This window comes from Salvelinus namaycush, chromosome 23, assembly GCF_016432855.1.
Source record: "Salvelinus namaycush isolate Seneca chromosome 23, SaNama_1.0, whole genome shotgun sequence".
Taxonomy (NCBI): Eukaryota; Metazoa; Chordata; class Actinopteri; order Salmoniformes; family Salmonidae; genus Salvelinus; species Salvelinus namaycush.
Genome location: NC_052329.1, coordinates 18323780 through 18395868, shown reverse-complemented (window position 1 = coordinate 18395868; position 72089 = coordinate 18323780). Strand labels below are relative to the sequence as shown.

Sequence of the window (72089 nt, the reverse complement as noted above, 5' to 3'; positions counted from 1 at the left end):
GCCATTAGATTAATTGTCCAGCAGTCTTATGGCTTGAGGGTAAAGCTGTTTAGGAGCCTTTTGGTCCTTGACTTCGCGCTCCGGTACCATTTGCCAGGCAGCAGCAGAGAGAACAGTCTATGTTAGGGTGACTGGAGTCTATGACTTGGGTGACTGGAGTCTTTGACCATTTTTGGGGCCTTCCTCTGACACCGCCTAGTATATAGGTCCTGGATGTCAGGAAGCGTGGCACCAGTGATGTACTGGGCCATACGCACTACCCTCTGTAGCGCCTTACGGTCAGATGCCGAGCAGTTACCATACCAGGTCATGATGCAACTGTAGAACATTTTGCATCTGTAGAAATACATCTGAAACAGACAGCTGCACCTCCAAACACACTGGCTACTGCTATCTTCCCATCTACCATCTCTCTCATGGCTGTAAACATGAAATAACCAGTCAGGAGAGAAGGCTCTTTGTTGTGGTTAGATATATTTTCCAATCAAATCATACACAAATGGAGGGAGGTAGCCTCTTCAACCAGACAGCAGCATACTGATGCAAGGAAAGGAGTTTCCTCCCTCAGAAAGTAAAGGGTACATAATTTACCACACTACAACTCAGCAAAATAAAATACTAATGTGTCTTCTGTTTATTGAAAGGCTGGGTCTTATTATTCTGCAACAAATAAGAGAGACAAAAGTGGCGAGAGTGTGTAAGTGGTGCTTTTAAACAAATTTTCATTCGTTGTCTCTTGTCAGTCAAAGGGAGTTTTTAAAACTCAAGGCTTTCAGGTAATTCCCCTGTTCCAAGCAAGCGACTATTCATTGATAATATGATCAGCCCTCACACTTTACTGTTTACTCTGGGCTGAGAGAAAGCACATAAGCATGGATTTGAATGTGGGTTTTTTGAATTAATATTTAACTAGGACAAATTGAGCATCCATTCATATCTGGACATAAGAGACAGTGTCTATATTATCCCCATATTCTCAATGTACTGTTTTCACTAGGTCAGCAGCAAAGTGTGGGAGAGGTGTGTGTAAGTGGGGAGGTGGTAGATTCAACCCCTCATGCTGAGGATTGTCACTTCAATTTAAGGTTTGTGAGTGTCCATGTGCGATAGCTGTGTAGGTGGTGGTTGCGTAAATGTCAAAGCCAAATGTGTATATATGTGTTTAAATGAGTGAATGGGTGTATTTCCGACATGTGCGGTCTAGTCTAGCTACCACGAGGCCTCAGAATGACAGTGAGGCGCTGAGCTGAGCCTGGCTGTGCTGCCACAGAGCCGCGGCAGGGCTAATCTCTTTGTGAAAATGCTGATATGCCTTGAGACTCCACATTAGGAGGCCATCCTTCCCTGTCATCAGGGCTTTAATTGCCACGGCCAGGTGCAAACAGCATGTAATCGTGTTTGTCAGCCCTGGCATTTTATTTATAATTTGGTCTTTTTGACAAGCAATTTGGGAATAGAGATGGATTTGAAAGAGCTGGCTGGCGTGCGCTGGAGGGGTGGAGTCGGATTTAAGGGAACAGAGAAAAGGAGAAACAGAGGGAGAGAGAGAGAGAGAGAGAGATAGATAGATAGAGAGAGAGACAGAGAGAGAGAGACACAGACAGAGTGTGTGTATGTGTGTGTGTGTGTGTGTATGTGTGTGTGTGTGTGTGTGTGTGTGTGTGTGTGTGTGTGTGTGTGTGTGTGTGTGTGTGTGTGTGTGTGCGCATATGTGTGTGTACGTGTCCCTTCATCACTCCTGCTCTGCCTTGTGATCTATGTATATGCCCGGCCCCAGCCTTGTCCTGAGGAATCCCTGGCTCATTGAGTGCAGAAAATGACCCTCCTGTTCCTAGGCCTCATGAATAGAAAGACCTTGCTTCGGCCCATCTGGCTATAACACTATAGGATGTGAAATTGGATCATTCATTCGCCTGCTTTTTGTGGATGGCCCCTCCAGGCTTTGTTTAAAGCCCACACAGATAAAAACAACATCACAACAGCCAGCCAATAATAATACACAATACATATTCAGCGACAACATTGCATTGACGGTGGATTTACAGACAGTGGTGTCACATTTCCAGCATTGAGACGTGAAGCAATTGACCATAGCTGAGGGTTTTGAATGAGGTCCCAGGTGGGAGAAGAATACCTCTGCTCCCACAATGCAGCAGAGATGGTGGCCCAGGGAGTCATGGGAGCTTAATCCTGGTCGGCTAAGACCTGCCCTCAATCCCCCTCCTATTGTCCCATTGTTGTGGCTGATAGAGTGTGTTTGGATACTCAGGTGCGCCTCCTCTTGTGGCTCACCACCCTCCTATGCCCTTTGAGTGCCTCTGACTCCCCTTCTCCATTTTTGTCATTGTCATATTGTTTAGCATAGGGAAGAGGTCCTTTGTGCAGAGGACCAGGAGGTATCTTCTGCTGTGCCTGTAGAGAATGATGAGGGTGCTTTAGTAGCTGGAGTGCTTCCTCTGCCTTAGTATTCAAATGGAGGACACAGCCTTGGAGAGAGCAGCCTCAGAGATAGAGGGCAAGTTTAATAAATGGCTCTTTCAGAGGAAACCTGAGTTGATTTAGTTTTCTCCATATGAGATGAGGAACATGTCTATGGAAACGCGAGTGAGAGCTTGTGACAAAAGGAAGAAGAAAAGAACAGCAATTTTCCTGCCATCGTGGCACTCTTCTCCTGCATGTCTTATGACAACCGCACAGCTTTCTGCATACAACCACTGACCTCACTGGAGGAGAAAGGAAATTATTTTCTCAAGACTGAGAAATACATAACGTCCCATACAGAACATTAGGTGTGTGTGTGTGTGTGTGTGTGTGTGTGTGTGTGTGTGTGTGTGTGTGTGTGTGTGTGTGTGTGTGTGTGTGTGTGTGTGTGTGTGTGTGTGTGTGTGTGTGTGTGTGTGTGTGTGTGTGTGTGTGTGTGTGTGTGTGCGTGCTCTCTCAGGGAGAAGGCAGAGTGCTTCATTTCATTTGAAAATATACTCCTCCATCATACATCCATGAAAACTGTGGAGTATAATGACATGTTGTATTAAGTCCCCTGCTTTATCATGTTTTCCAATGGAGACTTGGGGAGCCACCATGAATGCCCCACATTCATGAATTGTTTAGGAAACTTTTCAGTGCGTTTGGTGATAAAGTTTTAATCTGTAATATGGGAAGTAATATGGTCTTTTAAATTCAATTGAGTTTTTCATTGGCTCACATCCATCACATCCCAGACCATACCCACAATTCCTCAATTATTGATGTTGTGGTATTGGTTCATGTTGGTTGTAGCCTTGTAGCTTTTTTCTCTGGGTGAGCAGAGTAGCAGTCTGCTTCCCTATGTGTAGTGATGCAGGCAGCACAGCTCCTGATGGAGCAGAAGCAGCATAGAGCAGAGTACTGTTTCTCCTCAGACTAGGTAGAGCTTATCACACGGCTGACTGGAGGAGGATGAGGAGGAGGAGGAGAGAAGGTGAAACCGGCTGAGAAGGAAGACACACCTCCCATGAGACTGACTGGTTTGGCTTGCCTGGACTACTGGGAACACGATGACTACTGCGGGCATGATGCTGTGACACAGCTAAGGAGAACTTCTACTTGTTGGCTCTGTTACCCAGAGAGGTGATGCAAGCAATGCCATCTTCTATTCAAGATATTGATTGTCATCTGAAAGCGTCAATCAGGTCATGCCTGAGGTTATTTTCTTGAAGACGATCGATTCACATGTGGAAGGAGTGAGGTTTTACAAAACTCTGTCTGGGAGAAGGGGATACATGTACTTTTTATACAACGGGTGGGTCTAATCCTGAATGATGATTGGTTAAAACCCGCATTCCAGCCGCTTTCCACCGGTTACATCTATGACGTTAAAATCCCTATTTACTCTGTTACATCTTGCTGCGCAATCCACTGTCTCATCAGCACAGCCAGGCAACTTATAAACTTGATCTCCACTATAAAAGCATCTAGACATGATCTCACATTTCTTTCAGACTAACATTTCGTTTTCAACAGCAGACATTTGTACAAACCTTGCTGTCTGTCTCTCCGACATTTGCAACTTTGTTTCAATATTCAAATTCAATCACCTGCTGTCCCAGAGTAATGAACGTGTCGGGAGTCGGGACAAGACAGAGAGACAGGCACCGTTTCTCAGCCATTCGAAATCATGAATCAGCTGGCATCATTTTTATGGATGTATACAAAAAAGAAAGTTTTTTAAAAAGGTAAATTGAAACTCTGCTAATTTGCAGTCTTTCCAGTTTCAGTTTGAAGTGATTGTGTTAGCTGTATTGTTAGCTAGCTCCTCTGAACAACAGTGTCCTGACGAGTAAGCACATTTTCTAAGACAGGCGAAATTGCGCCTCATTAGCTTATTGTTATGGATGTATCCAAACAAATGTTACTAGAAAAAGGCTTCAACAAATGCAAAGGCAGCTACTTTGCTGTTATTCTGGCTGCACTTTTTGACGTGACTGTAGGTTAGCCGTACTAGCTAGCAAGCAAGGGATAAGAACTTTGCCAGGTATCATGGCAATGGAATATGTAGACCAAACAACAAGGTCGCGTCCATAGATACAGAACAAATATACTAAACGACTGGGTCACGTCTCTAGCATCCCTAGGTTTGTGTCGGGACTATATCTTGTGGAAGGATGAAATAGTAAAAATAAATTAATCAAAATAAAGCTTTTAATGAAAGTATGTCAATCATTATTTGAATATGTTGGTAACCCATTGTATATAAGTGATAATGCCCTCGAAGCCGGTGTTTGGAGGATATATTGTCACGGTTTGCCGGCCCTCCGCTTAGTCTTGGGCCGAACAACACCCGTGCCAATATATCTTACAAACACTGGCTTCTCGGGCATTATCACTTAATCAACCTCTTTTTTACCAATCCCTCAGCTAGTCGTATTTACTACTTCTGCTCCAACATAAACTCCCATTCTTTCATAGATTGCTCAGCTTTTACTTTCTATTATCTGGACCACTTTTCTTCCCCGTCGACCACCACCTACAACTTCAGAGCAATGAACCTACTTTCCTATTCCAGCTGTCCCACTTTCACCTTTCATAACCTCCATCTTGGGTCAATTCAAAATGCATGTCTTCCCACTGAGGTCCTCCACCCAGGAGTCAACACTTCTAAAGCTGGTTATTGATTGGTTTCTATTGAAGTCTATCGCCTCTGGCTAGATGCAGGTATGCTATGGTGTTTTGGTTATTGCAATGATTCTTGTTCACATTCAATCAAGGTTTTCTTTTGGATTCTGTCTTTCTTGCAAATGCCTTGTGTTTCGTACACATTTCAACAATGTGTTTTACGGTACATGGCTGGCAGTCAGTCAGTTTGTTTAATGAGTAATATACATGGTCATAAAGATACTGTCATTATTAATGTCACCTACTTTTATCATCAAGTTCTGTTCCCATTTATATTTTGATCAGTGTCTCATATCTAATGTCCTGTGGTCCCAGCATATCGCAGGGCCAACATCCAACAGGCTGGCCCGTACAGAAACTTCAGTCAGACCAAAGTTTTGGATGGCTCGCCCTTTCATTTCTGAAGTGTGCTAGGCTTTTAATGGGTTGTTATATTCACTCAGGGTTGTGTCGCATGCAGAGCAGCATTTCTTCCTTCTCCAGACAAGGCTCCAGGATGGTTTGAGCCCCCCTGCTACGCCACACTTGTTCGTGCCAGAAAAAGGCAAAAGCGATGGGTGCATTGTCCCTGTGACATCGATGGTCAACACATGAAACGCTTTTGTGTCCGAGTCTGGTCTGCCTTCTTCTCCAGCCTGACTCTTGATCAGTCCCTTCCTTCCTTCAGCCGGAGGATGTGGGAGACTGGCTGCAGTCCCATGGTGGCCAGCCTCGTCTTCATCCTGTATCCCCTTTAATCCCGGTGTGCCACTGAGCCTACTGTTTCATTTTGTGCTGCCTCTTTAAGCCATCCATCCATGGAACTGTCCTCCTCCCGTCTTCTTGTGTGCCTGGCAGCGATGACACCCACGACTTCTGTCTGGTCTGGTTCAAAGCTTCAGCCTGGAAGTCCCATAGAGGGAGGGAAGTGTCGGGGGCTTGATGTCTGTGGAGACAAACTGTTGGAGGGATTCTAATGAGACCAGTGGGAACAAAGGGGGCTGCTAGCGTTGCCTGCTATAGAGGAGGGGACAAAACAAGGTGTATAACAGAATGAGAAGTCGTCATATCAGAGAAAATGAAAGTGGAGGGAAGGAAGGACTGGGAAGATAGATGGATGGTTGGATGGATGGACAGAGGAATCCATGCAGAGCCTCAAGAGGCTTCAGGCAAGAACAGACAGGATTTGGGAAAACAAAACCCCACTGTGATTGAGATGAGTGGTGAAAAAACAATCAGCCAAAGACTGTAAATAGCAAATAGCAAGTAAATAGCAAGTAAATAGCATCATAGGCATCAGCACGCCTTTGTTCTCCCCTTACCTGGGACCCAACTGGATGCATACCTGAGAGAAGAAGAGCTAGTGTCTACTACCCTGTGGCAAGCAGCAGGAGATATCTCCACTCACAATACCAATAGAGAGAGTGATGAAGATGTGTCTAGCGACTTCTACATGGTTACGTTACACTACGATTCTGTTGTCAGAAATGTCTGAACATGCAAACTTCTCTCAGGGAAACGATATGTTTCCCAATCAGATAATTATGTATCTTTTAACCCTGATCATTACAAAGATAAGTATTGTTATAGTGTCATATATATTACTATGTGACATGACAGTACTGTACACTGAGTATACCAAACATTAGGAACACCTTCCTAATACAAATATTGTTATAGTGTTGTAGGTGAGAATATAGCACTTGATTACTATGTGACATGACATTACTGTACACTGAAAATACCAAACATTAAGAACACCTTCCTAATATTGAGTTGTAGGTAGTTTGCCCCTAGTGATGCGTTGGGCAGACCGTACCACCCTCTGGAGAGCCCTGTGGTTGCAAGCAGTGCAGTTGCCGTACCAGGCGGTGATAGAGCCCGACAGGATGCTCTCAATTGTGCATCTGTAAAAGTTTGTCAGGGTTTTAGGTGCCAAGCCAAATTTCTTCAGCCTCCTGAGGTTGAGGAGGCACTGTTGCGCCTTCTTTACCACACTGTCTGTTTGTGGTGGACTATTTCAGTTTGTCAATGATGTGTATGCCAAGGAACATGAAGCTTTCCACCTTCGCCACTGCGGTCCCTTTAATATGGATATGGGGGTGCTCCCTCTGCTGTTTCCTGAAGTCCACGATCAGATCCTTTGTTTTGTTGACATTGAGTGGGAGGTTATTTTCCTGGCACCACACTCCCAGGGCCCTCACCTCCTCCCTGTAGGCTGTCTCGTCATTGTTGGTAATCAGGCCTACTACTTGATGATTGAGTTGGAGGCGTGCGTGGCCACATAGTCATGGGTGAACAGGGAGTACAGGAGAGAGGCTGAGCATGCACCCTTGAGGAGGCCCTGTGTTGAGGATGAGCAAAGTGGAGGAGTTGTTTAATACCGTCAGGAAGTCCAGGACCCAGTTGCACAGGGCGTGGTTCAGACCCAGGGCCCCAAGCTTAATGACGAGCTTGGAGGGTACTATGGTGTTGAATGCCTTGTGAGGAATTCAAGGTCGGGTGAACAAAAGGACTTGAGTTTCTGTATGTTATCACAATCACACCATGAGAAGATAATCATGAAAAATACACCCCGCCCTTCTTCTTCCCGGAGAGATCTTATTCCTGTCTACGCAATGAAATGAGCACCAAACTGGCTGTACGGACTCAGAGAGTATATCCAGATAGAGCCATGTTTCCGTGAAACAGAGCATGTTACAATCCCTGATGTTTCTATGGAAGGAAATCCTCACCCTGAGCTCGTCAACTTTATTATCCAGAGAATGAACATCTGTGAATAATATACTCGGAAGCGGTGGGTGGTGTGCGTGCCTCCTGAGTCGGACTATGAGTCCACTCTAAATACCTCTTCTGGTGGTGTTTTGGATCAGCCGGTGGTGTTTTGCCGGTGTTGGATCAGCCTCTGGAATCAGTTCAATTGTCCTGGGGGGTACCAACAAAGGACCTAATTCAGGAAAGTTGTATTCAAATCAAATCAAACTTTATTTCCCACATGCGCCAAGTACAACAAGTGTAGACTTTGCCGTGAAATGCTTGCTTACTTACATGCCCTTAACCAACAGTGCCATTCAAGAAGAAGAAAATATTCACCAAGTAGGCTAAAATAAAAAATAATAATAAAGAATAACAATAACGAGGCAATATACAGAGGGCACCAGTACTGAGTCAGTGTGCAGGGGTACGGGCTAGTTGAGGTAATCGTTACATGTAGGTGGGGGCGATGTGACTATGCATAGGTAACAAACAAACAGCAAGTAGCAGCAGTGTACAAGGGGGGGTCAGTCAATGTAAATTGTCCAGTGGTGATTTTTATGCATTTTTTAGCAGTCTAATGGCTTGGGGGTAGAAGCTGTTGAGGAGCCTTTTGGTGCTCAAAAGGATCCTCAACAGGTACCGCTTGCTGTGCGGTAGCAGAGAAAACACTCTATAACTTGGGTGACTGGAGTCTGACAATTTTATGGGCTTTCCTCTGACACCGTCTATTTTGTAGGTTCTTGATGGCAGGAAGCTTGGCCACAGTGATGTACTGGGCTGTTCGCACTACCCTCTGTAGCACCAGTCAGATGCCGAGCAGTTGCCATACCAGATGCAACCGGTCAGGATGCTCTCGATGGTGCAGCTGTAGAACCTTTTGAGGATCTGGGGACCCATGCCAAATCTTTACAGTCTCCTGAGGGGGAAAAGGTTTTGTCGTGCCCTCTTCACGACTGTCTTGGTGTGTTTGAACCATGATAGTTCGTTGGTGATGTGGACACCAAGGACTTGAAACTCTCGACCCGCTCCACTACAGCGCCGTCGATTTAATCGCCTTTTCCTGTAGTCCACGATCAGCTCCTTTGTCTTGCTCACATTGAAGGAGAGGTTGTTGTCCTGGCACCACACTGCCAGTTCTCTGACCTCCCGTATTCCTGGTCATAATGCTGGTAATGGGGGTGGCAGGTAGCCTAGTGGTTAGAGTGTTGGACTAGTAACTGAAAGGTTGCAAGATCAAATCCCCGAGCTGACAACATAAAAATCTGTCGTTCTGCCACTGAGCACTGTTCCTAGGCCTTCATTGAAAATAAGAATTTATTCTTAACTGACTTGCCTATTTAAATAAAGGTAAAATAAAAATGCTGGTGAGTTACCGCCGCTCTGATATCCAAAAGGTCTTTCTGGTTGTATGTAATAACAACAACAAAAAATTCTGGCCTGATAATGTAAGTAATAACACACACAAAAGAAATCCTGCAAAGTTGCTTAGGAGCTAGAAGCACAGTTGCCCTATCTTTCGGCGCCATTTTCTTCATGTGTGGGTTTATATGTTAATACTTTGACTGAATCATGTTGTTTTGTTGATCTGTGTCTTTTTCCACTATTTATGTGCATTTTACCTGCAGTGTGCTGTAATCCCAAGGCCAAGAGATTATGGTTTTGATCTGGGAGTGAATTAATTAAGCTCTCACCACATTTGCAATCGATAAACAGCAAAGCTATCGGCAGGATTTCTACCTCCATCCACCTCCTATTGTCAAAACGTCCTCCCAAGCTCTGAGCTCAAGCTGACTGTAGGCAGTCAGAAGAAAATGACCATTCTTGGCATGTCTGTATCGACTTACACTAAGCAAGAGGACTGGAGGGATCTGGAGCAACAATGCAGGGTTCTTCAGAATCAGAGATGGATTTATGTCATGATTGTCAATAATCTGTTCTCCTGCTCCCTCAGTCAGAGTCTGCAGTCAGTGAAGCCCCATTTGTATTTCTGTTTTTGTAACTGTCAGATAGATGGACGTGTGTCCATGTCTTCAGCAGACCAGTCAATGAGGCATTGATTAAGAGAGCCAGGCCTTATTCTGAGATGCCTAAGTGATGGATGGGCCTCATCTTAAACAGGAATAGAATATCAAATAAAATGCAAAGCAATTAAAATACAATGCATTATCTGAAACTTTGGTTATAGCACAATCTACGATATGGAATAAACTCTTTGATTCAAAGAATTATCCTCATTTGTTAATGAATTCCGCGTGGCATGAACACTGGCTGTGAGTAGCAGACACACAACACTTAACGATTCGCTATTATTCTCTTTCATTATCAGCCAGGTATTGAAATGCTGTCAATTAACTACATATCAAATTTTCACAAATTAATGGCCTCTACTTTATAGGATTTATGTGGACTGATACTGTATGTCAAATTAATGTCAAATTAAATTCATAATATAAAAATATGACCAAACAGTGCTCAAAATTGCCTTCTAAAGGCCGTCCCTGGCAGACAAAGTGAGATGATTTACTAAGTCATGTTTGTTCAGGTTTTGTTAAGAATGTGTTTTTGTGTGTTTGCTTTTATATGGAGTTTATCAAGTCACAGCAAGGACTGAAATCACAATTAAGCCAATTGGTACGGCACCAGCTGAAAGCCTTGGCTTGTTAGTTCAACACTGGGTTAGCAGGAAACACTCCAACTCTCATTATTTTAGTCCTTTGTTTATAATGGGGCAGTTTTGTGTTTGTGAAAAATTTGCTAATAATTTGTTAGGCAGCTGTTATCTCCAGCACTATTGTATAAGTTGTGTTTGTGTGGCTGGTAGTGCTGGCTGGACTCTCAGAGATTAATCAGACCAACACACAGTCCACAGTGTGGCCTCAGGTTCTCTACTGGGACTCACTGCATTTTACAGATACCATACTTTCTCCATCACTTAGAAACCATTACACACAGGCTTAATTTAGTCCTTAGATTGATGAACAGGAGTGATGCTCATTGTCTAGTATTGTTGTGTCATTATCATAGATCAATATTATTCGTTGTTGGCCACAATCTGTGTAGTGCTCATTTGTAGACTCATTGGCAAGAGAGATGCAATTTGTTGATGTTATTTCAATGGACCTGCAGTAGCACCTCAGCCATGTGTCTTCCATTATATTCTCCCATGGGCATAGTGATTTGATAAGATCTTAACATGTCACCCCTATCCATCCATCCCCTCCTCCCTGTTCGCAGTGAGGGCCTGAATGTAGATTAAAGCTACTGTACAATGAGCAGCAGTCGATTGGGAAGAACCCGGGCTTCCATGTGATGGAATGGGCTTTAAATGATATAACCTGATGGATTAAGTCCCTCTATTCCTCTTATCGCCCTCAGCTGTGCACATTAGAGTAAGTGCCTTGATCATCCATGTGCGAACCCACTGGGGAAGGTGAAATACGGCGGGCATATTCCTAGCAACACATGAAACTCCATTTCACGGCCGGCTAACCTGATTGAAAGTAATAGGGGGGCTGGGACGTGATGAAGTGACATACCCAATAACTTTCATTACGTGTCTGTAACCTTGTCCCATCCCGCTAATTAATTTTCCTCTGGCAGTCATATGCCGTCGGTGTGATGTGCTGCCTCGGTGTGGTGCCTGGGAATAAACAAATAGTTTTGGTCGTAGCTGTCTTGGTGGGGTTTTATTGGTGGGACGATTTAGGACCAATATCTGTTTGCTTTGGAGAAGGGGATTTGTCTATGGTCTCTGCCTCCTCACCCTTACATAAAACCTGTCCCTCCTCCTGATGACTAGGGTGGCTCTGTCCCAGTTCACTGTGATAGCCTAGCCATAAAACCAGCCCCTCTTCAATGTCTTAGTTTCCCCCAGGATGTAAATACTGTACGCTATAACTTTTTAATCAATGGTCTTGTTTTCTTTAAGATACTGTGTGTTTGGGCATCCAAGTTTCAATGAAAGAATTGGATGAATGAATAATACATCACAAGAAAATATCCTACGATAACCTAACAGAAAGTAATGTTTTTTCTGCCAGCACTAGGCTTTATGGCCATGTTAAGATTTCCACTGGTAACTCCAGTACCACAGAATAGGAAGGTTGTGCTCCATTGCGCTGTTGAATCTTACCTCGACTGCTTGGAGTATATTATAGCTTTATTGTATTTGCCATGTTATTGTAGCTTTTTCTGCCAAACCACAATTCAATTGGAGACCGTTACTCTTTCCACAGCCCAACTCTCTCCAGCCTGGTGATCCATGAAAACACAGACATGGAGGACAGGATATGAGCACCACCTAGTGTCGGCTTCCCAGAGAGGACAGATTCTCTGCTCAAACAGGATTAGTGTTGGTAAATACAATTCTGCCAAACAGATTTATTCACAATAGACACTAAACAAACGGCTTGTTGCAAATCCCCTGGCAGCTCACCAGCTCCTCAGAGGTCAGAGAGCTGTATGTCTGACGCAGTGACACCATTTCAAAGGCCCCGGGAGGGTCTGTTTGTGATGAAAGTCTGACAGACATTCTTGATAGCAACAGTAAGACGAATGCATGTCTCCATGTTATTTGGCTCTTTCAGTTTGGGTTGCTTCTTAAAGTGGAAATCTACTGTTGCTGCATCCATTTTTGGTACTTGCCTCATGAGCTAGAGTGACTTCAGAAAGTATTCATACCCCTTGACTTATTCCACATCTTTTAGCGGGACAATAACATGAAACACAAGGCCAAATCTACACCGGAGTGGCTTACCAAGAAGACAGTGAATGTTCCTGAGTGGCCGAGTTACAGTTTTGACCTAAATCTATTTGAAAATCTATGCCAAGACCTAGGTGTGGAAAGCCCAGAAAGACTCAAAGCTGTAATTGCTGCCAAAAGTGTTTCTACAAAGTATTGCCTCAAGGGTGTGAATACTTATGTAAATTTGATATTTCTGTATCTCATGTTCAATAAATGTACAAACATTTCTAAAAACATATTTTCATTTTGTATTGTGTGTAGATCGGTGAGACATAAAATATATTTAATCAATTTTGAATTCAGGCAGTAACACAATAAAATGTTGTTGTGTTACTGCCTGATTATTTAAATTATTGCCGTAGATTTTCAAACATTTCTAAAAACCTGTTTTCGCTTTGTCATTATGGGGTGTTGTATGTAGATTGATGAGCAAAACATTTAATTTAATCAATTTTAGAAGAAGGCTGTGAAGTAACAAAATGTGGAAAAAGTCAAGGGGTCTGAATACTTTATGTGTGAGATGTTAAAGAAAGCAGTATTCCATTAAATTCCATCATTGTTGCTTTTGGTTCTTTGATAAAATTACCCCAAGAATATTACCAGATCAGGAATGCCTCAGGGGTGTGAATAATGATGTCATTATGCTTATTACAGGACTAATATATTATTTTCTCTTATTGGAAAGATAACTGTCATTAACAAAGGTTTATGGTTCCTATAATGTATGTCTGTCATCATTGACAAAGTCAGAGTGAGGAAGGACTGTTTTCTCCCCCTTCTCGGCAAACACTCCTTTCCTCCTCCTTTTATCTATTGTGTTTTCATGTTAACGCTAAAAAATATCTTCCTTTGTCACATACTGTAGAATATCTTTGAATGAGAGTATTCCCTTAATGACAGCATTGCCTTTATGGAGCTGTGGCTCCCCTGTTTCCTCTCCTCCACTGATATCAGATTATATTGTGAATGAGTTCATTGCCTCTCTCTGCGAGTGCCCTCTCTACCCCTTCCCGGGCAGTGTCTAAACTACAGACAGCAGAGGAATGAACAGACACCTCCACTATGGGGCTTTTTTTGGCTTTTGGTTTCTGTGTGCCTCTGAGACAGTTGCTAAAACACACTGGTGAAAAATAAATGTCCTAGATTTGGAGGGAAGGGGGCTGAAAAAGACTGAGCCAGAATAAAGTGTATGTTTGACAATAGCATTCTGCTTCTCACAGCAGATGGAGATCCAGCCATGATATAGACTCATAAATCCCTTCTCTCCTCTACCCTGGTCCCAGACTAAGTGCCCAGCATCACCAAGGGTAGTGGGCCTCTGTCTGTCAGTGAGCTGTGCCCCTCTCTCCCTTTAATAATCAGGCTTTAATTAGGTAGGGGAGTCAGTGTGCCTCTTCATCACGCTCAGCCCCATGGTCCCGGCCAGATCACTGGGCTTTGTCTGCTATGAGGCCCCTGCCATGGGGGAGGGAGGACGGACGGGGGGGCAGTGGGGCTGGGGGGCGAGGTCTCGGCTATTTCAAGGCTACCATGCTTCATGCTGTCCGGGGCCCGTAAACACATGGTCATCTTTGCGTAAGCCTGTCCTCAATATGAATGGCTATCATGGATCTATCGAAGAGAGTGGCCTGAAACACAGAAACAGGTGCAAGCTAGGGGAATGCAAAGAGCTGAAGCTAATTATTATGGCTTCAAGGGGATTTCAGGACCCTGGACAGCTCCTTTTAGAGCCGTTGGTGATGAATGACAATACAGTAGGTCATTTTAGAAGTCACTGATATCTATTGGTTACACTAAACATGTCATTGGCAGTTGGGGATGATTGAAATGGGGTTTTAAGGTCTTTACCTTACTTATAACGGTCCAGTGGGGTAGGCAAGATCAACATGAAGCTGTTACTTATGCAGCTATTGTCTACGTTGGTGGTTGATTAGTGATCATTGTAATTCAGGCCATATTCTTTCTTTCTCTCTCTCTCTCTCTTTCTTATTATTTCTATCCTTCCTCTCCATCTCACTGGCTGGTATTTTGTCTCAGAGGAACAATAAATGTAAGCACGCTCCAGGCTAGAGGGAAGGTCAACAGTGGCGTGTCCAGAACATTTTGAATGGGGTGGCCAAGGTGGGGCACAGATCAAGTTTAGGGGGGCCATAAGATTTATGATTTTCGATGCAAGGTGGATTTGTCTATATAATTATGATGGTTCAATGCTTGAAATGCTTCAGCTTAGGTGTGATACATTTCCCTGTTCAAATAAATCATAAATCAATTCCAAAAGTATTGTTACAGTGTTCGCATTCAAGGTCAGGATTTTAGATAAGGGTATTAGCATACAAGCAGTAAATTAATGTGCCATCCAGACTGCAAATTGCACTGTGACATTTGGGGCTGGGGAGTAACAATATGTAATTTAACTGTAAACATTTATTATTACCTTTTAATGTGTCAGGAACACAACCAGTCATGATGTTTTCATCTGATTGTCAAACAAATCACTTCAAAAAGCAGGTTACCTGCACACTGGGGTAGCCAATCAGATTTCAAGGGGGGCAGTGTACACCTCCTGCACACGCACTGAAGGTCAGAGAGAGCCAGCAGTGGATCATGCACCAACTGCTGCTTTGTTCACATTTCCCATTCAGGTGTTGGAAGCTGACCCTTGTCATTTCTCCGTCTCAAAGGTCAAATCCTTTCAGAGGGAAAGCCGCATAATAACACATAAGAATCCATAATAGTCTCATTCGGAGAGATGAACATAGACCCTATTGGAGTTTTATTGTATTACTAGCCAGGAGAAAAGTCTAACAAAGGACGGCGGGGAAACTGATGAGACGAGATCGTGTGACAAACGTTGAGTGTGAGAGGCCAGCGATACAAAGACACCCCATGTCAAAAGCGAGCTCATTATTCTGCCTTGGTCTGTGAACATTGTAGGAAAGGCAGAGGACTGGAGACTGAAGTCAAAGCTCCCAGTGTAAATGCCTGTAAATCAGCTGCATGTTTGTCGCTTCAAAGGGGACGTGAGTGTTTTACATTTCACATCCGAGGAGATCTTTGGATGGTTGGTGTCGGAGGCTTTTGTCTCCTCTTTATTATTGTGCGGGTTGGCTGAGCCTCGGCGGCGTGCTGGAGGTGGACTGGGTGTTAGCGGGCTGCCTGCTGGATGCCTGCTTCTCTGAACGCTGTGCTAAATGAATCAACTAGACGTACTATCAGGGTGCCTAATGAGACAGAGGGGAAGTGAGGTTGGGGCTTGTGAAGAGGAGCACATTCAAAGGCCTGGCACACAACAGCCACCTGGAGCTCACCTAGGAGATCACAGCTGACATGGGCTATGGACAGGCCACTGCATGCTGCTGGAGAGGCGGAGGTGAGGAATCATTGTAGAATCAGAACAGAACAGCCTTGTCAGAAGTGTTAGTACCAGGCATTAGTTTTAATACCAGCATCTACAGCAGTGGCAGTCATCACCATAATCAACATCAAAATCATTGTCAGTATCACTATCAGTAACTACTAAAGGAGTGGCACATTTAAATTGTTCACAACAAAAGTCTAAACTGATTATAAGAAAAATCTATGTCAATTGATTTATGTGTATATACGTAAGTAGCACAAACATTATTTGTGGAGCTTTATTTTGTGTTTGCCTAGTGAGCCCACACAACATGTAAAGCAGGCAGACCAAGCCTGATGTCAGCGATCCAGCGACCCACACAAAGGAAGTGTCACATAAAGTGTTCCTAAAATAAGAGAAACTAAACTAATTACGCTCTGTTGTTGTTTATATGCCGTTTGTGCCTCCATGTTTTATTCATCAGGACGCTAGGCGGCTATGCCATTTATTTTTTCCCTCTGTTAAATCTCATTTCAAACGGGACCGTTGAGCCATGGAACCGCATTCCGAATCCCAATGAATGTGTTTCTCCACGGTGAAGGAAAAAAAATCTTTGTGAGAGTGAAGCTTCGGCATGGCAAATAGATTGAGAGGGCTTTCTAAATGTTACCTGACAATCACTGCCACATAGCAAGCCAGCCCAGCTGAGGCCGTGGGCCAAAAAAAACAGAAAGAGATGACTTGTTTTGGTACCAAGACACCCGGTTCAGATTGTCAGCTCTGACCCTTTTGCATCCAGAGCACTAATTGCTCAAAACACTTTGATGTTTGTTGTTATTCTGAGCAGGATGCTCAACCATCTTGACAGGACAACCTTTAAAACAAGTTGAATCCCCAATTACAGAGAAATACAGGAAAGACAGAGTATTAATTGGCTAAGTCAATCTTCTATAGACACTGGATGGCTTCCCTCTGGTCCTCAAATTATCTAATAGGCTGTGATTAATTATCGAGTGATGCAAACAATGCTCAAATACTACCTGTAGGATCTCTCCCAGTGGAGAGATCCTGTCATATTTCCTGCAGACTGTGATATGTGTATGGTATGCACCAACTTCCCTCTGGGAATGATCAGAGTCGCTAGGGAATGTCTACCTGTTCGAGCAGCACCACATCAACACCCACCATAAGCTATAGTAAAGGTTACACATGAATGCTGGTAGTGTACATTCTGACAATAAAAACTAAGGAAAAAGGCAATGTGAGGCATTTATCCTACAGGTCTACAGATGAGAAGGTCAAACACACTATATGCATGCTGACAATCAACCAAACACACTCTCTCCAGGGCTCAGAGCTCATATGAAACCTTTCTAGTTTCCTCCACTGGGTTTTCATTAAGCATTTCTGAGCAGCCATCTGGCTGACTTTTAGTGGAAGGATCTGCTCTGAGCCCAACACCTGATACGCTGCTGCTGGGATGAGAGAGAGAGAGAGAGAGAGAGATGCTCTCCCTCCCTTGTCTCCTTTCACTCAGTAGGAGAGGATGTACTGAGAATAAGAAGTAAAGCAGAGAGCAGTGGGGCTTTAGAGTACATGTGCCCCAGGGAGGATAGTGTAAAGGCCCATTGTCTTCTTTCCATCACGAGCTACTTCTGGGGTAAACCTAGCCAAGCATTTTCTCTCTGCAAATCCCACTTTGAAGACGGGCAAAGCAAAGCCTCTATTGTGGGCGTTGAGTGGAGTTGTACCTCAGCACAATAAATCCCCCACTCAATGCTGTGGGTGTGTACCAGGCTTTGGTCTACACATTATCCATTTTCTCTTTTCCATTTGGCATGACAAACCGACGGGTTAGATGCATAATGACAGTTTCACCTTGGATACGCCTGCCTACTTTGTCTGAGGTGATTGGCAAGGCTCTGTGACCAATATAATTTAAGGCTTTACTTAGCATTCCTTCATTCCCAGCAGAAATGCGTGCACAAACTAAAGTGCACCTTTCTCGCCACAGGATCCAAAGGGGAAATAACAAGCTTGATTCAACCTAAATTATCATCATGATGATAACCTCTAATTGTTTCCCTGCAGGTGTACTCTGCTGGAGAGCGGAGGGGAAGAGAAGTTCATCGTGGGAGGCATTGGAGTGGTAGAATGGTGTATTAGAAGGGGTCCTGACTCCTGAAACATAAAGCATAGAGAAGGATTTCATCTGATCAGAGAGAGCACTTAATTAAGCCTGGGGCAATGTGGTAATGGTCTTTACACCAGAACTGTCATCTAGCGGTCTACTCTCTTCACTCATACCCCTCTGATCACTTAGAGAAGCACAATCAGGTCCACGCACACACACAAGACACACTAACACACACAAGACACACTAACACACCATCTGAACCCATCTCTTGGGAGATTTGGAAAAATAAAATGTTGCGCTCTGAGCAACAAGCCTTGAGAAAAGAGTGGGGTGATGCAAAGTAACCACACACCTGCTTATGAAATGGCTTTTGTTATTTAATGGCTTGCCAATGTATACCAAATTATACCACCGTTATTGAACTTGTACTTAGTTGTGTCTGCTTAAATTAATTAGGAGGAATTAACAAAAACCATTCAAAGTGTCGTTTACTATTGCCAGGATCCATGAATTTAACAAAAACCATTCAAAGTGTCGTTCACTATTGCCAGGATCCATGAATTAGTCTATCTGAGTGTTTTTTCAAACACACTCAGCGATGCTAATTGGAACATAAAAGGTTTAATCAAAATAGCTTTCTTAGAACACATGAAATGTAGATTTTTCTCAATGTTCGCTTGTGTACTCCCCTCCAAGCAGATAAAAAACATGGTGACCTAATTGCAACAGTCGTAAAGGGCCGTATTTATATGAATGTGTAGTTCTCCTAGCTGCCTAAGGACTATGAATATTGTGCTGCAAAATTGACTGTTTCTTTGTATCTCAAAGTTCTCATTAAAGATCTTCACAGTGCCTATCTTCTCTGTTTCTTGTCTCTTGAACAAATAAGATGGTCGCAGAACATACCCCAGGCTGATCCCCCCCCCCCCACCCGTTGGCTTTGTGATTTTGCTCGTACGAAATGATAATGATGTTAATTTATCAAGCAAGCCAAATAAGAGGAACACAGCTGGTATCTACTATAGTAGTTATTTCATTAACTAATTTAATGACACCAGAAAGATTCCCCCCAGCTCTGTGGTAACTTCTGGTCCCTGAAATCGTACAATTCCATTTTGCCCAGACCTCTTCTACTTCCATTTACAATCAATACAATGACTGGTTTTCAGTCTTCCTTTTTTCTGTGTCCCTCTCATTCATATCATCACTTAGAGCTGTAAGCCTTTGTCAATGTGTCTGTTTTTACACTGTGCTGTATATTTGTGTGAGCGACTGTGATCATCATTATCCCACCCCCCTCTTCCCTATTTCTCCCCCCTCTCCCTCACCATTCCACACTCACAGTCTAATGTCAGAGCTGATGGCTCCAAAATTGATTATGGTCGGTGTCAATCAACCATTGGGAGGAAAGAGGGGAACCCGTCGCATAATTGCCCTGAAATCTTTGGCGTGATAAATATTAATGTGTGTACTCTTCTCAGAGCTCGCTGTGAGGGGTAAAGTGGCTGTGCACATGTAGACAAACGGGCACACTCCACATGTCAAGAGGACTCAAGGCCCACTTCTAAACATGAGTTAGCAGTACAAGCCAAAACCACACACACACACACACACACACACACACACACACACACACACACACACACACACACACAGTGTTCTGTTCTGCTGGCCTCAAGGGCATCCATATTGAGTCTGGTTGTCTTCTCCCCCATAACCCTTGGAGATCAAACAATCTCCTTCTGTCTGTTGACAGGCCAGCATGGCTGGGTACCATCTGATTCTCACACCAACACCAGGCAGAGAAACAAGGCTACCAGATTCTTCATACAAACAGTAGCTGGTAGAAATTATCAGTAACTGGGTGAAGATGCACAAAAGCCATATCAGTGGTATGGTATTGAATGTGGCCTTTGGACTCCAGGATGCTGTTCTACTTAAGCCATAATGCATGAGGGGGGGTGGTATATGACCAATATACCACGGCTAAGGGCTGTTCTTTGGCACGACGAAACATGGAGTGCCTGGATACAGCCCTTAGCCGTGGTATATTGGCCATATACTGTACCACCAACCCCCGAGGTGCCTTATTGCTATTATAATTTGGTTACCAACGTAATTAGAACAGTAGAAATAAATGTTTTGTCATACCCGTGGTATACAGTCTGATATACCACGGCTTTCAGCCAATCAGCATTCAGTGCTCGAACTACCCAGTTTATAATGTACAGTTTATCTGAAGGTGTTATACCGGTTATTGTATTAGGACGTGCTGTACAAATTGAGACAGACAGGCTTTGTCAATGGCTGTAATACAATATTGGTTGAATACAAATTGCATGGCTTGTGGTTGGAAAATATCTTCATCTGTGAGAGATTATGTAAATGCAATTTTCACCTTAGACACCAAATACAGGTTCTACAAATCATAGTGCTTCCTCTATGGAATAAAATACATGAGCTCAGGTGCTCCATGGGGACTAAAAAAATGAAATAACAGAAGAAAGCAGAGCATACAATGAGTTTTCAAAACATTAGGAACAGTTGCACCCCTTTTGCCCTCAGAACAGCCTCAATTCGTCGGGGCATGGACTCCACAAGGTGTCGAAAGAGTTCCACGGGGATGCTGGCCCATGTTTACTCCAATGCTTCCCATGGTTGGGTCAAGTTGGCTGGGTGTCCTTTGGCTGGTGGACCATTATTGATACACACGGGAAACCGTTGAGCATGAAAAACCCAGCAGCTTTGCAGTTCTTGACACACTAAAACTGGTGCGCTTGGCACCTACTACTATAGGGGTACCAGGTAGCCAAGCCGTTAAGAGAGTTGGGTCAGTAACTGAGTGGTTGCTGGTTTGACTCCCCAAGCTGACTAGTTGAAAAATCTAGCAATGTGCCCTTGAGCAAGGCTCTTAACCCTAATTGCTCCCGTAATTCACTTTAGATGAGTGTCTTCTAAATTACTAAAATGTTAAATACCACTTCAGTCTTTTGTCTTACCCATTCACCCTCTGAATGGCACACATACACAATTCATGTCTCAATTGTCTCCAGGCTTAAAAATCCTTCTTTAAATTGTCTTCTCCCTTTCAACTACACTGATTGAAGTGGATTTAACAATTGACATCAATAAAGGATCATAGCTTTCACCTGAATTCACCTGGCCAGTCTGTTCTGGAAAGAGCAGGTGCTCCTAATGTTTTGTACACTCAGTGTTTACCAAGTATGACATTCACATCACATTCGTTTCTCCTTTTAAATGAAACATTTGCATTTGCTGTTTATGACTTGACCCCCATAATTTTTTTTATTCTCTAGTCACTGGATTCATTGTTTAGAGTTAGACAGCTATATAGTTTGATAAATAGAGTTGCAACTGGGAGGATATTGAATAATTGCCCAGAGAATTTGTCAACCTGTTTACCTTACACTTATCAAGGTAAATCATATTTTTCCAACAGTACAAACATACAGAATACAAACATTTCTCATACAGTACAATCAAGCTACGGAAAATAGAGAAAATACAGAAAAGCATCTCCGTTTGTCTTCATAGTGATGAATGCAAGGAGTAATTCACGCAATTCTGGAAGTGGCAATTAAGTGTGGGGAAAAGCTGAGCAACACTAAAACATTAAAATGTTTGTTTTTTCGCACCGAAATAAATAACTAATTAAATATGTTTGGTTTCGTTTTTTACTATTACAAGGCCTTGTTGTCTTCTTCATTTGATTTCCCAAGTACTAACTTTTTGGGTGTGTGGGTGAGTATGTGTAATTTGTTTTCTTATACTCCAACACAAGATATATATATATATATATTACTGGAGAGAATGAAGAAGAACAGAAGATAAGAGAACCTGAAACCCAAGCCTCTGACACACTGACAGGGTGGGCAGGTGATGTGGGCAGCAGGTGTCTTAAAGAAGAAGCGTGAATAGACAACACCTTGGTGACGTCTGTCAATGTATTGTTACAGTCTTCTGCATCTTCAGTTTCCTCTCTGAACCATCTCTCATTGGCTGAAGGTGCGACCAGCTGCTGATTACACGAGACACCCTGCCCACTCCTTGACCCCTCTGGAAAGATTTCACCAAATAAACGTGGGAAACTTGAACTTCATGCATGTCGTATGCATGAAGACTGCAAATACAACACCTTCCCGTCACTTATCATAGAGAAGCTGTAAGATTTTTTTATTCATAAACTGCTGGTTTACAGACTGTTACTATAAATATTCATGGTACTTTGGGGGGAAAGTTAAGCTGCTATACTGTAGATGTACAATATACAATGCCTTTAGAAAGTATTCACACCCCTAGACTTTTTCTACATTTAGTTTTTTTACAGCCTGAATTCAAAATGCATTAAATGTAGATGTATTTTTTTCACTGGCCTACACACAATACCCCATAATGTCAAAGTGGAATTATGTTTTTCAAAATTTTGTCAATAAGTATTCAATCCCTTTGTTATGGCAAGACTAAATACGTTCAGGAGTAAAAATGTGCTTAACAAGGCACATAATAAGTTGCTTGCACTCTTTGTGCAGTAATAGTGTTTAACAAGATTTTTTATGACTACCTCATCTCTGCACCTCAGTCGAACAGTGAATTTCAAACACTGATTCAACCACAAACACCACTGAGGTTTTCCAATGCCACGGAAAGAAGGGCACCTACTGGTAGATCAAAAAATGAACAGATATTGAATATCCCTTTGAGCATTGTGAAGTTATTAATTACACTTTGGATGGTGTATCAATAAACCAAGTCACTACAAAGATACAGGCATCCTTCCTAACTCAGTTGCCAGAGAGGAAGGAAACAGCTCAGAGAGTTCAATGTTATTTTTCATGTTTTTTTCACCTTTATTTAACTAGGCAAGCCAGTTACGAACACATTCTTACTTACGATGATGACCTACACCAGCCAAACCCTAACCCAGGTGATGCTGGGCCAATTGTGCACCACCATATGGGACTCCCATTCACAGCCAGATGTGATATAGCCTGGAATTGAACCAGGACTTGTAATGACACTTCTAGCACTGAGATGCAGTGCCTTAGAACGCTGCGCCACTCGGGAGAAATTGGGTTACAGAGTTTAATGGCTGTGATAGGAGAAAACTAAGGATGGATCAACAACATTGTAGTTACTCCACAATACTAACCTACATTGCCTTGCAAAACTATTCATCCCCCTGGGTGTTTTTCCTATTTTGTTGCATTACAACCTATAATTTAAATGGATTTGTATTTGGGTTTCATGTAATGGACATACACAAAATAGTCCAAATTTGTGAAGTGAAATGTAAAAAATTGCTTATCTCAACAAAAACATTTTTTTTAACTGAAAAGTGGTGCGTGCATACATACGTATTCACCCCTTTTGATATGAAGCCCCTAAATAAGATCTGGTGCAACCAATTACCTTCAGAAGACACATAATTAGTTAAATAAAGTCCGTCTGTGTGCAATCTAAGTGTCACATGATCTCAGTATATATACACCTGTTCTGAAAGGCCCCAGAGTCTGCAACACCACTAAGCAAGGGGCACCACCAAGCAAACGACACCATGAAGACCAAGGAGCTCTCCAAACAGGTCAGGGACAAAGTTGCGGAGAAGTACAGATCAGGGTTGAGTTATAAAAAAATATCCAAAACTTTGAACATCCCACGGAGCACCATTAAATCCATTATTAAAAAGTTGAAAGAATATGGCACCACAACAAACCTGCCAAGAGAGAGCTGCCCACCAAAACTCACGGACCAGGCAAGGAGGGCATTAATCAGAGAGGCAACAAAGAGACCAAAGATAACCCTGAAGGAGCTGCAAAGCTCCACAGTGGAGATTTGAGTATCTGTCCATAGGACCACTTTAAGTCATACCCTAAACAGAGCTGGGCTTTACGGAAGAGTGGCCAGAAAAAAATCCATTGCATAAAGACAAAAATAAGCAAACACGTTTGGTGTTCGCCAACAGGCATGTGGGAGATTCCCTAAACATATGGAAGAAGGTACTCTGGTCAGATGAGACTAAAATTTAGCTTTTTGTCCATTAAGGAAAATGCTATGTCTGGCACAACACCTCTCATCACCCCGAGAATACCATCCCCACAGTGAAGCATGGTGGTTGCAGCATCATGCTGTGGGGATGTTTTTCATCGGCAGGGACTAGGAAACTAGTCAGAATTGAAGGAATGATGGATGGCGCTAAATACAGGGAAATTCTTGAGGGAAACCTGTTTCAGTCTTCCAGAGATTTGAGACTGGGACGGAGGTTCACCTTCCAGTAGGACAATGACCCTAATCATACTGATAAAGCAACACTTGAGTGGTTTAAGAGGAAACATTTAAATGTCTTGGAATGGCCTAGTCAAAGCACAGACCTCAATCCAATTGAGAATCTGTGGTATAACTTAAAGATTGCTGTACACCAGCAGGAACCAATCCAACTTGAAAGAGCTGGAGCAGTTTTTCCTTGAAGAATAGGCAAAAATCCCAGTGGCTAGATGTGTCAAGCTTATAGAGACATACCCCAAGAGACTTGCACCTGTAATTGCTACAAAGTATTGACTTTGGGGAGGTGAATAGTTATGCACGCTCAAGTTTTCTGTTTTTTGTCTTATTTTTTGTTTGTTTCACAATAAAAATTATTTTGCATCTTCAAAGTGGTAGGCATGTTGTGTAAATCAAATGATACAAAACCCCAAAAAATCTATTTTAATTCCAGGTTGTAAGGCAACAAAATAGGAAAAATGCCAAGGGGGTGAATACTTTCACAAGCCACTGTAATTGACAGAGTGAAAAGAACAAAGCCTGTACAGAATACAGATATTCCAAAACATGCATCCTGTTTGCTACAAGGCACTAAAGTAATATTGCAAAAAACTGTGGCAAAGCAGTTAACTTTTTGTCTTTAATGCAAAGTGTGTGTTTAGGTTCAATCCAATACTGTAAACTGGTTCAGTCTGCTTTCTACCAGACACTTGGAGATTCATTCACCTTTAGCAGGACAATAACCTGAAACACAAGGCCAAATCTACACTGGGGTTGCTTAACGAGAAGACAGTATAAGTTCCTAAGTGGCCGTGTTACAGTTTTGACTTAAATCTGCTTGAAAGTCTATGGAAAAGACTTGAAAATTGTTGTCTAACAATGATCAACAACCAAATTGAAAGAGCTTGAATCATTTTGAAAATAATAGTGGGCAAATGTTGCACAATCCAGGTGTGGATCCAGGTGTGGATTTTCTATAGATATTAAGCCTCTAAAAAACAAATGAACAATTATTGTTTTTAAAGCAGAACGCATTCAAAATACACTGCCAACATCCCAAATACATAATCTATATAGCTAAAAACAATAATGCAATGTAAAAACAAGTTGACACTGAGGTAACAGAAAGTGTGCTTTCTCAATTTACCAAATTTGTCTCACCGTTATTTCAGAGAACATCGAGACAACTATATTCCTGTAATGTTTTTGTAAAAAAAATCTTAAATTACAGCTTAATTTGAGGCAAATTCTGACATGATTTTTAATCATTTGACAGCCCTAGTAATTCATAAAGAAATTATATTAATAACACAATTTTGGTCTACATTTTGAATAGCTTTATTTTTTGTACCCTGTAATTTTTTGGTGAAGCAGTTAATTTCATAAAACAAATTCTCTTAAAAATCCCAAAATGTTTACAGCCTCTTTCTCTCTCACTCTTTCTAAGATCAGAGAAATTGGTTCCACTGAAATGTTCATGATGCCAACTAAGGGGCTTTCATTTTCCAATCGACGGACAGGACACATCACTTATAATTCTCAGATTGGATTAACACATTTAATGGTGTGGGTTTGGGGGACCGTAATATGTAGGACACTCGGTAATCAGAGACAAAATTGCAATATGCCGGATTTAATGAAGTACTACGCCCACCTACCCTGGCTTTATTTCAAAGGGGATTAGTTTTATGAAGAATTATCCACGCTCTAAATGTGTGCTGCCTATGACAACCAAACAGAGAGTTATTACTGTCAGATGGGCAGCCCCGGCTGCTGGGGGAGACTGACTGGTTCTCACCAGGGTTTCTTCACCAGAATAGAAAAATAATATTTCCAGGTTTAGAGTTTTCAGACACCATCTCCTTTACCACAGTATCTAGTACACAGTAAATTGATGTATTATGATGTATCCTCAGGTATATAGGAGAATTTTGAAGGAATCTCTTAACGGTCAACAGTGAACAAATACACCAGGCAAAGTCTCTAAAACTGGTAAGGTCCTCTCTCATCTGAATACAATCCATAGTGATCAGAGTATGTTGGACGGGTAAGAACATATCCCCTTACCAAAAACCTACGTAAGACCCCTTCATCCTTTTGCCTCATTCATGGCCTGTTGAATCCATATAAAGGTCCCTGGTACCGTACAAGATGCTAGTAGGAAGACCACTGTCCTGACAGAATGAACATGATGCAAGGTACTTTATACCCCCTTCAGAGAGAATGTACGATATGATCAATCATTTTATGATCAATTTAATCAAATCAAATCAAATTTTATTTGTCACATACACATGGTTAGCAGATGTTAATGCGAGTGTAGCGAAATGCTTGTGCTTCTAGTTCCGACCGTGCAGTAATATAAAACAAAATACTGCATAGTTTCCTAGGAACGCAAAGCGAGGCGGCCATCTCTGTCGGCACCGGAAGTACAATAAAGTTACTGGAACGATATTGGATGCATCCTTTGCTATCTGTAGGTCTATTGTTGGTAGTGCAATTAGAGAAAATAACTATAGACATTGCTGGCTAATTGTATAGCTGTATTGGTTCTGGGTACTTCTTATGTGTGTGTGTGTGTGTGTGTGTGTGTGTGTGTGTGTGTGTGTGTGTGTGTGTGTGTGTGTGTGTGTGTGTGTGTGTGTGTGTGTGTGTGTGTGTGTGTGTCTCTACTCAGTCATGCAGAGTGTTGTGTGGGCAGTGCTACTCTGGCCCTGTCTGGTGTCCTTGGGTGTCCCTCTGGAGTGTAAGGACGAGCAGGGCAGCATCATACTTTGTGCCTCCATCTCCAAGGAGAAACTACTGGACCGGGTCATCCAACACGCCGAGCTCATCTACCGTGTCTCTGAGGAGTCCTGCACTCTGTTTGTGAGTACCACACAACTCCTACGTACTTCCGACATTTCCAACGTACCTCCTCTAAGAGTACCCACTGAAGAAATGTGTTCATTCATATCTGTGTGCAGCTGGAGAGCTTAGTGTTTCACAGTATAAAATACCGTTCAAAAGTTTGTGGTCACTTAGAAATGTCCATGTTTTTGAAAGAAAATCAATTTTTTGTCTATTAAAATAACATAAAATTTATCAGAAATACAGTGTAGACATTGTTAATGTTGTAAATGACTATTGTTGCTGGAAACGGCTGATTTTTAAAGGAATATCTAAATAGGCGTACAGAGGCCCATTTTCAGCATCCATCAATCCCGTGATCCAATGGCACGTTGTGCTAGCTAATCCACGTTTATCATTTTAAAAGGCAAATTGATCATTAGAAAACCCTTTTGCAATTATGTTAGCACAGCTGAAAATGGTTGAGCTGATTAAAGAAGCAATAAAACTGGCTTTCTTTAGACTAGTTGAGTATCTGGAACATTAGCTTTTGTGGGTTCGATTACAGGCACAAAATGGCCAGAAACAAAGAACTTTCTTCTGAAACTTGTCAGTCTATTCTTGTTCTGAGAAAGGAAGGCTATTCCATGTGAGAAATTGCCAAGAAACTGAAGATCTCATACAACGCTGTGTACTACTCCCTTCAAAGGACAGCGCAAACTGACTCTAACCACAATAGAAAGAGGAGTGGGAGGCTCCGGTGCACAACTGAGCAAGAGGACAAGTACATTAGAGTGCCTAGTTTGAGAAACAGATGCCTTACAAGTCCTCAACTGGCAGCTTCATTAAATAGTACCCGCAAAACTACAGTCTCAACGTCAACAGTGAAGAGACGACTCCGGGATGCTGGCCTTTCTGCTAATTGACATGTCTTCCTTCCATGATTGTGTGTATGATTGTGGAACTCCACACACACACACACACACACACACACACACACACACACACACACACACACACACACACACACACACACACACACACACACACACACACACACACACACACACACACATATCTGCCTGTGTGTGTATCCCCAAATCACAAAACAGCATTGGCGGTGCATAGAAACAATGTGTCACTTTATAGTTATGGTCACTTAACGTATGAGTGAGTCTTCTGTCTCTGTAGTGCTATCTTCTGTGGTGTATTGTTTTGGCCGATTAAACATAAGTTAGGCCTTATTATTCTTGAGAAGTCTTGAAAATGTCCCTTGCTACCACTATTATTATTATTATTATTATTATTTATGTATATTATTTTCCCCATCTTAATCTTTTCTTTTTATTCGCCAGTCTGAGATATGGCTTTTTCTTCGCAACTCTGCCTAGAAGGCCAGCATCTCGGAGTTGCCTCTTCACTGTTGTCTTTGAGACTGGTGTTTTGTGGGTACTATTTAACCTGTTGAGGACAGAGGGCGCTGTTTTCACTTTGGGGGAAAATCGTGCCCAATTTAAACGGCCTCGTACTCAATTATTGCTCGTACAATATGCATATTATTATTACTATTGGATAGAAAACACTCTCTAGTTTCTAAAACCGTTTGAATTATATCTGTGAGTAAAACAGAACTCATTTTGCAGCAAACTTCCTGACAGGAAGTGGAAAATCTGAAATCAATGCTCTGTTCTAGGGCCTGCCTATAAATGTCCTTGATATTTATTAGTATACATGCACTTCATACGTCTTCCACTAGATGTCGACAGGCAGTGAGAGAAGAAATGGAGTGTATAACTTGATCTGGGGTCGAATAAAAGCTCTTTGTATGACGTGTCACCAGTTTCCTGTTTTCTGGAGCGTGCGCGAAGGGACCTGGTATTGCCTTCTGAAAGGCTGTCGTTATAGACGACTAATATCTCCGGCTTTGATTTTATTTGATAAATGTGACAATATCACCGTAAAGTATGTTTTTTCAATATAGTTTTATTAGATTATTGAAATTTATTCAGGACGTTAGGCGTGTTGCGTTGTGTGCCTTTGTTCAGGAAGGAGAGCTTTGCGCTACTTTGCTAGCTTTCCGTGCTAATTGACTGGAGAAGAGGACATTCTAAAACCAAACAACGATTGTTCTGGACAAAGGACCCCTTGTACAACATTCTGATGGAAGATCATCAAAAGTAGGACCCATTTTATGATGCTATTTCATATATCTGTCGAACATGTTGTACTAGTAGTTTGCGCCCAGATTTTGGGCACGCTCTCGCTATAACTAAGCTGGATGTCGTAATGAAGTTATTTTTAGAATTCTAACACGGCGATTGCATTAAGAACTAGTGTATCTATCATTTCCTATACAACATGTATTTTCTAGTAACGTTTATGAATAGTTATTTGGTCAGAATAGTTGAGAGTCATAAAAATATCCGCACATTCTGGGAAAAAGAAGCTACGTTAGCACAATGTATAACCACTGATTTCAGCTCTAAATATGCACATTTTCGAACAAAACATAAGTGTATGTATAACCTGATGTTATAGGACTGTCATCTGATGGTTTATGAAGGTTAGTGAAAATTAATATATTTTGCTGGTTTATTCCCTATCGCTAACTTGCCTATTGCTATCGCTAACGTGCCTTGATGAATGAATGCGGTAGTGTGGTAGGCTATTGTAGTAAGCTAATATAATGCTATATTGTGTTTTCGCTGTAAAACAATTAAAATCGGAAATATTGGCTGGATTCACAAGATGTTTGTCTTTAATTTGCTGTACACCATCAATTTTTCAGAAATGTTTTATGATGAGTATTTAGGTATTTGACGTTGGTGTCTGTAATTACTCTGGCTGCTTCGGTCCTATTTGTGACGGTAGCTGTGATGGTAGCTGCAATGTAAAACTGATTTATACCTCAAATATGCACATTTTTCGAACAAAACATAGATTTATTGTATAACATGTTATAAAACTGTCATCTGATGAAGTTGTTTCTTGGTTAGTTTGGTTGGTTCTTGGTTAGTTAGGTTGGCTTTGTGCATGCTACCTGTGCTGTGAAAAATGTCTGTCCTTTTTTGTATTTGGTGGTGAGCTAACATAAATATATGTGGTGTTTTCGCTGTAAAACATTTTAAAAATCGGACATGTTGACTGGATTCACAAGATGTGTATCTTTCATTTGCTGTATTGGACTTGTTAATGTGTGAAAGTTAAATATTTCTCAAAAATATTTTGGGAATTTCGCGCTCTGCCTTTTCAGTGGAATGTGGGAGGAGTTCCGCTAGCGGAACCCCGGTGCCAGACAGGTTAATGAAGCTGCCAGTTGAGGACTTGTAAGGCATCTGTTTCTCAAACTAGACACTCTAATGTGCGTGTCCTCTTGCTTAGTTGTGCACCGGGGCCTCCCACTCGTTCTATTCTGATTAGAGCCAGTTTGCGCTGTTTTGAGAAGGAAGTAGTACACAGCGTTGTACGAGATCTTCAGTTTCTTGGCAATTTCTCGCATGGAATAGCCTTCATTTCTCAGAACAAGAATAGACTGACAAGTTTCACAAGAAAGTTCTTTGTTTCTGGCCATTTTGAGCCTGTAATCGAACCCAGAAATGCTGATGCTCCAGATACTCAACTAGTTTAAAGAAGGCCAGCTTTATTGCTTCTTTAATAAGCACAACATTTTTCAGCTTTGCTAACATACAGTGGGGCAAAAAAGTATTTAGTCAGCCACCAATTGTGCAAGTTCTCCCACTTAAAAATATGAGAGAGGCCTGTAATTTTCATCATAGGTACACTTCAACTATGACAGACAAAATGAGACAAAAAAATACAGAAAATCACATTGTAGGATTTTTTATGAATTTATTTGCAAATTATGGTGGAAAATAAGTATTTGGTCAATAACAAAAGTTTATCTCAATACTTTGTTATATACCCTTTGTTGGCAATGACAGAGGTCAAACGTTTTCTGTAAGTCTTCACAAGGTTTTCACACACTGTTGCTGGTATTTTGGCCCATTCCTCCATGCAAATCTCCTCTAGAGCAGTGATGTTTTGGGGCTGTTGCTGGGCAACACGGACTTTCAACTCCCTCCAAAGATTTTCTATGGGGTTGAGATCTGGAGACTGGCTAGGCCACTCCAGGACCTTGAAATGCTTCTTACGAAGCCACTCCTTCGTTGCCCGGGCGGTGTGTTTGGGATCATTGTCATGCTGAAAGACCCAGCCACGTTTCATCTTCAATGCCCTTGCTGATGGAAGGAGGTTTTCACTCAAAATCTCACGATACATGGCCCCATTCATTCTTTCCTTTACACGGATCAGTCGTCCTGGTCCCTTTGCAGAAAAACAGCCCCAAAGCATGATGTTTCCACCCCCATGCTTCACAGTAGGTATGGTGTTCTTTGGATGCAACTCAGCATTCTTTGTCCTCCAAACACGACGAGTTGAGTTTTTACCAAAAAGTTATATTTTGGTTTCATCTGACCATCTGACATTCTCCCAATCTTCTTCTGGATCATCCAAATGCTCTCTAGCAAACTTCAGACGGGCCTGGACATGTACTGGCTAAAGCAGGGGGACACGTCTGGCACTGCAGGATTTGAGTCCCTGGCGGCGTAGTGTGTTACTGATGGTAGGCTTTGTTACTTTGGTCCCAGCTCTCTGCAGGTCATTCACTAGGTCCCCCCGTGTGGTTCTGGGATTTTTGCTCACCGTTCTTGTGATCATTTTGACCCCACGGGGTGAGATCTTGCGTGGAGCCCCAGATCGAGGGAGATTATCAGCGGTCTTGTATGTCTTCCATTTCCTAATAATTGCTCCCACAGTTGATTTCTTCAAACCAAGCTGCTTACCTATTGCAGATTCAATCTTCCCAGCGTGGTGCAGGTCTACAATTTTGTTTCTGGTGTCCTTTGACAGCTCTTTGGTCTTGGCCATAGTGGAGTTTGGAGTGTGACTGTTTGAGGTTGTGGACAGGTGTCTTTTATACTGATAACAAGTTCAAACAGGTGCCATTAATACAGGTAACGAGTGGAGGACAGAGGAGGCTCTTAAAGAAGTTACAGGTCTGTGAGAGCCAGAAATCTTGCTTGTTTGTAGGTGACCAAATACTTATTTTCCACCATAATTTGCAAATAAATTCATTAAAAATCCTACAATGTGATTTTCTGTATTTTTTTGTCTCATTTTGTCTGTCATAGTTGAAGTGTACCTATGATGAAAATTATAGGCCTCTCTCATCTTTTTAAGTGGGAGAACTTGCACAATTGGTGGCTGACTAAATACTTTTTTGCCCCACTGTAATTGCAAAAGGGTTTTCTAATGATCAATTAGCCTTTTAAAATTATAAACTTGGATTAGTTAACACAACGTGCCATTGGAACACAGGAGTGATGTTTGCTGATAATGGGCCTCAGTATGCCTATATACTAGATATTCCATAAAAAATCTGCCGTTTCCAGCTACAATAGTCATTTACAACATTAACAATGTCTACACTGTATTTCTTATCAATTTGATGTTATTTTAATGGACAAAAAATTTGCTTTCCTTTCAAAAACATGGACATTTCAAAGTGACCCAAAACTTTTGAACGGTAGTGTATGTGCCCTGTGCTTTGGGGAAGTCCTATAGCATATACCCTACCAATCCTTTTGCTATATGCTCCACCAATATAACCAGCACTTTATAGCTTCAAAGTAGTTTCCCAACTCTCCTCAGACAAGTAATGATTTATGGAAGGTACAGAATCAAGACCATGCTGATAATGATATACTGTGCTGTGCATTCATATTGTGGTTTTCAGTAGCAGGAAAGCCCATATGATTCCCTTCCATACTGAGAGTACAGAACCAGCATTGGCTTTGTAATGGAAACATCATGTATCTTCTCGTTATTGGAAAGACACTGCATGAGGCCAACAGATGAGAATACGTTGAAGAACAAAACACCAGCCGCTCTGCTTGTAGCTCAGTTGACAGACGGCTCGTCTCTATTGGCTGGGGTTAGCGGAGCATGAGTCTGTGTTTATCTTCCATGTTGTTCCTTGTTCCCTGTCTGTTTGATACATAGGAGGAGATGTTTGTCCCTTTCTCTATGCGCTCCCAGAGGAACCAGGCAGGATACACGTGCGCCACCAAGGCCTTCCCCATCCCAGGCTCCAAAAGCGAAATCCAGCAGATCTCGGTAAGCAGATGGGAGCTGGATGCTCTACTGCTTTCTCTCTCTCTCTCTCTCTCTCTCTCGCTCTCTCTTTGTGTTTGTTTGGGTTTTTGTCTTCATTTCAGCCGATTGAGATGTCTTCCTTCTATGTTGTATGTATGATTGTGGAACTCCACACACACACACACACGCACACGCACACGCACACACACACACACACACACACACACACACACACACACACACATACACACACACACATCTACCTGTGTGTATACCCAAATCACAAAACAGCATTGGCGGTGCATAGAAACAATGTGTCGCTTTATAGTTATGTTCACTTAACGTATGAGTGAGTCTTCTGTCTCTGTAGTGCTATCTTCTGTGGTGTGTTGTTTCGGCCGATTAAACATTATTTAGGCCTAATTATTCTTGAGAAGTCTTGAAAATGTCCCTTGATACCACCATTATTATTATTATTATTATTTGTATTATTATTTATGTATATATATATATATATATATATATATATATATTTTCTTTTTTTTACCTTTATTTTGACAGGGCAGTCATACTGACACTAGGATCTCTTTTACAGATGAGCCGTGCTTAAATACATCAAACACATACAATATACAAAATTACAAAACATATTAAGAAAACAGACACATTTATCAACATAGAGGTCTCCGATCATTTCTCTGAACTCAACAAGGTGGGCCAGAACATTTCATTTCAGAGGGCTCTGTAAGTTGTTCCACATAAAGACTGGATTTGGTCACTTGTAAGTCTAAATGTAATTAATGATGACAGACACATAAGAAGTTTATGCAGGCGTGATTTGTAGATGAACACAAGAAAATGCTGCTCCCTCCTTACATACAAAGAGGCCCAACCCACTTTTTGAAACAAAACACAAAGGTGAGTTCTATAACCATCATCAGTAATCAACTTAAGGACACAATGGAAAACAACATCTAAGTGTAGATGCTGCTGCATGCATATACAGAGATGATATCCCTATAATCTAAAATAGACATAAAAATGGCCAGGACAATTTAATTCCTATTAACAAAAGTCATAGATGCTTTGTTCTTTGAACTTCAACTTTTTCACCAGCTCAGTCACATGTTTTAAAATGACAGTTTGTCATAAAGCCAGATAACAAGATACTTGTACAAAGGAAATTGCTCATATTGTGTACCGTTCAAACTAGTCATTACACATTCATGTAAATCTGGGTTATGGGACCTAGAAAAAAAGCATGCATTTTGTTGGTTGCATTTAGCACTAACTTTAGATTCAATAGTGACCTCTGCAGTGCTTAAAAATCAGACTTCAAATGTGGAAAGACTTGGCCAACCGAAGGAGCAATGAAATACAATGCTGTATCGTCTGCATACAAATGAATACAGTGCATTCGGAAAGTAATCAGGCCCCATCATTTCTTCCACATTTTGTTACATTACAGCCTTATTCTAAAATTGATTAAGTCGTTTTGTTCCCCTCATCAATCTACACACAATACCCCATAATGACAAAGCAAAAACAAGTGAAATGTATGTGTAGTAACCTGGTATATTTATGTTTACCAATAGATGGCAGTATTGACTCAAGACGGGGGTTTGCTTCCCGCTATCCGTAGCTATTTCCTATGTCTACCTATTTAACTATGATTAAGAAAGCTTCAGGTAGTTTAAGCCAGGTGCATAAGAGAATGTAAATCTAAGTTACAATTAAATACTAAACCGTACGTAAGTCTCATGAGTCGTAATTCTAAGAAGCCTTTAAGGATACTACATATTTGGCGATGAGGATAACTACGGAGAACTGCGTTGGATTTTTTTTTGCAACGAAGTTAACGGAGTGTTTGGCGTGCGACGCGGGAGGTGAGACTCAAGTGAGCGGTGGAAGATTCTGAAGGCTTGATTCCCTGGATACGGGTAGGACAAATTATTGACTGTGTGAGGGGAGAAAGAATCGGAAAAGATGGCTTTGGCAACAATAGGCTCGCTACCACCATTTGATCCTAAAAATCAGGAATGGGAGGAGTACTGTGAAATAATGGAACATTTCTTTGCTGCTAATGAAATAACTGATGCCGCTAAACAGAAATCCATACTCATAAGCGTTGTCGGTGCACAGACGTACAGCTTAATGAGGAACCTGTTGAGCCCAGATAAACCAGGAGAAAAGTAATTCATAGATTTAGTCGAGCTATTAAAAAATCACTTCAACCCCAAACCCAGTGAGATAGTACAAAGATTCAAGTTTGATTCACGCATGAGAAAACCTATCGAATCAGTGGGGGAATATGTGGCTGAGTTGAGAAAACTAGCATTGGACTGTAACTATGGGAATACATTATCGCAAATGCTACGCAATCGGCTGGTGTGTGGGATTAATGATGACAGGATACAAATACGATTGTTATCAGAGCCTAATCTCACGTTTGAGAATGCACTCAAACTGTCCCAGGCCATGGAGTCCGCAAATAGAAATGCACTGGATTTGCAGACAAGGGGCACAACTGCGTGCCATACAATAAAAGAGAGCAGCGCTGAGCGCGTAGAATTTCAAAGAACAGAAAGCGCAGTGCAGCAGCCAATAGAGACTGTTATCGTTGCAAAGGCAAACACGCAGCGTTTGACTGTAAATTCAAACACGAAAAGAGTTATGCATGTGGGATAATAGGCCACATTGCGACGGCGTGCCGCAATAAAAAAAAGCCACGGGCTGCAGAAAAGAGGCCGGACAGAAAACCGAATACCTCCAGATGCTCTAGCTACTGTTGATAAAACGTTATTGGAGACAGGAGGCCAAGTTGAGACATTGGATGAGGTGGATAAGGTATAATAAAGGCAGTTTATTCAAAGGTAAAGATATCTGGCAAAGCGTGCTGCACGGCCCCGTTCGTCTAGCTCGTATGGAACCATCGGAAGAGAGGGCCCGAAACATATTGTGCAGATTATTTATGCAGTAAATGACGTAGGTTGAATCTGGTAGTCTGGCCTTCTGATTGGTCGATCTGGGTCGTTGGTAGTCCTTTTCGGGCCTGGTGTCGACGTTCCATTGGCTCTTAACATTGTTCTTTGTCTTGAGTCCCAACCTTGGAAAGAATGTGTGTGCGTAATGTTGTTGCAGGGGCCTGTTCTGGGTGGGGGTGTGTGTGTGTCTGTGGTTGGTATCTGATGAGAGCAGAATGTGTCTAAAGGGAAAGAGGGGGTGGGTGCATGATGTGCAAAGAATAGCTTATGTTGAGAAGTTGTTATAACAAGTTTCCAGTATCTATTACAATTTCTTACACTACCGCTCTAATCAAGTGATTGAAAGTGAAAGTGAGTGCGCAGACGCAGAGCAAGCATTCTCAATGTACAGTGTACAGGGGGCGAATATGAAGAAGGTGGAGCCTTTCATTGTGGAAATGGGAATAAATGGATTGAAGGTACCGTTTGAACTAGACACAGGATGTAGTGTCACTCTGATGAACAGGTCCCAATTCTATAGGAAGTGGAAAACCGTTGAAGTGCCTAAACTGAGAGACACCCCCATTCAACTCAAAACGTACACAGGGGAGAAGATCACTGTGATTGGAGTTGCTGATGTTCAAGTGGAATATCATGGACAAAAGAAAAATCTGCCTCTCTTAGTAGTGGAAGGTACTGGCCCCAGCTTACTAGGAAGAGGGTGGTTGGAGGAAATAAAATTGAACTGGGATGAAATCAAACATGTCACCACAGAGACCTTGACACTACAGCAGGTGCTTTCAAAGCATGAGTGTGTTTTCAAAGAAGAGCTAGGGACATTAAAAGGGGTCCAAGCTACCATTCATGTTGCTGCTGATGCTACTCCCAGATTCTATAGGCCAAGATCAGTTCCATATGCCATGAAGCCTAAAGTGGATGTGGAAATTGACAGACTCTTAGCAGAGGATATAATTGTATCTGTCAAGTTTTCTGAGTGGGCAGCACCAGTTGTTCCCATACTAAAACCAGATGGTTCAATCAGATTATGCGGTGACTATAAGCTGACTGTAAATTGAGTTTCCTCTCTGGAGCAGTACCCCATACCCAAAGTGGAGGATTTGCTTTCAACGTTAACCGGAGGGCAACAGTTTACAAAACTGGACATGAGTCACGCATATCAGCAAGTGCTAATGGATAAAGCTTCACAGAAGTACCTGACCATAAACACCCACAGAGGGATGTTTACCTATAAACGCTTACCTTTCGGGGTGTCTTCTGCACCAGCTATCTTCCAAAGAACTATGGAGGGAATTCTGCAGGGGATACCCAAGGTAGCAGTTTACCTCGACGACATTCTTGTCACAGGAGTCACGAAGGAGGAACATCTCAGAAACTTAGAGGAAGTTTTGAGGAGGATGGAGGACGCCGGTCTCCGGCTGAAGAGGAGCAAGTGTACACTGTTAGCTGATGAAGTGCAGTACCTGGGTCACAAGGTGGATGCCAAGGGGTTACACACTGTCAAAGCTAAAGTGAGGGCTGTTGTGGAAGCTCCAGCTCCGACAAACGTTACAGAGCTGAAAGCCTATCTAGGCTTACTGAACTATTACAATCGCTTCCTTCCGAACCTCTCTACCCTCTTAGCTTCTCTACATCAACTGTTAAGGAAGGATGTGGCCTGGAAATGGTCAGAAAGACAGGAAGAAGCTTTTGCAAAGTCAAAGGTGTTACTGCAATCAGCTGAAGTGCTAGTACACTACTCCGCAGACAGAGATCTCATCTTATCGTGTGATGCCTCATCGTATGGTGTGGGGGCGGTGCTATCCCACCGGATGGAGAATGGTGCAGAGAAACCTATCGGGTTCATGTCAAGAACGTTGTCGCCAGCGGAGAAGAAGTACTCTCAGCTGGACAAGGAAGGACTGGCTGTCATATTCGGATACAGAGATTCCACAAATACTTGTATGGGAGAACATTCACTATTGTGACGGATCATAAGCCTCTGATCTCTCTGTTCCATGAACAACAGCCAGTACCACAAATGGTCTCTCCAAGAGTTCAACGTTGGAATGTGTGGCTCAGGGCCTACGAGTACAGAATAATTTACAAACCAGGTAGATACCATGGGAATGCTGATGCTCTGAGTAGGCTGCCAGAAATCATCATTCAGGAAGAAGAAAATGACCAGGTTTTGATGGATTGGATGAGGCACCGGTGAACACAGCACAAATTAGGCAATGGACTTCAAAGGATGTGACGTTATCACAAGTGCATGAATTTAGCCTGAAAGGATGGCCTACAGTGACAGAGCCTCAGATCATGCCTTACTACACTCGCCGCTTGGCATTGAGTGTTCGAGATGGATGTGTTCTGTGGGGTTCAAGAGTAGTTATCCCACCACAAGGGCGGGGGTTGCTACTGAAGTTGTTGCATCAGTCGCATCCAGGTATGTCGAGAATGAAAGGCCTAGCGAGGTCATATGTCTGGTGGCCAAAGATGGACCATGATGTGGAAAATGAGGTTAGCCGGTGTGAAGATTGTCAGAGTAACAGAAAGTCAACCCCCACCGCGCCATTACATCCATGGGAATGGCCAGAAAAACCATGGGCACGACTACATGTGGACTACGCTGGACCTTTCCTAGGGAAAATGTTCCTTGTGCTGATTGATTCTCATTCAAAGTGGATGGATGTTTACCCCATGAACACGTCAACATCGTACGCTACGATTGAGAAGTTGAGACAAAGCTTCAGTGTTATGGGATTGCCTCAAATGTTGGTTAGTGACAATGCTACTTGTTTTACAAGCACTGAATTCACAAGTTTCATGAAACAAAATGGAATTCAGCATGTAACGTCGGCCCCTTTTCACCCATCTTCAAACGGATTAGCAGAGCGTGCGGTTCAGACCTTGAAGGAGGGGATGAGGAAGATGCAAGGGCCCAGCATTGAAACAAAGGTGTCAAGATTCTTGTTTAGCTACAGGATTACTCCTCAAGCTACGACTGGGTTGTCACCTGCAGAAATGTTGATGTCAAGGAGGTTAAGGTCAACCTTGGATCTCATCAGACCAGACCGGAAAATGAAAATACAACAAAAGCAATGGAATCAAAAATGGAATCATGACACCCGAGCCAAACTCAGAAGTTTCTCACCTGGAGATGATGTCTATGCAAGAAACTATGGGTTTGGTCCTAAATGGATTCCAGCTACCATTAAGGATTGCTCAGGACCAGTATCTTATACTGTGATCATCGGAAGTGGACAAAGACTAAGGAGACACGTGGATCAGATCCGAGCTCGAATTCCAGTTCCATCCGGAGATCTGGATCAATTCTTAAACGAGCAGGACAGGACATTGGAACGTTCCCCAGAGTTGCAGTTGGACAAACCACCTGAGACCAACAATGCTCAACTTCCTAAGACCACCAGTCCGGGACGACCTCCTCCTGTGAAGTCTCCACAAAAGGACTTTGTTTCACCATCAAGGGGTGAAGATCTGGTGGCACCAGCTACACCACCTCTGAGACGCTCTATTAGAGAGAGACGTCCGCCAGACTTTTTCAGATCCTAAAGGAGATCATTTTTGAAAAAATGTAATAAAGAATATAGCATAGCTCAGAAAGGAATTAAATTGGGTTATTAGCTTTAAAGGGGGGGAATGTAGTAACCTGGTATATTTATGTTTACCAATAGATGGCAGTATTGACTCAAGACGGGGGTTTGCTTCCCGCTATCCGTAGCTATTTCCTATGTCTACCTATTTAACTATAATTAAGAAAGCTTCAGGTAGTTTAAGCCAGGTGCATAAGAGAATGTAAATCTAAGTTACAATTAAATACTAAACCGTACGTAAGTCTCATGAGTCGTAATTCTAAGAAGCCTTTAAGGATACTACAGTATGAAAATAAAATAAACTGAAATATTACATTAACATAAGTATTCAGACCCTTTACTCAGTACTTTGTTGAAGCACCTTTGGCAGCGATTACAGCCTCAAGTCTTCTTCGGTATGACGCTACAAGCTTGGCACACCTGTACTTGGGGAGTTTCTTCCATTCTTCTCTGCCGATCCTCTCAAGCTCTGTCAGGTTGGATGGGGAGAGTCGCTGCACAGCTATTTTCAGGTCTCTCCAGAGATATTCAATCGGGTTCTGGCTGGGCCACTCAAGGACATAAAAAAAATGTGTTGTCCCAAAGCCACTCCTGCGTTGTCTTGGCCGTATGATTAGGGATGTTGTCCTGTTGGAAGGTGAACCTTCGCCCCAGTCTCTGGAGCACGTTTCATCAATGATCACTCTGTATTTTGCTTCGTTCATCTTTCCCTCAATCCTGACTAGTCTCCCAGTCTCTGCCGCTGACAAATCCCACAGCATGATGCTGCCACCACCATGTTTCACTATAGGGATGGTATTGGCCAGGTGATGAGCGGTCCCAGGTTTCCTCAAAACGTGACACTTGGCATTCAGGCCAAAGAGTTCAATCTTGGTGTCATCAGATCAGAGAATCTTATTTCTCATGGTCTGAGAATCCTTTAGGTGCCGTTTGGCATACTCCAAGTGGGCTGTCATGTGTCTGTTACTGAGAAGTGGCTTCCGTCTGGCCACTCTACCGTAAAGGCCTGATTGGTGGAGTGCTGCAGAGATGGTTGTTGTCCTGGAAGGTTCTCCCATCTCCGCAGAGGAACTCTGGAACTCTGTCAGAGTGACCATCGGGTTCTTGGTCACCTCCCAAGGACCAAGTCCTTCTCCCCCGATTGCTCAGTTTGGCCGGGCGGCCAGATCTAGGAAGAGTCTTGGTGGTTCTAAACATCTTCCATTTAAGAATGATGGAGGCCACTGTGTTCTTGGGGACCTTCAATGCTGCAGACATTTTTTGGAACCTTTCTCCAGATCTGTGCCTTAACACAATCCTGTCTCTGAGCTTTACGGACAATTCATTTTACCTCAAGGCTTGGTTTTTGCTCTGACATGCACTGTCAACTGTGGGACATTATATAAACAGGTGTGTGTCTTTCCAAATCATGTCCAATCAATTCAATTTACCAAAGGTGGACGCCAATCAAGTTGTAGAAATATCCTAATATGGAAACAGGACGCACCTGAGCTAAATTTCAAGTCTCATTGCAAAGGGTCTGGATACCTTAAATAAGGTATTTCTGTTTTTTGTTTTTAATACATTTGCAAAAAAAACTGAACAGTTTTGCCTTGTCTTTATGTAGAATAATAGTGAAGACATCAACACTATGAAATAACACATATGGAATCATGTAGTAACCAAAAAAGTGAATATATCACAATATATTTTTCTTTGAGATTCTTCAAAGTAGCCACCCTTTGCCTTGATGACAGCTTTGCACACTCTTGGCATTCTCTCAACCAGCTTCACCTGGAATGCATTTCAAACAGTCTTGAAGGAGTTCCCACATATGCTGAGCGCCTGTTGGCTGCTTTTCCTTCACTCTGCAGTCCAACTCATCCCAAACCGCCTCAATTGGCTTGAGGTCGGGTGATTGTGGAGGCCAGGTCATCTGATGCTATAACGACACAGGACGAGACCCAGATGTAAACACAGGATGCAGAGGCTAGAAAACAGAGCCTAGGAAAAACAGGAGCACGAAAAAAAACACGCAGTTAGACTTGACGAGACAAGACAAACTGACAACAGACAAACAGAGAACACAGGTATATGTGCACTGGGGATATTGGGAAGATCAGGGTGTGACAGATGCAGCACTCCATCACTCTCCTTCTTGGTCAAATAGCCCTTACACAGCCTGGAGGTGTTTTGGGTCATTGTCCTGTTGGAAAACAAATGATAGTCCCACTAAGTGAAAACCCATATCACTGCATAATGCTGTGGTAGCCATGCTGGTTGAGTGTGCCTTTAATTCTAAATACATCACTGACAGTGTCACCAGCAAAGCACCCCCAAACCGTCATGGCTCATCCTCCGTGCTTCACGGTGGGAACCATACATGCAGAGATCATCACAAAGACACAGCGGTTGGAAGCAAAATCTCAAATTTTGACTCATCAGACCAAAGGACAGATTTCCACCAGTCTAATGTCCATTGCTCGTGTTTCTTGGCCCATAAAAAGTATCTTCTTATGTGTCCTTTAGTAGTGGTTTCTTTGCAGAAATTGGACCATGAAGGCCTGATTCACACAGTCTCCTCTGAACAGTTGATGTTGAGATGTATTCTTTTACTTGGCTGGTAACGCTAATGAACTTATCCTCTGCAGCAGAAGTAACGCTGGTTCTTCCTTTCCTGTGGATGTCCTCATGAGAGCCAGTTTCATCATAGCGCTTGATAGTTCTTGAAATTTTCCAGATCCAGGTTGACTAACATTAAAAATACAATTTACAGATAGATAATAACGTAGCTGTTTGTTGATCAATGAGTAAAATATTTTTGCAAGACAAGGGAGCCTGGAAATGGGTGGATAATTATCGAGATCACTACTATCCCCACCCTTATGGAGTGGTAGCACACAAGCTGCTTTCAACACTTTTGGAATATTTCCTAACACCTAAGTTAAATAAAATATGTTACTGAGCCTGAAATGACAGGCGCTGCATATTTAAGCAAAGACGGGTCCAAATTGTCAGCCCCTAATGACTTATTGGTGTCAATAGATAATAAGGCAGCAAGAACTTCTGAGTTGCCAAACAGAAAATCCCAGACTACCATTTCCCATGTCACCTGAGGTTGACTGATTGTTCGACGAGGCAACTGGAGGCTGTATATGGGAAGAACAGTCAACTGACTGGCAAAGTCCAGTGTGACCACCATTTCTTTCAAATAGGAAACCAGCTAGAAATCATCAAAAATCGTATAAAACTACTTGCTTAGTCAGGGAAGTAGAGGAATTACAGTGAATTAACCATTTTGCATAATTTAGAGGGATCAATAACAGAGTGTGCCACAGCGCTAAGGAAGATTTTTGATTTGGCCTGTTTATCCCGAGGCAGTGCACCTATTTCTCAATTGCCTAAATAGCTGCCAATCAGCTAACGAGACATTTTGATTAGCCTTGGCCCAGGCTTGATTTCTTATCAAGAGGAGGTCTGAGAGTACAGGAGAGTACCATGGATTAGTTTGGTTTTCTTGAAAGGACCATGTTTATCAGCCAGAGAGGTAAAATTGGATGAGAAAAAATGAAAGTGCCAAAACAGGGTCTGGTATGCAGCTAGTAGAAAAAAGCTTGCAATTGGGTGTGATTTAAAAAAAATTATCTTCACAATTATTAGAGGGTCAGAAGGTTTCAATTTGGTTACTCTAATGCAAGCCTAGGGCAGTGGTGGCTGATATTATTTGCAAAAACACCACTAACCGAATACTTATGGGGACGGTTAGTCAGGATAAGCTCAATCAATGAGGAGTTGGAAAGGTTCTTTTTACTTTAGTCCGAGTGGGTTTCGTTATCAGCCGAGTCAAGTTGAACTCAAGACAGATATTCTTAAACTGATCTGAGATGCGTAAGCCAATCAAGATTTAGATGTCCTAATACAACCAGTTCAGATACCAGAAAGGGTTTTAAATTATCAGAAAAAATATCAACAGACTCCGCTGAAGCGACTGGGAGGCGGTAAACCGCAGCAATAAATATACTGAACAGAAATTTGAACGCATCATGTAAAGTGTTGGTCCCATGTTTCATGAGCTAAAATAAAAGATCCCAGAAATGTTCCATTTGCACAAAAAGCTTATTTAACTCAAATGTTCTGCACAAATTTGTTTACATCCCTGTTAGTGAGCATTTATCCTTTGCCAAGATAATCCATCCACCTGACAAGTGTGGCATATCAAGAAGCTGATTTAACAATCAAAGGCCACTCAAAAATAAAATCACACAGCACAATGCCAAAGATGTCTTAAGTTTTGAGGGAGTGTGCAATTGGCATGCTGACTGCAGGAATGTCCACCAGAGCTGTTGCAAGAGAATTGAACGTTAATTTCTCTACCAGAAGCCACCTCCAATGTAATTTTTTGAGAATTTGGCAGAAAGTCCAACTGGCCTCACAACTGCGTGTATGGCGTCGTGTGGGCGAGCGGTTTGCTGATGTCAACATTGTTAACAGAGTGCCCCATGATGGCGGTGGGGTTTGGGTGTGGACAGGCATAAGCTACGGATAACGAACACAATTGCATTTTATCAATGGCAATTTCAATGCACAGAGATACTGTGACTAGATCCTGAGGCCCATTGTCGTGCCATTCATCCACCACCATCACCTCATGTTTCAGCATGATAATGTACGGTCCCATGTCGTGTTCCAGTTCCCGCCAATATCCAGCAACTTCGCACAGCCATTGAAGAGGAGTGTGACAACATTCCACAGGCCACAATCAACAGCCTCATCAACTCTATGCAAATGAGATGTGTCTCGCTGAATGTTCGTCACACCAGATACTGACTGGTTTTCTGATCCATTCCCCTACCCTTTTTTTAAGGTATATATTTTTTTTAAGCTATCCATTCCCCTACCTTTTTTTAAGGTATCTTTTTAAAGGTAGGCAGTCATTATAAAAAATAATTTGTTCTTAACTGACTTGCCTAGTTAAATAAAGGTTAAATTAAAATATATTTTGTGACCAACATTTTCATATCTGTATTCCTCAGTCATTTGAAATCCATATATTAAGGCCTAATTTATTTATTTACGTTCACTGATTTCCTTATATGAACTGTAACTCAGTAAAAATGGTTGCATGTTGCAGCACATTTTGGGGACAGAATCCCCCTTATAGAGCAGCTTCTGCTTCCAAAAGTTGTCAAAGTTGTCTACAAAAGTTACACCCAAGGAGCTGCAGTAGTCATGTTGCCCTTTGTGAAGTGTTATAAGCCTGCACATTTTTTGGGGGGGGTGGGGTGTCCAGCGTAGACCCAATTAATTCTTCAAATCCTGTTTTTTGCTCCAGAAACCGAGATGTTTCTTACCATAGAGCGACCTAAGGAAACAGCTGGCAAGATGGAAGAAGAAATCCGCCCATTCCTGCGCTTCGTATGATTCAGGAAACCAGTCGAGGACTTGTGAGAGGTGGAATCTCGCACGCTCGCAAATTTTGGCACCCGGTTCGAGCCTTCCATAACCAATGAAGCCCCATTTACCATAGAAGCCACGGGAGAGGGAGTCAGAACAGGGGACGAAGGCACAGGTACCTCTGGATCAGATCTTGAAGCGGAAGCTCCCAAGGATGAAGTTTGTGTAAACGGTCCGGGCTTCCCACTGCCAAGGAAGCCCCTATTGCCAAAGGCTGCTGCTTTCGAATTCCACGGCGAGTGACGTGCCTCCATTGCTGGTTGGCAAGGTCAAGAATAGGAACATCCACTAAGTCATCCAGAAACATCCTATTAACTCCATTCTGTCTTGCGGACTACCGGACAGTTGGTTCTGGAGAGATGACACGGTGGCGACACTCCCATCAGGTCAGAGTGGCCTCCAGCTACTTGAGTAGAAGAGAAAGAGAAAGTAGGCAGACGTGGATTCCCCAGTAGCTTGTGTAAGTGTGCTACTTGTTTGCTAAGAGTAGCCACTTTGCCTCTGTGGTCCTCTGTGAGCAAACAGTTGCTACATTGAAAGTCTGGATGGTCCATATTGCCCCGGAATAAAGCTCCTTCAGCGTTGAAACCATTCGTTAGCCACCTATTTTTGAAATTACAGGCTAGCTAGGCTTCCGTGTCTCTCTTCTTGACAAAAATGTACAAAAAGTGTTGTTTAATTTGAGCTGCAGCCCGACACCGGTACACTTATGACAACATCCAGCTCAAGTGCAGGGCGCGAAATTCAAAAGATATTTTTTTTAAATATTTAACTTTCACACATTAACAAGTCCAATACAGCATATGAAAGGTACACATCTTGTGAATCAAGCCAACATTTCCGATTTTTAAAATGTTTTACAGGGAAGACAAAATATGTAAATCTATTAGCTAACCACGTTAGCAAAAGACACCACTTTTCTAACTCCATCAGTTTCTTACTCCATCACTAGCTATCACAAATTCGACCAAATAAAGAAATAAATAGCCACTAACCAAGAAAAAACTTCATCAGATGACAGTCTGATAACATATTTATTGTATAGCATATGTTTTGTTCGAAAAATTTGCATATTTCAGGTATAAATCATAGTTTACATTTCAGCTACAATCAGAAATTGCACCGAAAGCAGCCATAATATTTACAGACACCAACGTCAAATACCTAATTACTCATCATAAAACATTTCTGAAAAATACATAGTGTACAGCAATTGAAAGACAGGCATCTTGTGATTCCAGACAATATTTCCGATTTATGAAATGTTTTACAGCGAAAACAAAATGTAGCGCTATATTAGCGTAGCCACAATAGCCAGAAACACTTGGGCGCCCACGACCAGTTCACATGCACGACAGATATTAGAAATAGCATCATAAAATGTTTCTTACTTTTGGTGATCTTCCGTCAGAATGTTGGACAAGGTGTTCTTTGTCCAGAACAGTCGTTGTTTTGAACTGGAACGGCAAATTCCCCTCTTCATTTAGCATGGGCACTTGCCAAGTGCTACATATCTCTCCAACGTAAACAAAGTCAGAGAACGGAACACGGCAAAACTCCCGAAAAAAATTCAATAATCTGATTAAACTATATTGAAAAAACATACTTTACGATGATATGGACACATGTATCAAATAAAATCTAAGACGGAGAAGTTAGTCGTTCATAGCGACAGCTAAAAAGAAGCCAAATCCATGTCCCCTTTGCGCGCTCCAGAAACAGGAAGTGGACGGTCACGTCAAAGAAAGAGCTTTTATTCCACCTTAGACCAAGATAAACACAAAAAAAATTCTCTCACCACCTCTTGACCAACCAGGGGAAGGTGTATGAAATGTACGTAGGCTCTTACGTCTTATGCCCATGTATAGGCAAGAAGTTGAACAGAGCATCGATTTCTGACATTCCACTTCCTGGTCAGGAAAAGTGCTGCAGAAGGAGTTCTGTTTCACTCAGAGAAATAATTCAAACGGTTTTAGAAACTAGAGAGTGTTTTCTATCCAATAGTAATAATAATATGCATATTGTACGAGCAAGAATTGAGTACGAGGCCGTTTGAAATGGGCATCTTTTATCTGGCTACTCAATACTTTCCCTTGCAGCCATAACAGGTTAAGTTACTAGCTTGCACACCGCCTCCCGAAACAAGCACAGCCTGTGAAATTGCAAACACACAAGCAACACACAGCTGAGTCACACACCAGAGAGAAAATGGAGGACTTGCTCACTGTATGGATTCTGTCTGCACGTACACTATACAAGCGGGAGATGATAAACACAAGTTGGTGCTGTAGAAACAAGCAGTAAATTGCGGGCCAGTGAGCCAAAACACTGTTCAACAAGTTAAGGAGAGACAGATAGCTGGAGCGTTCGCTTACCAACAAGCAGCGTAACGTGACAAGAGAGCAGCATTAGGACATTTAAAAGCTTCAGGATGGGACGTTTTGTGCGTCCCATCCTGATACTTATGGACCACAGACCACTTTTAACTGTCATCCAGCCAGGGCCAAACTCTTTAGCTTTAAGGTCAGCTAAGGCTGTGAGTTGGAAACTACGCAGCAGCACATATATAGGTCCAGGTTAGGAAGATTTGGCTCAAACATGCATCTCTATAATTATTCCTCTACAACGTACAAGTGACAAGTGCAACGCTGTTAGTTTGGAGCAGGGAGATGATAATTGAGTACTAGAAAACCCCTTTCCTTGTACTTTTAACACTGTAATGTTTATTTCAGATATATCGGTGACTTTACTGTTGAAGCTATTCCCTCTGTGATTTTAGGGTCATTATTTTTAGCTTAATATGTAATTGCTTTAGCTGAATCCAGTTACATGACTATACTAAAACTGCACAATAGCACAAATTCAAATCAATCCTTTCAAATATACGGAACTGTTCAGTACACAATAGTCACAATACTCAAACTGTGCTCCTTAACATAAACTGTGTTGTGCAGGACAAGTGGCTCCTCCACTCTGTCCTAATTCTGGTCCAGTCCTGGATTGAGCCATTGGTGTATCTGCAAACCACCTTGGATCGCTATGATGACGCCCCCGACACTCTACTCAAAAAGACCAAATGGGTGTCAGAAAAACTCCTTAGTTTGGAGCAAGGAGTGGTGGTCCTCATCCGGAAGGTACTTCAGCAGTTACTCTAATACTTGTAGCTTTTAGGCATTTTTTCCTTTAGCCCATTGCATTTTCACACATCTCTTTCTCTTCAATCTATGCCTCATTTCCTAGACTTCACCTCTCTCTCTCTCTTTCTCTCTCTCTCCCCATCCCCCTGTCTACTCGGTTCTGTCCTTGCTGTGTACTATAGATGCTGGACGATGATATGCTGACCACCTCCTACTACGAGCAGGGTGTGGCTCCGTACGACCTGCAGCCTGAGGTGCTGGAGTCAGTTCTGAGGGACTACACTCTGTTCAGTTGCTTCAAGAAGGACGCCCACAAGATGGAGACCTTCCTCAAGCTCCTCAAGTGTCGCCAGACTGACAAATACAGCTGTTTCCTTCACTAGAGAACAACTATTCCCACCCCATTCAAACCCTACTATTATATGGAATAAACAAGACACTACCCCCCATAATGAGGCTAACTTTTTTTTTAAATCCTCCCTGCTTCTGGTGCCCCCTTATTTGCCTTAAACACATAGTGAGGTCGACTGATACGACCACTGCCTTAGGGTGTCTTACCTCGTGCCTGGTTCAATACAGTATGTCAGCAACTGACTGTTTCCAAACATTTTCATAAGTGTAATGGTTTGCCACTTTTTTAGAAAAGCTGCATTTTATATTTTCCTCTATATTTGTTTTACTTGGCTAGGCGTGGCAGGGCGATCCCAAAGGATGATTTGCATCTTGCTATGTCAAAAAAATAGATATTTTCATGCATATTTTCCCATTGATTTCAATTTTCTTTGTTCTTAACTGGAGTTTGTATTCCTCCCTGGTTCTGCATTGTTTTTATTATTTCTGTTGCCCCTTGTGTATTCGGAGAGATTCTGTTCTTCTAGTTGAGTTGGCTTCACCTCTGCATTAGTGAAATGAAACACACTCGGTAGGAGACGGGAGTCAAAGGAAGAGCAGAACGCTGCAGACAAAGAGAAGGTCTAGAGATATTCTGACAGGTAGAGAAGAGATTAAAAATAATAGTATTGAAAGAGGAATTGGACAGGAGAGGAAAAAAATGAAAATGGTTTGTTGGACAGGATATGAAGTAGCATTATTTTTAATTATGCAGATACCAGATAGTGTTTATCGCAAATTTACACAGAGGTCAGAATGAGGTGTTAAGTAAGGACTATTTTTAGATTGCAAAATACCTTGATGATGCTTGTAACTGGCAAGACCAAAATAGGAAAATGGACAACCAATGTGTCTTTGTTATTTTAAATGGAACATTGCTGGAGGGTTAGCATGAAACTGTTCCACTGGTCCTATAGCAATGCTTAGCAAAGAGTAGAGGTATCCATGTGCCATAAACAAATGAAAGGACATAACCATCAGTAACTGAAGAGTTGAAAGAAGGGAATTTTCCCTGATCTGAAATATTGGCTTTGTGAGAATGCATTTGGTCAAAGATATGGTTCAAAAGATATGGTTCAATTAACCTTCTTAGCTATGACAGAGAAGCTAAAGGAAGTATCTTGGGAAGGAAAGAAAAAAACAGCCTGACAGACAGGACAGACTAATTACAAACTTGGACTAAAAGCTCCTGTATGCAACCCCAAGCCACCATTTTAAACACATCTTCTAGAGTTTTTGTATCCCTATGGCAACACTGATGGTCTGTTATTAAGGGAAACATTGCAAGGGTGGAAAGGGGTACACTGCCCAACCCCCCTGCATTATAACCCATCATCGCTCGTCCTAATACTAAAGTATATCTGGTTTCAGGAAAATTACTCACCTTTTCTGCTGTAAGAGCTCAAACTAGGCAATATGTCAAAATGTTCCCTTTTCTAATGAAAAATGTGTTCCTTGGAAATGTCTCAGTTGTAAAATGATCTGTAGATAATAATTATATGTATTTCTTGCCATGTTACTATTTTGTTACCAAAATAGTAGAAAAGGCACAGTACGTTTGTGATTATCAATAAAGACAATAGTTTATGTTGCAAATTTGATATTGATATTGATATGACTCTTTTGGACTACATCAGTGGTTCCCAAACTGATGGGTTGGCAGGAGAGCCTGACTGTTCCTTTTTACCCTCATTTTTTGTTCTTGATATTGTTGTAATGTTTGAGTCAATCAGATATCACATGAACACACATAAGACATGGCAAAATGTGTAGAATTGCAGGAAATGAGCTTTAAAACTGGGGAGGAGGGGCATGTTCCCCAATGATGGACTGGTGGGCCCAAGTGAAAAGGTTTAGGGACTGCTGGACTACATGATTGCCCTCTTTTTCCCACCCCATTGCACCAGGTGGCAGCAGTACTCTGTCTTCAAGACCTTTTCATCTGAGAAGATTGCAGTTTTCTCAGTCCACTAAAATACACCCTTTGATCTAGGCCTACGTGTAACTTAAGATGCCTCCTATTGAGTGCAAAATGTAAATGTAGCAGTGGAATGCTGATGTGTTATAGAGCTGGACACGTGCTTTTGAACATTTGACACACATTTGACGCAGACATCATTTAGCCTACTGTTTCAGGAAGGAAGGAAAGTAAGATACATTGCAACATGAAATCATATTAATGGGAGCTAGTATGGCCCCTCTCTCTGCATATACATACAATATATATACTGTATATTTTAGAGTCAGATGGAATTTGTCAAACAGCTTCAAGTTCTCAGAGAGGCTCATGTAGAGGAGACTTGACCAGGGTTTGAGCATGCTTATGAGGAAATAACTTTATCCCTCAAAGGTAAACTCCGGACTGCAGCAGTGGCTCTGGTTGTGAGTGATGGATTGCCAAAATAAAGAAGCAGAAGTTCTATTAGTCCTGCTCTCTGGAGAATGCGCCTAAAATTGCCGGTCCATATTGTTTGTTCCTGTTTACACCAATTTCACACTAGCAAGGTGAACACAATAAAGGAAGTGGCTAACATAGACAGTTGTTCCTCGTCTGGGTTTCCTGACAGTAATACAATCCTCTACGAGTGTCTTCTCATCTATAGCTCCTCCACGTCAATTCGACCCCAGCTCCCTTCATCACAAGATGTAAATCAGCCAGCAGTAGCCACGGCGAATCAAGTGTCAACGTGGCAAAGGTTTTGCCAGCAACGTCAGGTTCATCTTCCTGTGCCCTAATCACTTCAGCATGGGGGCCTAGGCCTCAGGTTGCCTGCCCTAAGCACCACCACTCAGCCCCCCCGTCCACTGACAACACCAAGGGACCAGCAGACCAGCCCCTCGCCCCCACCCCCTCCCCAGGCTTTGCAGCCATAAATATTACAAATCTGCTATAAGTGAATGGGGGAGGATGGGGGCCTGGATGATTTCACAGTCTAACTATTATAACCCGAGGTAAGGAAATCCAGACTGCTGGGATGCAAGAGTGGAGCAGAGCAGAGAGTGTGCGAGAGAGAGAGAGAGCGACACAGAGAGACAGAGAGAGAAAGACAGAAACAGAGAGACAGAGAGAGCGACAGAGAGAGAGAGAGAGATACAGAGAGACAGGGAGAGAAAGAAAGGGAGAGGGGGACGAGGGGGATCTGTGTGTGAGAGAGGCAGAGACAGGGATCAAGGGAGAACATGGATTGCTGGAAGGCAGGTAGATGGAATATGAAGTTTGGCGCTAGAGCTGGAGCTGGCTTGATATGGAATGAATCCTCAGTATGAAGTCCTTGAGCCTCTGTTGGCTCCCACACAGTGCACTGCTTTCATGTACTTCTCAGACCGACAGCTTGGAGAGCCCCAAACAGTCTCCAACCCTCCCAAGATTCCTCAAAGTTTTTTCTTTTTGCATGCCTTAATGATACATCTGGTCTGAAAAGCAGTGGCAAGAACTTGTCATCTGATGTGTTTGTGAGTCTATGTGTAGAAAAAGCGAGCAGGGAGGAGCAGGAAGGGGGGAGGGTGCGTTCAATTGCACCTCATGTTCTGACAGCCGAACTGCAGCTCTTCGTGACAAAGCCATTTCTATCACGCCACCACAGACCAGAGGGAATGTGACTCAGGCCATGAAAGAATGACAGAGGGCTTCTTATCTTCCCTCCAAGATCCCAGGACCACTGGAGCTGCAGCGTGCAGAGCTGTCAGACAACACTGTGTGTGTGTGTGTGTGTGTGTGTGTGTGTGTGTGTGTGTGTGTGTGTGTGTGTGTGTGTGTGTGTGTGTGTGTGTGTGTGTGTGTGTGTGTGTGTGTGTGTGTGTGTGTGTGTGCGTGTGTGTGCGGGTGGTGAAAAGGTCCAAACCGCCCCCCCCCAACCCCATTTCTTCCCTGGGGGCATCTCAGGGAGGCTGCATGTACGTGTTAGGGGAGGTGAGGTCAGGAGGTCAGGAGTTCAGAGGGTCAAGCCCCTCCTAACAATTCCAATGTGTTGGTAGATGTCAAGCTGAGTCCGTCAGGTTGTAATAGCAGGCTAGGGTTTCACCCAGGAAAGCTGCTAGTAAGAAAGAGGAGATCGGGGGGACGGCTTAGAACAGAGTGAAGTCAGTGAAACATGTTAAAAGCCTATAATTATCCTCTGTTAAGGACGTGAGTGAGGTTTGGTGTGACACATTGGTCAAGGAATTTTTTTGAATGTACATGACAAATCATGCATTATAAGTATGACATACAGTAGCATAATGCATAGGATGGTCAAATATCCTCTTGCTTCCATTGTTTCTTTGTTTTATCTCCAAGACCACCTCTATGTACTGTCATTTATAAGAAGCAGTGGGATCCACAATGGTACAAAAGAGTTTGATGTTGTTTTTAATCGCAGGCAAATGAATGGGCTTGCTGAAATCGTCCCTGTGGGTGTCCCCTGTTTGTGGTTTGTGGTGAGTGCAGCGAACTGCAGGATTTATTCCACAAGGAAATGAGGCGTTTACCCAGAAGGTTGCAGGGAATGGGCTATGGGCTGTGAACTCAGCGGGGTAGGGACCATCAATCGACCCTACGTGAAGCCCTGGCCTCTGTCCACTGTTCTGCTGGTCCACTGTCTTATCCTGTGATACATTCCCATGCCATGAATAGAAGAAGGTAGGAAAGAAACCTCAAATGTATAGATGGACTCTGATTTATTGTCATGGAGTCTGGACATTGTCATGAATTGTTACGACTTCCGCCGAAGTCGTTCCCTCTCCTTGTTCGGGTGGCGTTCAGCGGTCGACGTCACCGGCCTTCTAGCCGTCGCCGATCCACTTTTCATTTTCCATTTGTTTTGTCTTTGTCTTACACACCTGGTTTCAATCCCCCAATTACTTGTTCATTATTTAACCCTCTGTTCCCCCATGTTTGTTTGTGAGTGATTGTTTTTATGTAATACAGTCCATTTATGTGAGCTCGCTTATTTTGTATTGTATTTGTCTATGTTGAGTAAAATACGTTTATTTACTCATATCTGCTGTCCTGCGCCTGACTCCTCTACACCAGCTACACACAGACCACATTACATGAATGGACATTTTCACTTTTTTCATCAACATAACTATTTTTGGGGGGGGATCCCCATTAGCGCAAAACAGGACAAGTAACAAAACACTGATACACTGGTAGACAAGGACAGTCACAGAAATGTAACAGACAATGATATACAAATAATATAACAGAAGTATACTGTTACAACTGAAGCATGTGTATTAGCCTTTGTGCATTGACAGTCGTACATCCTAAATCCCTCTCATGAATGAACCTAGTAGTGAACCTAGTGAACCTCATGAATGAACTAGTACATGAGTGTATTTCTAGCAGACTATTCAGCTTTTTCCATATGGTACCAGTTCAGGTTAAAGAACGCTAGCTGTTTTAAACCAGGCAGCCTCTGTCACATCCACTTAGCATTGTCATGGATGTAGAAAAAGAAAAGAAGAACAAGCTACACTACTGTATCTAAAACAAATGGCCTGGAACAAATGTTCTCACTTAGGGAAAGAAAACCAAAAGGCGGACAGATGCCAAAAGAAGCTGAGCTTAAATCAATGCAATTTCCTCCCCTCACTTCTCTGGTCAGAGGAACCTTTGGAGTTTTCCAGCCTTTTTTTCCTCCTCTGAGATATAAATTGCAATGCACATAGTAGTACTGAGGAAACGGGTGGGAGCTGAAGGGGTGGCAGGGGGGCCGAGGGGGATATATTTTGGGGGATATATTTGCCTGTCTGCCAGGATGCACTGTGTTTTTCTTAGATCAGGACACAAACATAAAAATCTAGTGCATTTCGCCCACTTCAGAAAGCTCTGCTGCCATAACTTCAAATATAATAATTTCCTTTTTGGAACGAGGGAGCATTAGCTTTCGTTTAATAATTGGTTTCTTTCTTGAAAGAAAAGCATTGGAGAGAAGGGGGATAGCTGATAGTAAATTGTTGGACCTTTAGCCTGTGATCCTAAATGACTTTTGATGGGTGTGGTGCTAAATTCAGTGCCTGGCTGACTCTAACTCTGGTGAGGACAGTCACAGCCCTCTCCCTACTCAGCCGGGCCTCTCTGAAGAAAACAACAATACTGGGATCTGTCAATACTCTGAACAACACAATACACTAAACAGGTATGCAGGATTCACAACCTCTTATTCCAAATGTGTGGATCATGCTTTTCAACATTGACAATGTATTGCTTTTTTCATATTCAAATGTAATTGATTGGGACATCACATGGAGAGAGATCAAATGGAGAATACGATTTAAAAACATAATACTATCAATGTGAATATATGCTCTCATCACAGGAGGTTGGTGGCACCTTAATTGGGGAGGACTGGCTCATGGTAATGGCTGGAGCAGAATAAGTGGAATGGTATAAAACACATCAAACACATGGTTTCCATGTGTTTGATGCCATTCCGTTTGCTCTGTTCCAGTCATTATTATGAGCCGTCCTCCCCTCAGCAGCCTCCACTGGCTCTCATAATACTGACCATACTAAGAAAAGGAAAGAAGAACCACAAAAAGGTTAAGTGGGTTGTTTTATAATCAGTGAATAGAATAGTATCAGAGATCAAGGTAAGACCCTGATGCAGACTGTCGAAGTAACACTGTTTAGTGTTCCAACAGAGGCAAGCAGTAGACAGGTCAAGGCAGGCAGAGGTCGGTAAACCAGAGGGAGGCAGAGGTACAGGTCGGCAGGCTCAGGGTCGGGGGCAGACAGAGTGGTCAGGTAGGCGGGCTCAGAGACAGGACAGGCAATGGTCAAAACCGGGAGGAATAGCAAAAAGAGAATAGAAGCAGTAGTACGGGAAAACACGCTGGTTGACTTGAAAAACATACAAGATGAACTGGCAACAAACAGACAGAGAACACAGGTATAAATACACGGGATAATGGGGAAGAGGGGCGACACCTGGAGGGGGGTGGAGACAAGCACAAGGACAGGTGAAACAGATCAGGGCGTGACAGAATAGTAAACATTGGGTCTCCAATAACATAACATCTCAGTGTGTTGACTGGTTTTCAGGGTAAGACAACACTTTGAACACATTGCAATGGTTTCAGCTAGAGAGAGTATCAGAAAATGTAATGAAATGATGTCCTCTCAATTTGACTGGATCTCCACTTGGTCTGTGTAGCCACTCTCATTCATTCAAGCTCATGAACGTTTTGAATTATATATTGTTTAAATGTTGTGGTTTCCCTGTTCTAACCCCATATTGGTGGCTTCCTCACATCTCCCCCACAGCTGACCAGCCTTGTCTTTGCGGTCTCAATCCCTCAGAGTAGACCATGGTGCGCCCTCCCACATGCTGTCTGGGGTTGCAGCACATACAGTAGACACACTGCCTTAGCAAACCTGAAGGGTCTGTGGGACCAGGGCTTTGTAGGCCAAACCCATCACCTCCATACAACCCAGTGTTGGTCTTGGGCGTGTTTCCATCAACAGTGGAAAATTTAAGGCAAGGTGCGAGATCTGCTCCCCTTAGACTCAGATTATAAATACAGACATTACGTCAGTGGCGTGTTGTGGCAGGGGTGGGGGAGAGTTGAACCGGGGAGGGAGGGAGAGCGATGCCTAGTCTGGACCTAGGAGAGAGGCCTTGTCTGGACAGGGGAGAGGAGTGTGGGCCGGGGTGGTAGAATAGGGTTGCCAGAATACAGTGACTATATATTTGCATTAGGCCTGGCTCACTAGAGACCCTGGTACATTTGTTAAACAGAGAGAGAGATAGGCTGTGAAGAGGTGGTTGTTCAGACTGACGAAGTCAAGAAGTCCAGAGAGAAGATACCTCTACTGAACTGGAGACTGGAGGTCGGATGAGGAACTGGAGCTAGACTCTGAGCAGAGTTGAGGTGGTTGGGGTTTGGTTAGGGGGATATATGTTTGTGGGGTGGGAAAGGAGAGAGGTGGACTGCAGGCTTTGTGTCTGAGCCTGTCTGATCAGACAGTAAAGCAGAGAGGGAGTGGAGCCCGAGGTAGCTGGGCTGTTACTGTGGCTACACAGCCTCGACCCAGCACCTGCTCTACACAGTAACAGCCATACAGTACAACAGTACACATCACAGATACACACCACCCACCTAGAGCCATCCAGAGTCCTTCTCAATAGTTGTGGTGATGACTGCATGTTCAAACGGAACCTGTTATCTGATAAATGAATTGCACTTGGCATGTGGAGATAACAGCGAAGATATAGACAATAAAATCAGAAATCACATTTTTAGTATTTGAGTTGTATTTTGGGAATGATTTGTGGACCAGTGAATTAGAATAGCGTCTGGCTCCAGTGTTAACTAAAGCCTCGCTGCTCTCCTGTCCTCTCATTCCTTTTTTAATTCCTACTGCTTCCTCTCTGCCTATTGTTCATGCACAGTTGCGTGGCCGTAACTTCCTAGATTTCTGCTCAGCGAGGTGAAGGCCAGTGCTCCGACTCCCTGCCAAGACACCTTATCTGGACCTGGCAGCCTGAAAACAGGATGGGAGAGGACAGAGGGGCTGGCTGCATGGGGAGAGGGGGCTGGAGGGGATAAGGCTACAGGAGAGAGGCATGGTGGTCTGATGGTGGTCTGCCCTTTAACACTGGGGGGGCTGTGGTGTCCATTCACAAGCCTTGCTCTCTCTCTAACGTGATGAATATGTGAGAACTCAGCTCATCCTCGGCCAGCTGCAGCCCTCAGTCCTGTAGGGAAAGGTCCACTAGTTTGGGCTGATCCCAGACACACCAGACACGCCAGACACACCAGCTAGCCATACACAGGAGCCAAACACAGGTCTTTACAAGGCAACCTTCTAATTAAAGAGACATAATAAACACTGTGCTGTTTTTTATCTGTCTGTGAGATGGATCACCACCTCCCCCTGTTTTGGACTGATACATTGTCTCTTTTCAATGCCCAGTCATTGTTGTTTTTGTTTATATTTTGGTTCTCACTTTGATATCAAATCGATTTGATGAGTGAATGAGATGTAGCCCTACCGTTCAAAGTTCACTCTCTCACTTCAACATGAAGTTAATTTGATGTTATGTGTGAAGCTACGGTATCAAGTCACAATGAACGCCCAGAAAGAGAAAGGCAGGGATAGGGTATTTCTAGAGGGTTTGGGGACAAGCAGTCAAAGTGAAAGAAACTTGGCACATGTTAAATCAGAAACAGTGAAAACTCAGTCTCCTGAGCCCATGGGCTTAGACATGATCTGTTTTAGGTGCAATCAGTCATTTACCATTTCCAGGTATATTTATATTTATATTTATAAGGTATAACTTCAGATGTTATGTGCATTAAACTATCTGCTTTACTCATTACGTTTAGGTTTTAGTCATTTGTCAAGACACTTATCCAGAGCGAGGAGGTGAAACAACCAGAAATCCTCATCTTTTTCTTATTACTCAGCTGTGACAAACACTTAATTAGTCACTTTGTCCATTAGTTTGCCAAAAAAAAAGATGTTTATCCTATTCTCTCTTCTTTCAAGCAAATGCGATAAACTAGGTTACCCTACTTTGGTGAAATTTCTCCATCATTTTAGTTACGGCTTCAAATAAATAGAATTGACGTCAACCCTTAACCTCAGTATGTTTATTACGAAGGCACACAATAAGAGGCCTTGAGAGTGAGACATCCAACCGCTTCACAGTAGGTTCTCATTCTATGTCCAAATCTTGTATATCACCTGCCTCTGGACCGACGTGAAGCAACTCCCCAGGAAATTGCCTAATGAAAATAAAATAAAAGTCCATACTTTTGTTGCGGCTGGCAGGCAGGCGTGCGTTTTGTAAGGACGGTGCAGCACAGGATAGCCAGGGGAGTTTACTTTACCAGTGAATCTGGGACACTTGGAACCAATTAAAGATGAGAGGCCTGCCAACATTTCTGTCTTTCCTCTCCCTCAGGTACCCAGTTAAATCTTGTTTCCCTCTCCACCTCTCTCTTTTTTTGCTGTGCAGGTAGGGCAGCTTCCTTCCACCTTCAATTTCTGTCTGTAGGAGAAGGAGCAGGGAGGGGACGGTTGGAGTGGTGGATTGGAGGGGTGAGATATACTAACCCCTGGCTGCTGCCTTGCATCCTGCTGTTTCTACACACACACACACACACACACACACACACACACACACACACACACACACACACACACACACACACACACACACACACACACACACACACACACACACACACACACACAAACACACACACACACACACACACACACACACACACACACACACACACACACACACACACACACACACATACACACAAACACACACAGCTCCACTGTAAAAAGCCTCTCTGATGAACTAGATGTAGACACGCACACGCAAACACACACAAACACACACACACAAACACACACACATACAGCCTTACTCTCTCTGTAGCACATAGCCCAGCCTCTTACAGTAGAAGAACCCCAGCAGAGCAGCAGGCCTGTGTTTAGGCCTGAGTCTCTCTGTGTCCACAAACAGCCTGTCCCCTTTGCCCTGTGGTGGACCACATGATGACGGAAAGACGACCACCCATGTCTCAAATAAGAAGACTGGTATACCTTATAATAGCCTTGGAGCATCACCACCTTTTGGAAATGTATGTGTATTTATTTTAGTCTATGTTTGGAAAGCACTTGCACTGTATGTAATAATACCAGCAGGTGATGTTCTTTATGATCACCTGAAAACAGAAAAACAAACAAAGTGCCAATTTCTCAATGAATATGAGCAGCATTCAACATTCTCCTGTAACATGTTGTATAAGAGGTGTTTAGATTAGGGGAGACTATATACACAATAGAGCAGAGGAGGCTAGTGGGGGGAGCTTTAAGAGGACGGGCTCACTGTAATGGCTGAAATGGATTAAATGGAACGTATCAAACACATCAAACATATTGGAAACCACATGTTTGACTCCGTTCCATTGATTCCATTCCAGCCATTACAATGAGCCTGTCCTCCTATAGCTCCTCCCATCAGCCTCCACTGGAACAGATGAAGCTGTGCATGGTTTGATGTTATTGCAAGAATGAGTGAAAAATAATAAGGGAGAGAGTGAGGAGGGATTTAAGGGTGTCTTAAACATTGTCAGGTTAACAGCCTGAGCACCTAAATCCACTTCATTTTACACTAGCAGGTTTTCTAACGCACCACAATCCCTCTGCACATGCTGTGCGAAGCCCAGGAAATTACAATTAGCATCCTCCTGTATGTGTACACCCAGTGGGAATGACATGCAAGTACCACCACCTACCACTAGATGACAGGCAAGCCCCTCACATTTCTACTTGTAGATTACTAGTGCATAAGCAATAAGCAATAACAGTCAACCAGGAAAATGTAGTTGGGGGGGTGGGGTTGTATGAAATAAAAGGAATGCATATGATTAAGGTTAGTGTTTGTGAAGCATTCTCTTTAGGCTTGATTTTTTTATTTGACGTAATGTGCAGATTGTTGATGTAGGCTAGGTATGTGCACATGATTTCTCAATCACTTCTCCAGATGCCTGTCTCACTCTCTCTCACTCTCTCTCAAGCCAGACTGTATTTGCAGAGCCATCTTTGAGGGATATCAAAGGCTGAATCAGATATCTAACAGGCTACCAATTCCCATCGAGTCCGATGTCCTTATTTCTCTGATCAGAAGAGAGCCCCACGGGATGATGCTCATCTAGAGATGAAAACATGCCATGGAGTCCCTCAGTGCACCTGCATGTTCCATGATGTCACCAGAGTTATGTGTCACTTGGGGAAGAAGCACTGTCCATCCTCTGCTTGCATTGGTTGACCTAAGAGATTTATTCTGCTTTAAAAAACTATGTGTTGTACTTTGTACTTCATACTTAGACAAAGATACCAAAATATAGGTCTTATTTGAACATCATTCTCGAGGGTTCTTGTTCGTTTCATTCTTAGAAGAAGTGTTAATGACATTGCATCATGTAAAAATATTTTCCTTTCTAGGACAAGGTGATGACTCCTCTCTCCTTTCTTTCTCCATTCCTTCCTTCATTCCTCTCCTCCTTCCTCCCTCTTTCTCTCTCTCTCAGTGGGCCTTGTGAAAACACAACCCAAACACTGGCATCTTGTTTAGGGCAGGCTGTGTTCTCTCAGACCCCTCCCTGAGTCTAATCACCACAGATTTTTTGAAAAATTGCAATTACAGATAAACAGAGTGGGTGATGGGGATGGCCGATTGTGGAGGCTGAAGGGCATTATCTGGCATCAGCCTAATTGTTACATACAATCTGCCCACTGTTCTTTACCCTCCCCTGTGCTGTGATTATGGAGTGCGTACTACAGGAGAAAACTGTTTATGAGTCAGCCCATTTGGGAGCACTTTGAAGTCAGCGCCCAGCATTTTTAAACCATTTTTTTAACAGCCTAGTTGTGCTCTGGCATTATTTTTTAAACAGTTTTTTAAGTTTGAGTCGGACGATAAACAGTCATTTGGAAGTTGTTTTTGATTTGTCATTGGAAATGGATGGAATATACTAAGAGCATGACACACACTTAACGTTTGATGTCATTTTCCCAAGACACCGATAACACATGTTTATGTTTCAATCTGTTTTCCATCATCTCTATTTTGTTATCTTCAGTGATTGTTGTGGCTGTTTCATTCACAGAGCCTGTGTGTTCTCCCTTTCACTCTCACACTGTTCCATTCAAGCCACATGTGCAGCAGTTTGAAACATGCTACATGTGACATGTGGTTTTCTCAGCGTGTCACTGGTGAACAGATGCTTGGACTGAGGGAAACCCCAGGCAGCGGTTTAGTCTCCACATCATGTTGTGAGGGAAGGAGATAGAGCGTTAAGGGAGATGTAGAGAGAAAGAAAGAGTGAGAGAGAGGGCGAGAGTAGGGAGTGTTTCACAAAGGTTGGGTGAGAACGAGGAAACTGTGGCCTAGTCTTTCCCTCTTTCTCTCCATTCTTCAGCCACAGTGAAGCTTCACAAAAACCAACAGACCACCCTGCATGGGGAGAACAGGAAATGACCCAACCTGAAGAGGAAGTGCTGCAAGGTGACCAGTAGCAGGCCAATTCAGGAGGGGGTGAGTGGGGGGGGGTTGTTTGTGTTGGCATAACCCAGGGCCTAGCTATGGCACTGTTTCAGCAGTTTGGAGGAAGGAAACAGCTGGATAAGGGAGGCAGGTAGGGGCAACAGGCTCCAGACAGCCGTTGGCTTGCTACAGTTTGAGTGAACATCAATCAAAAGCACAGTCAGGCAAGACCTCCGCTATATTTAACCGCAGCATGTTAGCACATTTACACAAACACATACTGTCACTGTCTCAGAATAGACCAACAGCCTACGCTCACACCTTGGGGAGCAGGATTCATGGAATTAAAGCCATTCAGGCGTTCTCAGACAAGCATAGTTTGATGATTGTTTTTTAAAGTAAAGGTATGATTAACTTAAGAGGCAAAGTTATGGACCTACCAACCCCATTGTGTGCAAGAGATGTGTTTGCGAACCATGAAACTCTTTTGAATTCCTGTGGGGTTCAAAGTGGGTCATGAAGGCTTGTAATTTTCCCAGTCAATCGTGCCACCGAGCCACCCACATCACCACAAGCAGGCCAAATGGGTGGGTTGCTTCTCTGTGGCTATTTACCAGCCAGCCTATCTACAGCTATGCCATCTGGTAATGAACAACACATCACAATGTATTGATTGAAAACAAAATGCAACATTTATATTGTCTGCCTGTGTGTGCGTTTGTGTGCGTTTGTGTGTGTGTTTGTGTGCGTTTGTGTGTGTGTGTGTGTGTGTGTGTGTGTGTGTGTGTGTGTGTGTGTGTGTGTGTGTGTGTGTGTGTGTGTGTGTGTGTGTGTGTGTGTGTGTGTGTGTTTGTGTGAAAGTGGCAGAAAAAAAGAGAGAACAGAACGCTGACCAGACACGTTAGTTGTGTTGAATCCTGACCGTGCTGTGACTGACTGTGGTCCAGAGGGGAGGCTGAGCAGGTAAGAAGAGAAGGCCCTCAGGGTTAGGGTTATTGGGGGAACCCTGGGTGCCCCAGTGAAAGATGCTGTCAGTTCCACATCCATGACCTCAGCGTACTATTCCTCCTAAAACTCTACATAAACCAGCTCAATAAGACAGACTCCACAAAAACAAAAGCCTGTCCCGGGGGAGTCCTTGAGCCGCCAAGGCAAAATACCTCAAAATCCATTCCCAGTCAGCTCCGTTTAAAACACACATACATTACTGTCGACCCCTCCCAGCCTCGCTGTGCCCTCACCCCCTTGACCCGAGAAAGGTTATTAATTGGAAAATGCTCAATAAGCGCGGGGTAATCTGTGGCACATTTGAATAATCATCTGATATTAATTAGAAGCAGCTGGTTTTGGTATGTATAGAATGATATTACATTTAATTTAATCTGTCACCCAGCTGCAGAGAGCACATCTGGCAACCGGACGGCTCTGGCTTGGATACAGCCTCTCTCCTCTTTCTTGCTCTCTCTCTTCCGCCCTCTCTATTTCTCTTGTTCTGCTCTCTTTGTTGTTAATTTTTAAATGCAAAAGAAAGTCCCTTTTTTGGGTGGATACTAAAATAGCAATATTGTACTGCTTGGCTTCTAAAGAAAGAAAGTGAGGTCTGGTAATAATCGCAGTGCAGTTGTTGTTGCTCCCGACCTTTTTTTTCACTTTTCAAATCACCCTGGATAAATGAAGTGTCGGTCAAATTAAGGTATGCTACTATGTTTTAACATATTTTAATGTTAACTACTCATCCTAAAGTGTCATAACAGCTGCGGGGGGGGTAAGCGGAACATAATAATAATGATTTTTATTTTTACACTGCAAATTGAACACAACTAAGCCCAAAAATGCATTGTATTGGAAATAAAAATAATTTCATACCTTGATTACATTGAGACACGATCACAGATCGTGAACAGATTTCCTAAATTAAGCACATTTTGCTGAATTCTATTCCTTTACCCAAAAGCAGAATGTATATATATATATACCGCTCTGGAAAAAATTAAGAGACTACTGCAAAATTGTCAGATTCTCTGGTTTTACTATTTATAGGTATTTATGGGTAAAATTATATTTTTGTTTTATTATATAAACTACTGACAACATTTCTCCCAAATTCCCCCAAAAATATTGTAATTTAGAGCATTTATTTGCAGAAAATGACAACTGGTCAAAATAACAAAAAAGATGCACTGTTGTCAGACCTCAAATAATGCTAAGAAAATAAGTTCATATTAATTTTTAAACAACACAATACTAATGTTTTAACTTAGGAAGAGTTCAGAAATCAATATTTGGTGGAATAACCCTGATTTTCAATCAGAGCTTTCATGTGTCTTGGCATGCTCTCCACCAGTCTTTCACATTGATGTTGGGTGACTTTATGCCACTCCTGGCGCAAAAATTCAAGTAGCTCGGCTTTGTTCGATGGCTTGTGACCATTCGTCTTCCTCTTGATCACATTCAGAGGTTTTCAGTGGGGTTCAGGTCTGGAGATTGGGCTGGCCATGACAGGGTCTTGATCTGGTGGTCCTCCACCCACACCTTGATTGACCTGGCTGTGTGGCATAGAGCATTGTCCTGCTGGAAAAACAAATCCTCAGAGTTGGGGAACATTGTCAGAGCAGAAGGAAGAAAGTTTTCTTCCAGGACAACCTTGTACATGGCTTGATTCATGCATCCTTCACAAAGACAAATCTGCCCGATTCCAGCCTTGCTGAAGCACCCCCAGATCATCACCGATCCTCCACCAAATTCCACTGTGAAATGTGGTGGAGGATCGGTGACCTAGAGATATCTCACAGCAATGTAAGTATCCATTCCACTAACAGCAATGCTACTCCATTCAACTATTCCAACATCCATTGTACATTTCTTCCATTCTATCACCTGTAAGGATGTGTGGATGTCAGTTTTTTTTCTCTCTAATCAAAACAAGCTAAGTTTGTCCTGATATTCTCCTTATTAATATCCCATCATTAAGTCCCCAGTCTAAAGTCATATTTCTGTCCCTATAATAAATCACAGTCAGTGCAGAGGTTCAGATCTGGCTGCAGACTTGTGGCTCTCTCACGTTTTGTTGGATTGCATTCCTTAAACAGAGGCTGTCCATTTTTCTGACTTGATTTTCTCATCCCTTGGGTTATAAACAAGGACGCAAAGATAAACATGTAAAAGCTGTTTCCATGGTCACATATAGACATACACACAAACGTACGCAGAAAAATACACCCAACACACCCACGCCTCCTCCTAATATTATTGTTATTATGTTTAATTTAACCTTTATTTAACTAGGCAAGTCAGATAAAACAAATATATTATTTACAATGATGGCCTACCACAGCCAAACCCAGACAATGCTGGGCCAATTGTGCACCGCCCTGTGGGACTCCCAATCACGGTCAGATGTGATACAGCCTGGATTCGAACCAGGGACTGTAGTGACGCCTCTTTCACTGAGATGCAGTGCCTTAGACCGCTGCGCCACTCGGGAGCCCTAATACCCTAGCCTGATTTGCACTTCCCTTGATTTGTCCCCCCCCCCACCACCACCATGCTAAACTGGGGGCTAATATCTACAGACTGTCTGCTGAGTCTCGCCAGGGAGATTTCCACTGGATACTCACAGCGTCTGGGTCTGTCAGAGAGAGAGTCACGCTACATCCACAAGCCCTGGGCTGAGGCTGCCACTCCCTGCTCCATTATCAGTCTGTCTGCTTGTGGCTCAGACTGCTGTAGTGTGGCATGTACGTCCTGACCCAGTCACTACTCCCTACAGGACAACAGACAGCCTTTCTGCTGGCTTCCTCACACAGTGCCTACCCTCTGTTGTACGTGGTTTAGTAGGGTCTGTCTTCACTGGAAACAATGGATAAAGACAAACATCAGGATTAATATAAACTGATGGTTAGGGAGGGATAGGGAGTAGCCTGGCTGCTAGTTAAAATTCAGTTAAGTGTGACTCTTTCTTCAACAAACTGGTCCAACTGTTGAACTGGATACTGTGTCACCATGAGGCCATGGCAGGAGTGGTGTTAAGAGTTTAGAACGTGGTCCTGTCCGACTTAGTTTAGGGTCACTGAGACAAGAGCCAGTGAGGTACACAGCACACCTGCTGGCTAGAACACAGTCTGTTTCTGTTGGAGCAGCGGGCCTCATATTTTGGCCGATGTGTGTTTGAGCAGAGTGGACCCAAATGAAAGATACATTGGGTCGCAGAAATGCTGCGTTTGCAGTTGGATGAATGACTGGGGAAACAGGCTTGGCTGGTCCCAAAGAATCGAGAACTAATGTCATGATTGAGTACTCTGGGCTGGTAGTCCAACACAAGGCAAAACAGTTAATCCTGCTTTCTGAGTTTTATTTACTTTGATTATTTAAAAGCCTGATAAGTGTGTCTATCCCATTAAATGGACCAGGCCTGCAGGGAGGCACATTGTTTGATAGGGGGCAGCAATAAGCTGCTGAGAGGATGATGTGGTTTAAATGGATCTCCAGCCAGTCAGATAGCCACACACTGAGGACATGCAGTCATGAATTTAAGTAGATCACACTCTTCCTAGTTTGTCCCATTTTGTCTCTGTTTGATTCTCTCAGCTTTAGAACATATCCCCAAGCAAAAGACAAACTGCTACATCTTTTGCTACATCTTTAAACATTTTTGAGCGTCTGCCAGCACTTTCTGGGTTGCACTCAATTCACCAAGAGAGTTCATTTGTCACTTTGGAACATAGCAGAATTTGAGATATAAAAAGGCTGGTAGCTCTAGGCATTTCAGTATTGTGCAATTGTTCCCTGTTGTTGACAAGGGGAGTACAGTGCTGAAGATGGGTTGAATGAGACGTTATTTTCTCTATAACTCATTTCAGATTGTTGTGCAGGTCCTCAAGGCCATTTTATCACCAGGCCTTTTCCACGTTGAAGAGACAAGCGCTCAGCTCACATGCTTTATGTGCCCACAGAGCCACCTGCAGAGTTTACGTCACCCCAAAGACACAGACTGTGAAAGGTGATACCGTCTATGACAGGTAGTAAAGACTGGGCCACTCACAGGTTTCTGCTTTTATTTCCCTGTCTTTATCCCACTGCACTGGCCTTCTGTGGTGATGCAGGTTACACATCTCCAAGGTCTATGCCTGAGCTCCACTTAGGTTTGATTTAGTTGACGATCAGAAAGTGTACTACTCTTCATACAGTTCAATCCTTTACGACAGTGTTATAACCATAGGTAGAAACACTACCAGGTTCCCGACTATTTTATTCTTCATTTCATGGCTATCTTCCCAGTATAAATCATATGAAAGCAGTTATCTTCCCAGTATAAATCATTTAAAAGCAGTTAACGTCCCAGTATAAATCATTTAAAAGCAGTTATCTTCCCAGTATAAATCATTTGAAAGCAGTTATCTTCCCAGTATAAATCATATAAAAGCAGTTATCTTCCCAGTATAAATCATATAAAGGCAGTTATCTTCCCAGTATAAATCATATGAAAGCAGTTATCTTCCCAGTATAAATCATATGAAAGCAGTTATCTTCCCAGTATAAATCATATGAAAGCAGTTATCTTCCCAGTATAAATCATATAAAAGCAGTTATCTTCCCAGTATAAATCATATGAAAGCAGTTATCTTCCCAGTATAAATCATATAAAAGCAGTTATCTTCCCAGTATAAATCATATAAAAGCAGTTATCTTCCCAGTATAAATCATATGAAAGCAGTTATCTTCCCAGTATAAATCATATGAAAGCAGTTATCTTCCCAGTATAAATCATATAAAAGCAGTTATCTTCCCAGTATAAATCATATGAAAGCAGTTATCTTCCCAGTATAAATCATATAAAAACTGTTATCTTCCCAGTATAAATCATATAAAAGCAGTTATCTTCCCAGTATAAATCATATAAAAGCAGTTATCTTCCCAGTATATATCATATGAAAGCAGTTATCTTCCCAGTATAAATCATATAAAAGCAGTTATCTTCCCAGTATAAATCATATAAAAGCAGTTATCTTCCCAGTATAAATCATATAAAAGCAGTTATCTTCCCAGTATAAATCATATGAAAGCAGTTATCTTCCCAGTATAAATCATATAAAAGCAGTTGGATGATCTTTGGTGATCATCAACAGCTCCAATAGTCTGGAATGTGGGTCATTATGAGACTGACCGGATTTCCTCAGTGTTCTAATGTTGCAGTGTTGGCCTCCCTATCCCTCACTCCCCTCAGTGGCAGACAACCAAGATGGATGCTGTGTTGCCAGGTCCAGGGGGTAAGAGAGGGAGGCAGCTCATTATAAGGTCCAAGGAACTGGCCGTTCTAACTGACAACCCCCATCTAGTGTACTCTCCTATTTAGGTCTGTAAACAGAGGTTACATTGGGCCAAAAGGTTCAGGCAAGAGTTCATGCACTTGAGTTTATCATGTTTACATTCCTTGATAATCTCAGTAGATCTGTTCATGATATTTCTCCCTCATTGATTGTTTTTAGTTATTTTTACTCTAGCCTCATATCAGGATTGCCATGGCCTGATTTAGAGTTGATGTTGTTTGACCGTGTCAGAAACGATCAGAGTTTTTTCTTCTTGCTAATTATTTTATCTATAATAGATTATCATATATTATAAAGGTCATAAAATATTATATTTTAAACAAATTCCACATATTTCAGTCCAAGCTAGTGTTTTATACACTAAAAGTGAAATTATAATATGAAAACAAATGCATTTTTGTATTTTTGCCATGTCTATTATATAATGAGGATGAATAGAACTTTGTTTGGGCAAAAAGTTAAAAGACTGTACCAAACCATTGTAGATGCTGTGGCTGTACTCTGACCAGACAGAAATTACCAGCTCTGTTCCCCTGGAAAACCTTTAAAAAAATCCTAGGCCACGTAATTTAGAGGGGGATTCATTTCCACCGGTCCCCATTTACTTTTAACTGTTTCAGCCGCTCTGTCCCACACCTGGCCTCTGAGTGTGCCACTGAACAGAGCCTGCACTGTTCTGCACCAAGACAGAAGTGCAGAGCCATGCGGAAAATAAATCAGATCGCGTTCATTACACAAAAGCTGTGGGCAAATTTATTTCATTATTGGACCTTTCTCATTCTGAGCCACCACTTCACCGTTTATTTCTTTCTCTCCTTTCCCTCACAAGTGAACCTCTAGAGGGGGCAACGTCTATTCGTTTTGCATCTCCACCTCCATGCTCTCTTGACTGTGGTTTTGGAATGGTCTGAAAAACACTGGCCAAGCCACCCAAATGACCCTGTAATGGCTGTGAAATGTCCCCTATCTGGAGCGAATCAACTCCCTGAAACAACACAGACAAACCTGCATAAATACGCCTCTCTCCCCAGATCAAGAAGGAAGGCCCGTGGATATAATTGAGGTCAGATTTTCAAAGCGTGCTACCTTCCCCAGTCCCCTTGCTTATCGTTCTGATACAGCACCCACAGGCCCCAGTCCCCTGCAAGCGCTTGTGATCAAATCCAAGGGCTGACTCTCGCCCTCTCTCAAGTCATAGCACATTGATGAAAGTGTTGATATAATATAATTCTGTCTTGATATAGCTGCTGAGTCGAGGTCAAAGTACAGAGAAACTGTGAAACCACAGAGTCCAATCTACCATCCTAACTAAAACAAACAGCAAGACGGTTCTTCAGAGAATCACATTGAACAAAATATGAAGAGGATAACACAGTAAATATTTCATTAGTTTATACATTTTCTTCTCATTAAGTGAGGAACGAGATCTAGTGGAATTATCCAAATAGGCATCAATTATGTGTCCAATATCTTGGCCAGAGAAGCAACATGAAAATGGTTCAAACGGCAGAGCAGTGCTCTCCAGTGTCATCAATTGATTGTGTTTGTGATCAACAATGACAAGAATCACTAACATACAGTGGGTTTCAGCACCCATTCAGACATTGCACAGCTTTTAGCTAATACTGCAGGCACCAGCGGCTCTACCAGATGCTCAGAGTGGCACCCAGCAGCAGCAATGGCGAGAAACTGAATGGGTAGCCTACGTAAAGTCACTATCAGTGCGAGAGCATCCTCTCAGGAAGGAAGCAAGCTACGTTAGTGCCCCTCTGGCTTCACAGCATCAGCTCCTGCGGTGACAGCAGTTGTTTTTGGACTGTGGGGGGGTCATGTTACGACTATGAGAAGACCCCTCGGACAGGAAATCACCCATCGCAACACCCAGCAGCTCCAGCATTCTTGGCACAGTGCCAAGGTGGGGCTTGCTCGCCCCAGGGCTGGACAGTACAGGAAGAGGACAGCCTGAAAACCAAGAGAAGAGGCCTAATGTATCTTTGTATCTTTAATTATTTGTTATTCTTTTATCTTACTTTTTTTTAGGTATTTTCTTAAAACTGCATGGTTGTTTAGGGGTTGTAAGTAAGCATTTCACTAAGGTGAATACAACACCTCTTATATTTGGCGCTTGTGATAAATAAAATTAGATTTGATCTCATCGTCAACTCTAGCTGAACTCTTCTCATCTCTCTGCACTGTAAACCCCAAGGCATTTTAACTCAAATACTTCTAGTAAGTTGAACTCAAAGTCAACGAAAAGTAATTATTACTTAAAATGTTACATAGTACTGACTAAAAACTAAATGAGAAGTCACATCAACTACATTTAAGTTATGATAACAAATTAACTATTTTCCCAGCACTCTCTACTGCAGGTATATTTTTTTGAATTGTTTTTAATATCTGTGTTTTTGCATGTACATTGAGTGATTGATTGATTAATCTGATGCTACACAAAGATAAATAATATGCATTTTTCTAAACTAATCCAATCTTTTAGATACATTTTTTGCAAACATTACTGAAATGGTTGTTCCATTTTAAATGGCACACTGTTCCTAACCCTGGCAGTCAGTATGAATGCAGGTTGAGGGTGAATAAAAATGTTAACTGTTGTATATCCTAACTCTGGTTGGATTCCAATAGGAATTACACATGACTTTGAAGCCCGCAGAATGTGACTTGAAGGTATGGCTGCAAAATGTTGTTGTTTTCCACAAATCCTGGTTTGCAAAAACTTCAACCAAGATTTCTGGAAAATCTGCACATTTTTGGAAAGTAATCAGAATTTTGCAAGGCCTCTAAATAAGGCCTTATGAGATATGTAATGTCATAATTAGTAATTATAATGATACAATTCACCTAGGAACTCACTTGTTGAAGGCCACAGGACTGAAAATGAATGAATTCAACAACCATGTCTCTGTCACTAACAAATACAATTCACTCGAAAAGTCAAAGCACACTGGGAAATTATATTGGAGGTGTGGCTTAGTGGTGGTGTTACTCAAAATGTTCAAACTGATACAATTTAAATCTGGACCCCCTACAGGGTCACAGTGACTCTATCGGTTTGAGGAATGACTGCAAAATTACTTTAAGTAACTGTACTCAGATAAAAAAGCAACAGGTTTCGGTCAAAGTTTTGAGTAATGACAGCACATTGGTGTTTACAGTGTGGACATGGAGAGATCAAATGTGTTGTGGTTTGAGCAAACATTTAGGTGATTCCTATGGTTCTGTAAGTGATCTAGTGAAAGTTAATAGAATTTGACATGAATCAGATCACCACATGGCAAAGCAGTGACATGTTGTGATATGTGTTTGGTGAAGGCATTCCTGATGCTGGGTTAGGAACCACAGAGTTACTACGTGGGAAATATCAAAGGCTTAGAGAATGTAGGAGGTTTACGACAAACCCTGATCCCAACCCATTCACCCTGAAAATGTTTGTGCGTGTGTGTGTGTGTGTGTGTGTGTGTGTGTGTGTGTGTGTGTGTGTGTGTGTGTGTGTGTGTGTGTGTGTGTGTGTGTATGCGCACGTGTGTGTGAATATACGTGTTTGTGTCTGTGTCGCCAAAGTAGTCATTTATTGGCATCCCATTGATCTGACCTCAGAGTGTAGAGGTTGTTTCTCCAGAGCAACTTCAGCAGCTCAGGTTACACTGTCCACCCTGAGAGAAAACAAGATGGAGAACACTCCCCTGAGACTCCTCCCTCTCCCTCTCTCTGCCATGCCATGCCCTGTCTGTCCCTCACAACACATCACAACATATGGGATCCATTAACCCTGTTAGGTAGGGCCACATAAAAGTTTATTTAAATTTTCTACAACCCCACTCCTCGCTGAGGCCCCAGCAGACAGTAA

General features: G+C 42.5%; 1 protein-coding gene across 1 annotated transcript; it reads left to right on the top strand.

Annotated features, from left to right (window-relative positions):
• The first annotated feature begins 26566 nt into the window (after nucleotides 1–26566).
• Nucleotides 26567–48893, top strand: LOC120018744 (somatolactin). Its single transcript, XM_038961949.1, has 5 exons — nucleotides 26567–26582; nucleotides 27062–27252; nucleotides 33274–33387; nucleotides 48328–48507; nucleotides 48693–48893. Exons 1-5 carry the CDS (start codon nucleotides 26567–26569, stop codon nucleotides 48891–48893), a joined length of 702 nt encoding a protein of 233 aa, XP_038817877.1.
• Nucleotides 48894–72089: the final 23196 nt, after the last annotated feature.

Coding starts and splice junctions, on each gene's coding strand:
- LOC120018744 (XM_038961949.1), top strand. Junction 27,253..33,273: donor AGGAGTCCTGCACTCTGTTT/GTGAGTACCACA, acceptor TTTGATACATAG/GAGGAGATGTTTGTCCCTTT. Junction 48,508..48,692: donor TGGTGGTCCTCATCCGGAAG/GTACTTCAGCAG, acceptor TGTGTACTATAG/ATGCTGGACGATGATATGCT.